Consider the following 72089-nt stretch of genomic DNA (forward strand, 5'->3'; position numbering starts at 1 on the left):
AACGGGCCTTGGGTTAGCGGGCTATAAATGGGCTATATTCGAACAGGCTATTAACAGGCTTTCCATGGGCCGGCCCGCCAGCTTTTGACCAAGTCAAACGGGCCGGCCTTTTCACAGGAATGGGCCTCTGTTGGGCCGTGCCACATGTCAACGAATCATAGGCGCCTTCCGTCCAATGAGTGGTTGACATCTGTCCCAACGATGAGCCGACACATGTTTCCTCCAGCTAATGATGATTTTACATGTGGAAAACCCCATTGGTCGGGGCTGTTAACGTGTTATCGGATCCAAAACCCGACCCGGTAGCTTAACGGCGTTCCGTTACAGTGGATGCCACGTGTTGGTCACCCTTGACGAAAGCACTTCTATGATGCACGATTTATCGTCATAGAAGTGGACACTTCCGTGATGATAATTTTGGTAATGTCATGGAACACTTCTACGACAGCACAGGTATGACTATCTTGATTCTGTCATAAATTTGTCATGGATGTACATGCATGACAAAAAAGCGACCTACTGTGACAAACACATATCATCACGGAAGTGTATTTTTTGTAGTGGTAGCATGGAAGATATCGCCGTCTCTTAGTTGTTATGTTGACAATGAAAGTATACCACTCAAAATATTATTTATCTCTATTTCAAAACCGAGCTCTGGCACCTCTACAAATCCCTGCTTCCCTCTACGAAGGGCCTATCTATTTACTTTTATGTTGAGTCATCACTTGTAACGCCCTCGATGCGGCTATATCTCCCACGTGTCGAAGCACGACTTAGAGGCATAACCGCATTGAAAGCAATGTCGCAAGTGAGGTAATCTTCACACAAACCATGTAATACATAAGGGAGAAAAATACATAGTTGGCTTACAATCGCCACTTCACACAATTACATGAATAAAGCATTAATCATCCAGATACAATCAAGGTCCGACTACGGAACCAAAATAAAAGAAGACTACCCCAAATGCTACACAGATCCCCGATCGACCCCAACTGGGCTCCACTACTGATCAACTAGAATGAAACAACACAAAGGACAAGATATTCATCGAGCTCCTCCTGAGCTTGGTTGCGTCACCTGATCGGTAACATCGGCACCTGCAAACTGGTTTTGGAAGTAACTGTGAGTCACGGGGACTCAGCAATCTTACACCCTCGCGATCAAGACTATTTAAGCTTATGGGTAAGGTAAAAGGTATGAGGTGGAGCTGCAGCAAGCGACTATCATGTTTCGTGCCTAACATACGCAAATGAGAGCGAGAAGAGAAGGCAAGGCACGGTTGATAAAACTATGATCAAGAAGTGATCCTAGAACAACCTACGTTAAGCATTACTCCAACATCGTGTTCACTTCCCGGACCCCGCCGAGAAGAGACCATCACGGTAACACACGCGGTTGATGTATTTTAATTAAGGTCAACTTCAGGTTTTCTACAACCGAGCATTAACAAATTCCCATCTGCCCATAACCGCGGGCACGGCTTTCGAAAGTTCAAAACCTTGCAGGGGTGTTCCAACTATTGCCCATCACAAGCTCTCACGGTCAACGAAGGATATTCCTTCTCCCAAGACAATCCGATCAGGCTCGGCATCCAGGTTACAAGACATCCTCGACAATGGTAAAACAAGTCCAGCAACACCGCCCGAATGTGCCGACAAATCCCGATAGGAGCTGCACATATCTCGTTCTTAGGGCACACTCAGATGAGACATCCTACGAGTAAAACCAACCCTCAAGTTGCCCCGAGGTGGCCCCACAGTCCACTCGGTCAGACCAACACTCAGAGGAGCACTGGCCCGGGGGGTTAAATAAAGATGTCCCTTGAGTCTGCAGAACCCAGGGGAAAGAAAAGGCTAGGTGGCGAATGGTAAAACCAATGTTGGGCCTTGCTGGAGGAGTTTTATTCAAGGCGAACTGTCAAGGGGTTCCTATTATAACCCAACCGCGTAAGGAACGCAAAATCCGGGAACATAACACTGATATGACAGAAACTAGGGCGGCAAGAGTGGAACAAAACACCAGGCATAAGGCCGAGCCTTCCACCCTTTACCAAGTATATAGATGCATTAATTAAATAAGAGATATTGTGATATCCCAATAAGTAAACATGTTCCAACAAGGAACAACATCTCCATTTTCCAACAAGGAACAAACTTCAATCTTCACCTGCAACTAGCAACGCTATAAGAGGGGCTGAGCAAAGCGGTAACATAGCCAAACAACGGTCTGCTAGGACAAGGTGGGTTAGAGGCTTGGCTCAACAATATGGGAGGCATGATAAGCAAGTGGTAGGTATCGCAGCATAGGCATAGCAAAAGAGCGAGTATCTAGCAAGCAAAGATAGAAGTGATTTCGAGGGTATGGTCATCTTGCCTGAAATCCCGCAAGGAAGAAGAACGAGTCCATGAAGAATACAAATGGATGTAGACGAACGGGTCCTCACAAACGCGACGGTATCGGAACCAACCCGAAGAAGCAACACCGGAAAGAAGCATACAACATAGTAAACAAACCACACATGAACATGGTATGATATGCGGGATGCGGTATGTGATGCATATGCATGATTTGGAAAGGAATGACTGAACCTGGCCTCAACATGGAAATCCAAGAGTGCCACTGGAAAGATGAGGAGATTTCATTTGAAATCGATATAAAGATCACCGGAATCGGATGCACGGTTTGGAAATGGCAAGCAAAAACAAATATGGCACCGGTCTGCGATAATCAGCAAGTAGCCATCTAAATGCATCAAAATAAATATGCTACAGCACTCCAACATGACAACAAAATACATGGCAGGGGTCCACTCATGATGCTTGACAAAATATGAACACTGAGCTACGGCTAATTCATTCAATAACAGGTTCAAACAAGCATGGCAAAAGAGCAAATGATAACCGGTTTCAGGCTTTGTGAAATTAACACAAGCCTGGAATTTAACATCAGGAAGCACAATTTAGAGCATGAAAACTTCATGCTACAGGAACTTAACATGGCAAAGCAAGGCATGGCATGAAGTTAAAGCACTTAACAAAATTCCCTTAGTGACCTTGAGCCAAAAGGGATCATAAAATACAATGGCAAGCATGTGAACATGGCAAAAACATAAACAGATTCAGACTAGTGAAAAACTGGAGCATGCAAATCAGTTAACGAGTAGGCATGTTCACGAGCTCGATGCACTCACTACAGAGCATGGCATGACAAACTAAGCATACACCCATCAAGAAGACATGGCATAGGAGCTAGACATGGCAAGAACAACAACATAGCATGCATGGATCAATAGCAACATCCTCGGCAAAATCGCTAATCATGTCAACAATCTGCCAAGATTCACGAAACAGCAAAAGTAGAGCTCGATTAACTCAAGCTAGTGTGCTCCATAAATGCAAACAAAGACATGGATGGATAGAGCACCACAATGTTAACAAAACATCCTTACTGATCATCCTCAAAAGAGGCACGGATCACTAGGAAACAACATGAACATATGGCATACCGACAAAAACAGGACAAGGACTTAGTGAAATTCTAAGTCCCTGAAATCAGCATTACCGATTACGCTACTTTGCAAGCTTGTGCTAGTCACCAAAAATATCAAAAAAATACATGGCAAGCACCTCTATAAAGATGGCATGGCATATAACAAAACACATGTAGAGCTCAGGATCATATCATGCACACATTAATCATGGAAAAAATGACAAAATGCCATTTGCTGAAACAGATCTGACAAATTCACCACATAGCCCTCTTCCAACAGCATTTCCGGCATCAAGATGAGCTCAAATGAAAATGATGCAATGAGATGAAATGATGCACTCATCGAGACGAACATTTGGATATGCTACACACGCAAAACGGAGCTATGATGAGGGAGTTACGGTGCAATGAAAATGCCCCAAAAAATAGGGGACTTAGAGAAATATACCCTCTCGAGAAAAAAAAACATCAGGCCGGAGGAAGTGGAGCTGGGCCTGGAGAAGATGGGCCAGCGCTGGGCTGCGGTGGCCCATGCGGGAGTCAATGAGGCTCCTCCTTCAGATCGGGCTCCTCCCGATCTGGCGCAGGGAGCGGCGACTCCGGCGAAGCCGTGGACAGCGGCGTGGGTCCGGCGGGGATGTGCTCCGGCGAGGGGAGGGCCGGCCGCGAGCAGGAAAGTGCGGGTCCTAGTGCGGGATGTCCGGATCTGGCGACAACTGGGCCGGACGGGGACGCCAAGTCGTGGGGCGGCGCGCTCCGGTGACCCCCGGAGAAGAGGACGGCGTCGTAGGCGAAGGGTGGTCCGACGATGTGCGCGGCCTCCAGCGAGGTCCGGCACGATGGTGGACGAGGGAGATCGAGGCGCGGGCGCGTCCGGACGATGGCGCTGGTGATCCGGGCGGTGACGGGCGGCTCCGACGCGGGGCCGGCTGGCGGAGCTGACTGGCGGCGAGGTTCCGGTGAAGGGCGACGGGTGCTAGCGCGGCAAAGGAGAGGAAGGGCGCGGGCGGCGCAGATCTGGGACCAGGAGGGCCTCCCGCGGGCCGGGCGGGCCGCGGCGGAGGGAGGAGAGAGAGAAGATCCGACGAGGTGACGTGGCGCGCGCGGGTTGGGCGACGCGACGGACGTGTCCGGCGGCGGCGGGGAAGGTTAGGGTAGGGTTTCGTCCGCGAATTTCAAAGGGGGAGGTGTTTAAATAGGTAGAGGGAGCTAGGAGAGTCCAAATGAGGTGCGGTTTTCGGCCACGCGATCGTGATCGAACGACCGAGATGATGGAGGGGGTTTAGGTGGGTTTTGGGCCACTTTGAAAGGGTTTTGGGCTGCAACACACACGAGGCTTTTTTGGTCCCTCGGTTAACCGTTGGAGTATCAAACGAAGTCCAAATGGCACGAAACTTGACAGGCGGTCTACCGGTAGTAAACCAAGGCCGCTTGGTAAGTCTCGGTACAATCTGAAAACGTTTAACACCCGCACACGAAAAGAGGTAGAAAGGGACAACGGGTGACATAGGAGCGCCGGATTGCAATACGGAGAACGGGAAAAATGCTCGGATGCATGAGACGAACATGTATGCAAATGAAATGCACAAGATGACATGATATGCAAAGCATGACACGCAAGCAATGACAAGGCAACAACAGCGAATAACTAGAGGACACCTGGCACATCGGTCTCGGGGCGTTACATCACTCTCTTATTAAAAGCACTAGCTGGAGAGCAGAGCTGTCATTTGCATTCATTACTGTTAATCTATATTGGGTATGACTACGATTGGATCTCTTTTACCATGAATTACAATGTCTAGTCAGTCCTTGATCTTTAACTGTGCTCTGCATTTATGTTTTGCAGTCTCAGAAAGGGCTAGCGAGATACCATCTTCTTATATCATATTATGATTGTTTTAAGAAAGTGTTGTCATCCGAGATTTATTATTATCGCTCGCTAGTTGATTATGCTATTGATATGAGTAAACATGAGACCTGAAAATTATTGCAAATATGGTTAGTCATGATCTTTGCTGAAAACTTGAATGATGGCTTTACATATTTACAACAACAAGAGCAAACAGAGTTTGTAAAAGTTTTTCTTTATCACCTTCAGTTTGTCAACTAAATTGCTTAAGGACAAGCAAAGGTTTAAGCTTGGGGGAGTTGATACGTCTCCGTCGTATCTACTTTTCCAAACACTTTTGCTCTTGTTTTGGACTCTAACTTGCATGATTTGAATGGAACTAACCCGGACTGACGCTGTTTTCAGCAGAATTGCCATAGTGCTATTTATGTGCAGAAACAAAAGTTCTCGGAATGACCTGAAACTTCACGGAACATCTTTTCAGAAATAATAAAAAATCGTTGCAAAAGATGAAGGCCAGGGGGCCCACCACCTGTCCACGAGGGTGGGGGCGCGCCCCCCTACCTAGGGATGGCAATTTTATCCATGGATCTGGATACCCATGGATACCCGACCCGGTTGGGCAAGGGTATGTAGCACATTTTCACCCATGGGTCCGTGGATATGGATACCCACGAACAGCCGGGTTGGGCATGGTTATAGTTTGTGCTCCATGGATATCTAACGGATACCTGTATGACATGTGGGGTCATATGCCAGTGATACTAGAAAGAGCGAATCAATGGGAAATGACAGGAAATATGCAACTTGTGCCATGAGCTATATGCTGCAGAATCAACCTCTGGTATGTCACACTTAAGGACTCATCGTATTACTTGTTGCCTACTTATGCATGTAGCTTATGTTGACATTTGTGAGTGAATGATGATGAGTTAATTTGATCTTTGGGAAGGCTTCATGCTGACTTTTCTATGCCCATGGAGCTCCATGGGTATGTGGGTATCCAGTGGGTTTGGGCATGGGCACAAGTTGTGCCCATGGATAATTTGGTGGATGGGCAGAGGGTAGGAAGATGGGTCATGGGTTGGATTTGGACCAGCTCCACCCGCCCCAAACCCGACCCATTGCCATCCCTACCCCTACCTCGTGGGCCCCCTGAGGCTCCTCCGACGCCAACTCCGACTCTATATATTTGCTTTCGGGGAGAAAAAAATAGAGGAGAAGAAATCATCACGTTTTACGATACGAAGCCGCCACCAAGCCCTAAAACCTCTCGGGAGGGCTGATCTGGAGTCCGTTCGGGGCTCCGAAGAGGGGGATCCGCCGTCGTCGTCATCATCAACCATCCTCCATCACAAATTTCATGATGCTCACCGCCGTGCGTGAGTAATTCCATCGTAGGCTTGCTGGACGGTGATGGGTTGGATGAGATCTATCATGTAATCGAGTTAGTTTTGTTAGGGTTTGATCCCTAGTATCCACTATGTTCTGAGATTGATGTTGCTATGACTTTGCTATGCTTAATGCTTGTCACTAGGGCCCGAGTGCCATGATTTCAGATCTGAACCTATTATGTTTTCATGAATATATGTGTGTTCTTGATCCTATCTTGCAAGTCTATAGTCACCCACTATGTGTTATGATCTGGCAACCCCAAAGTGACAATAATCGGGACCACTCCTGGTGATGACCATAGTTTGAGGAGTTCATTTATTCACTAAGTGCTAATGCTTTGTTCCGGTTCTTTATTAAAAGGAGGCCTTAATATCCCTTAGTTTCCATTAGGACCCCGCTGCCACAGGAGGGTAGGACAAAAGATGTCATGCAAGTTCTTTTCCATAAGCACGTATGACTATATTCGAAATACATGCCTACATTACATTGATGAATTGGAGCTAGTTCTGTGTCACCCTATGTTATGACTGTTACATGATGAACCACATCCGGCATAATTATCCATCACCGATCTGATGCCTACGAGCTTTCCATATACTGGTTTACGCTTATTTACTTTCCTGTTGCTATTGTTACAATCACTACTGTCGTGGAATTGTCATGACAGATGTCCTCTTGCAAGGACTTAGTCGTGGAGCCATCGCAACTAGGAAGCTTAAAGGGGTTAATCGGGACAAAGGACACAAGAGAGTTATACTAGTTTGGCCCCTTAGGGTTAAGGTAAGGCCTACGTCTAGTTGGGTTGGTATTGCTGAGGTTTCGGTGACCAGGGAGCGAGATACGCTATGCCTGGCTCTCGACGAGTTGTTTCCTGACCTAAGCCACCAGCAAGTCATCCCCTTATATACACGGGTTGACGCCCTGCGGCCCACAGAGTCCCGGCCGGCTCATATACAGTGTCCGGCTCGGTGACTAGTTAACTCTACCTTATGATACAAGTCATGCCATTACGGTGGTTTACCACTACGGGCCTTAAGCCGCCTGTGGGCTTTGACCCCTTTATTGAACCGCCATCTTCATGCTTATCTTGGGCTTCATCTGATGAGTCCTTCTTTGCGTAACCCGGCCCCTTATGGGCGGCTTACACAAATAGTTATATCCCCAACATTAGGCCCCAGATTGATTTGAACCGGTTCATGTCAATCTCAAAATACCTTAAGTGAAAAAACCTCCAATCTTCCGTTTGCGCAAAGGTTTTAACCCGCCGTGATGTCATCTTCTGGATCCGTGTTAACCCGTCGTGACGTCATCTTGAATTAAGTTCTTATTTTATTCCGTAATATCTTCCAACGGATCTTTGCTTTTACCGACCATTCCGAAAACCGAGGCATCGGGGTCGCTGGATAATGATGTTCGGTCTCCTTGTTTCTCGTGCCGTTTTAGTCGGCCCTTCCTTATAAACAGGCATGACCCAGGTCTTCTTCATTCTCCCCACTCGGTCATCTTCCTCCGCTCGAGCTCCGCCACCGCCGTCGCCGAGCTCCTCATCTTCCCCAACTCAGGCCGCTGGATCGACCTGAATCTGACCAGAGAAAACGCGACGAACCTCCGCCGTAGCCCTACATTTGTAAGTCCCTTTCCTTTCCTGTCTTAGATCTGCATTACTTTCTTCGAGTTCATAAGTGTTCATCATTGCCTGAGCCAAACTCTTGATATTTTCCCCCTCCAATGCCCCCTTTTGATCTTCAGACAGTGTAGAACTACTGTGGTGGCTATTTCGCACCCGTTTCCAAATGCAAATAGATCCCTTTCTGTTGAACAGAGGCTTCACTCGAGCCGATGAACTTTATCTGTGCTAGTTCTAGGGCTAGAAATTTTCTTTTTAGAGTGACCATTTGATCCAAAAGAATAGCTGCAACTTGTGAAACCTGTTTGTTCCATACTTAGCCAAAAAATTGCACCTGTTAGATCTGTTTAACCACGGTAGTCTATGTAGCTGGTTTAAGATAACTTAATTGATTACCATCCTTGCTTGCTTCCGGCGATTTAAAATAATTTAATTGCCTCTGACACCTGGGGCGGCTTAAATATCAACTCATTGTGTCGCACCGCACAATTAGCCATATGTCATTAGGCCCCATCTTAAGCCGTCACCATGAATAGACTTAAAGATGTTTTCTTCCGGGTTAAAGTTGAACCGGAAATTATTATTTTATCATAGGCTTCTACTTGCGTAATGGCACCTAAGGCTCCCAAGGCTCCTGTGACCTGTAACTGGGTCAAGTCCACTGTCATGGAAAGCACACTGTCTGAGTTTGTGAAATCTGGCCATCTGCCCAAGAAGGAAGTCATGCCTTATCGTGCTCTTGATCCATCCGAGGAGAAACCTCAACCCAAATAGGGGGAGGTGATCGTTTTCACTAATCATATGAGTCGGGGATTTGCTCCACCCAGTTCAAAATTCTTCAGGGACGTTTTGCAATTCTTTGACCTAAGACCTCAAGACATCGGGCTCAATTCCGTGTCAAATATTTGCAACTTCCAAGTCTTCTGCGAGGTGTACCTTGGAGAAGAGCCCAACTTGCTTTTGTTCAGAGAATTGTTTTACTTAAACCGGCAGAACGAACGTGCCAACGGGCCCAGTCTGGAACTTGGCGGCATCTCAATTCAGCGGCGAAGAGATTGCCTTTTCCCTTATGCTAAAGTGCCAAGCCACCCAAAGGATTGGAATCAGACATGGTTCTACTGCCAGGACACTTCTCCGGCTGATGAGAACCCACTGCCCGGCTTTCGTGCTCTGCGCCTTGAATCCAATCATCCGCTGCCAGACAAGCTAACTACTATTGAATGTCTGCCACTCACTCCCACTATCAAGAAAATCAAAGTTCTCTTGGGGAACGGCTTAGATGGCATCGATCTGGTCCGAGTCTGGATTTCATGGCGAGTGATTCCGTTAAGCCGCCGCCCCGGCTTAATGTGCACTTACTCTGGCGAGAAGGATGACCCGCTGTGCCATAGCCCTGACGACTTACCAGATGACATGGTTGAAGTTATGACCCAGTCTTTGTTGAAAGAGGGCACGGTGGTTAGTTATGCCTTTGGCTTACTTCCTTTCTGCAAGAAGAACCCGGCTCCTGCAGTAAGTCATCCATCTCAACAATTGATACCCTCAGTGTATTATACTCTACTTTGTACTCATAATCCTTTATCATTATTCATAGGCAAATGACAACTTTTGGAAGGTCAAGTATGACCATGAGGCTGCCAAACAAGCCAGAGCAGCCAAGAGAGCTGAAAGGAAAGCCGCCAAGACAGGAACTTCAAGGAAGAAGAAGCCAAGCGCTTTAGATATGTTGAAACTGGATGATACCGATGATGATGAAGAAGAGGTAACTCTTAACTCCCCTGACTCCTTTATTATCATCTTACTGACATTAATTCCTTTCAGGAGGACACGGGAAATAGCCAAGACGTTGAGGAAGAGGTAACTATAATCTCTTCCGACTCCGAGCCCTTGCTGCGGCAGAAAATCTGAAGGGTGACCCAGAAAGTAAGAATTTCACATCCTTTAGCTTACCAAGATCCTCAATTTCTTTTGAAGCGACAGATTTATGAGAGCCGGAGGCAGACCCGGACAAGCAAAGATGCGGAACTCTCCTCCGGCTTACCTGATGTGACAAGGAAGCGCAAGCCTGAGGTTATCTCTGACTTACGTTATCTTTTACCTTTGGCGGGTTTCATCCATCAACCTCTCAATTCATCTGACTCCAACTATCAGGATACTTCACCCTCATGTGGTGAGTCTATGCAATCAAATATGCCAGCTTTCAAGACCGCACCAGGGTAATGACAACTTGCTTACCTTAAGCTTATTTACTCATCCTCTTGTATTAATTCCTCTGATTTGTCCACAGAGTACAAGTGAAGCCCAGGAAGAAAGTGAAGAAAAATAAGCTGGCCCAAGACCCTGTCGTTACTGAAATGGAGCTTGGCACGGCTGCCCCTGATATGTCCACCCATCAGCCACCGTCGGAACCGACTTACGACATTCCGGCACCAACTTCTGATCCGCCCGCTGAAGAAACTCTCGACGGTTCTGATAACCCGGAAGCTCCTAGCCCGGCCAAGACAATTGATCCGGAAGTTGAGATTCTCAAAACTCAATTTGTTGAGCCGGGGTAGCCCACTGTTCTTGCCAAGTGCTCTGCCAAGGAGGAGCTTTTGGAGCGCCGAAAGGCCAAGCTAGACATTGCTGATTACAGTCATCTGAGCATTGGAGAAATTGTCTCTGGTTACATAAACCAAGTACACAGGAGCCGTGACCTGGAAATTGACATGGTGAAGCAGATACAACAAAAATCTGAGGTATGACTTATGCTACTTTTCCTTAACCATACTTACTGTACCAGCCCCCAAGTCTATTGCTTATAAGTAAATATGTTGTAGACTTAAAAACTGTTTAGTACTGCTTGTCCGGCTTAGGAAAAAGACATTTAAACCGGAGTATCATAACACGTTGAACTTGCAATACGCATTAGCCCACAAGTGCCAAGTATCTTTGCTTGCAAAGTGCTTGGGACTTAATTTCCATGAACCTCCCTAGTAAGTTTAAAATTCTTCAGCATACATTAGCCCCCAAGTGTCAAGTATCTTTGCTTGCAAAATGCTTGGGACTTCAATGTTATCTTAAAATAGTTCTGACTATAACCCGGCATTGATACAGGCCACCATAAGTCAATTTGAGTCGGAGATTGCAGATCTAAAGAACCGCCTGGCAGCTCAAGAGATTGAAATCCAAAAGGCCAACTCCAAGTTTGAGTTCAGCGTCTCTGAACAAGAGAAATTGAAGAAAAACTTTGAAGCGGACAAGAAAACCTGGGCTGATGAAAAGGCTTCCCTGGTGACCCGGGCCGAGACAGCAGAGGCGTCGCTTGTAGAAGCAACAACCGAGCTGTCTGGCTTAAAACGCCAAATATCTCAAATGGTCTCAGCAATCTTTGGTAAGTTACTTATGCAAACATTAAATACTACAAACCTTCTTTTAATGACTATTTTAATTGTTACCTCCGGCTTACCTTATGTTTATGAACGCAGGCCCCAGGAGCACAAACCTTAAGCAAAACATGTTGATCAAGCTAAAGGTGGTTTATACTTTGGTGGAGCAACTCTACACCGGGTCACAACGTGCCTTGGCCGTTGTGGCCTTGTCGAATGACGTCCCCCATCTCCTGCAGGACGTGCTGAAGCAGCTTGCTGTGTTACCTCAGCGGGTCCAAGAACTAAGGCGGGTGTCCGCAAGAGCCGGGGCCATAGCCACATTGAGCCAGGCGAAAGCATGGATGCCAGAACTAGACTCGGCCGACATCACTCTTGGATACCCGAGTTTGAAGGAGGATGGGACCTTGTTTGATGAAAAGGAATTCACCGCCTGTGTCAAGGATATATGCCCTGTGGCTACTCTTATTGGGAACGATACTGATCTTACCAAGTATCATCCAGGTTATGACAATGAAAATCGGAGAATTCCAACGCCTCTCTATGATGAAGTCTGCCTGATCCCTCCAATCCGTAAGCATACCTTTGCCCCTGAAGTCGACCCAGCCGGTTTAATAGATGATGAAGCTGAGTTTGAAGCTTTAAATGGCATTGACTGGGCATCGTCAACCTTCAAGGACAGGGCAGCCAACGGAGGAGCGGAGAAGGATAACCCGGAATCTTCAAGCCAACCAAAGGAATGAACCGCCCGGCGTCATATGTTTGTGCCTTTGTGGAAAAAGCAATGCTTCATTATTCAGACTCGGGGAGTCTTGTAATAGGGTAGAAAAACTCTTGATTTTTGCCATGCCATCGCGCATGTTTATGGCGCTCAACACTTTCTTAAGCCGCCATCTTTATATACTTCCGGTTTATATTGAACTTCTATTTCCCTTATGTTAAACAGAAACTTGCTTGCATTGCACTACATATAAAACAAACACAATTCCCTTGGCGATTTATCGCATCGGGGGTCACATAAGGTACTGATAACCCTAAGTGTGAACCAAAAAATCATATAAAGGCCGGCTTACGATTAGACCTGTTAGACATAATCATAACAACATACCTATGATCCTTGTGGTGATACCGCCGGCTTATGTGACCCAAACCATGAGGGTAAGTTGTAACTCCTGGCACATATGATGTTCGCCAGGCACTTCAACCTAATGTGATCAATATTAAACCGGTGGAAACAAGAACCACCCCATAATACTTTCAAGAGGATCTCAAGATAGTCAAACAATTTACACTTACAAAGTATGATGAATAATAAACAAAATTCAAAGGCTTCTGATTCGAATACGATCAGTGAACCGTTCCAAAGGGGTTGAGCTAAGATTCGGATACGATCATATAGCCCCCAGTGGCTTTGGCGATGCCGATCAAGTGGGTATCTACAACTATGTTCTCTTTGGTTTGAATACGACCTATGTTTGAACAGGAAGCCCCCAAGTGACCATAAGAGTTGTTTAATGACATTGATTCGAATACGATCCACGTCAGACCCAAAGGGGTTAAGCTATGATTCAGATATGATCAAGAAGCCCCCAAGTGGGTTTGGCAGTATGCCGATCAAGTGGGTATCGACATCTATATTCTCTTTGGTTCGAATACGACCTATGTTTGAACAGGAAGCCCCCAAGTGATCATGGCTAGATTCAGATATGATCATAAGCCGGACCAAAGGGAAAGCCGGATTCAGATATGATCCGCTCCCTGTTGGTTGTTTCCACAACAACATGATAAATAAAGCATGTACACTTTTGAAGATGAAAAGGACAGAGGTCCTGCTTTATTGCTTTTCATAATATGTACATTGTCAAAATATATACATCCTGAGAGCCAGTGGCTCAAGTATAGTAAGGCCGAAGATGAGCAATAGTCCACGGTCGGCGGGTCTCCTCCTCCGACTTACGTGAGTCCTTGTGCTCTCGAACGTCGATGAGGTAATATGACCCGTTGTTCAGGTTCTTGCTGACCACAAAAGGTCCTTCCCAAGGGGGGGATAGCTTGTGCATATCAGACTGATCCTGGATGAGCCGGAGCACTAAGTCGCCTTCCTGAAAGGTTCTGGATCTAACCCGGCGGCTGTGGTAGCGGCGCAGGTCTTGCTGGTAAATCGCCGAGCGGGCTATTGCCAAGTCTCGCTCTTCATCCAACAAATCAAGTGCATCTTGACGAGCTTGTTCATTGTCAGCCTCAACGTAAGCCGCCACGCGAGGCGAGTCATGACGGATGTCACTTGGCAGGACCGCCTCTGCTCTGTACACCATGAAGAAAGGTGTATAACATGTAGATCTATTAGGTGTAGTATTGATACTCCAAAGCACAGAGGGTAACTCCTCCACCCAACAACCCGGCGTCCGCTGTAAGGGGACCAAGAGCCGGGGCTTTATACCTTTCAAGATCTCCTGATTAGCTCTTTTTGCTTCACCATTGGATTGAGGATGGGCCACTGCCGAAACATCAAGCCGGATATGTTCTTGTTGACAGAACTCTTCCATGGCACCTTTGGAGAGATTAGTGCCATTATCAGTTATGATGCTGTGTGGAAAGCCAAAATGAAAGATCACCTTTTTCATGAAATGAACCGCCGTGGCTGCATCACACTTACTAACCGGCTCTGCCTCAACCCACTTTGTAAATTTATCCACTGCCACCAGGAGGTGTGTCTTTTTATCCTTAGACCTTTTGAAAGGCCCGACCATATCAAGCCCCCAGACTGCAAACGACCAAGTAATTGGAATCATCCTCAATTCTTGAGCCGGCACATGAGCTCGTCGTGAGAATTTCTGACATCCATCACATTTACTGACCAGATCATCCGCATCAGCATGAGCCGTCAGCCAATAAAACCCATGACAGAAGGCTTTGGCCACAAGAGATTTTGAACCGGCATGATGACCGCAATCCCCTTCATGGATCTCATGAAGTATCTCCTGACCCTCCGCACGTGACACACAACGCTGAAACTCCCCAGTGACGCTGCGATGATGTAACTCACCATGAACACTTGTCATGAATTTGGACGCCAGATGATTTGTCTCGCCAAGGTCTCATCCTCAGGCAACTCCCCTCGGGTCATGTAAGCCAAATATGGCACTGTCCAATTCGGGATGACGTGAAGAGCCGCTACCAGCTGTGCCTCTGGGTCTGGCACCGCTAGGTCTTCCTTTGTGGGTAACTTGACAGAAGGATTATGCAAAACATCGATAAAGGTGTTAGGCGGCACCGGCTTACGCTGAGATCCTAGCCGGCTTAAAGCATCCGCCGCCTCATTCTTCCTTCGATCAATGTGCTCCACTTGATAACCCTTGAACTGCCCAGCCACAGCATCAACTTCCCGATGATAAGCCGCCATAAGGGGATCCTTGGAGTCCCACTTGCCTGACACCTGTTAAGCCACGAGATCTGAGTCACCCAAGCACCTTACCCGGCTCAAATTCATCTCTTTGGCCATCCGGAGACCATGGAGTAAGGCCTCATACTCAGCTGCATTGTTAGTACAAGGAAACATAAGCCGGAGCACATAACAAAATTTGTCACCTCGGGGGGAGGTTAATACGACCCCAGCCCCCGAGCCTTCCAACTGCCTGGACCAATCAAAGTGAATAGTCCAATACGTGTTATCTGACTTCTCCTCAGGTGTCTGCAGCTCTGTCCAATCATTGATAAAGTCCACCAGGGCTTGAGATTTAATAGCAGTCTGTGGCATGTACTTCAAACCATGAGGCCCAAGCTCAATGGCCCATTTGGTGACTCGTCCTGTGGCCTCTCTATTCTGGATGATGTCTCCCAAGGGGGCAGAACTTACCATGGTAATAGGGTGACCTTGGAAGTATTGCTTTAGCTTCTGACTTGCCATGAACACCCCGTAAACAAGCTTCTGCCAATGTGGATACCTTTGCTTAGACTCAATGAGCACCTCACTGATGTAATAAACCGGCCGTTGAACCGGATGCTCCTTGCCAGCCTCCTTGCGCTCCACCACGATTGCAACACTGACAGCATGTGAGTTAGCAGCCACATATAACAGCAGTGGCTCTCTATCAGTGGGAGCCGCAAGGACCGGCGGCTCAGATAACTGTCTCTTTAAATCTTCAAAGGCAGCATTAGCAGCATCACTCCAGACAAAAGTGTCTGTTTTCTTCATCATCTGATACAATGGCAAGGCCTTCTCACCTAACCGGCTGATGAAACGGCTCAAAGCAGCAACACGACCCGCCAGTCGCTGAACATCATTGATGCACGCCGGTTTAGCAAAAGAGGTAATTGCCTGGATCTTCTCCGGATTAGCTTCAATGCCCCTGTTGGAGACCAGAAAACCCAAAAGCTTGCCTGCAGGCACACCAAATACACATTTGGCCAGGTTAAGCATCATTTTATAAACCCGGAGATTATCAAAGGTTTCCTTCAGATCAGATATCAAGGTTTCCTTCTCTCTGGACTTCACCACTATATCATCCACGTAAGCGTGAACATTTTGCCCAATCTGATCGTGGAGACAGTTCTGTACACACCGCTGGTAAGTCGCCTGGGCACACTTGAGCCCAAACGACATAGATACATAGCAGAAGGCTCCAAACGGAGTGATGAAAGCCGTCTTCTCCTGGTCCTTTACTGCCATCTTGATATGATGATAACCAGAGTAAGCATCCAAAAAACTCGAATGCTCGCAACCCGCCGTAGCATCAATGATTTGGTCAATACGGGGGAGAGCAAAAGGATCAGCCGGACAAGCTTTATTTAAGTCCGTGTAATCCACACACATCCGCCAGGTGCCATTCTTTTTGAGCACAAGCACCGGGTTAGCCAACCACTCCGAGTGAAAAACTTCAACAATGAACCCGGCCGCCAAGAGCCGGGCCACCTCCTCACCAATAGCTTTCCGTCTTTCTTCGTTGAACCGTCGAAGAAATTGCCTGACCGGCTTATGCGTTGGATCAATATTCAGAGTGTGCTCAGCAAGTTCTCTCGGTACACCCGACATGTTAGAAGGTTTCCATGCAAAGATGTCCTGGTTCTCACGGATGAACTCGATGAGAGCGCTTTCCTTTTTAGGATCCAAATTGGCACTGATACTGAACTGCTTAGATGAATCGCCCGGAGTAAAATCAACAAGCTTGGTTTCAGCAGCCGACTTAAACTTCATCGCTGAGTCATGCTCTGTGGTCGGCTTCTTCAGGGAGGTCATATCCACCAGGTCAACATTATCTTGATAAAACTTCAGCTCCTCCGCCGCACCACCTTCTTCGCATTCCAGGGCAATCTTTTGGCTCCCATGCACAGTGATGGTGCCCTTGTGGCCCGGCATCTTAAGCTGCAAATAAACATAACACGGCCGAGCCATGAACCTGGCATAAGCCGGCCGCCCAAACAGAGCATGATACAGACTTTTAATTTTGACCACCTCAAAAGTTAACTTTTCAGCCCTAGAATCATACTCATCTCCAAAGGCCACCTCCAGCTCAATCTTACCGACTGGGTACACTGATTTACCAGGCACCACCCCATGGAAAACGGTGTTGGATGTCTTAAGATTTTTATCAGTCAAACCCATGCATCGGAAGGTCTCGTAAAAGAGGATGTTGATGCTGCTACCTCCGTCCATGAGTACCTTGGTGAATTTATATCCACCAACCTGGGGTGCTACCACCAAGGCTAACTGACCCGGATTGTCAACCCGGGGAGGGTGATCTTCCCTGCTCCACACAATAGGTTGTTCTGACCACCTCAAATAACGGGGGACTGCCGGCTCAACAGAGTTCATGGCCCTCTTATGAACCTTTTGGTCATGTTTGCATAGGCTAGTGGTGAACACGTGATACTGTCCACTATTCTGCTGCTTTGGATGGCTTTGATAACCCGATTGCTGCTGCTGTTGTCCTTTTTGGCCAGACTGCTGCTGGTTATAGCCGCCTCGATTTCCCTGAAAGCCGGAATTTGAACCACTACCCGGGCCATGAAAGCCGCCGGCACCTGAGCCGCCGCTCGACCCATGATTACCATCAAACGTGTTGGAATTCTTGAAAGCCTTCATGATTGCGCAATCCTTCCATAAGTGGGTGACCGGTCATTCCCGGGTGCCGTGTCTCGGGCAGGGCTCATTGAGTAACTACTCAAGATATGGACATGACCCGCCAGACCGAGGAGGCGGCCTCCCCTTGCATCTCTGATTGTTACCATGCGCATTAGCATTAGCCACAAACTCCGGGTTGCCATCAGCTTTACGCTTATTACCTCCTTGATTTGCCGGGTTGTGCTGCTGACCCTTTCCATTGCCGTTCTTCTTTCCCTTCCCTGTCTTTTCCTCATCAGACGCGGGATCCTTGGTACTATCAGAATCGGCATACTTGACTAGAGCCGCCATCAGCTGACCCATATCATTACAATCACGCTTGAGTCGTCCCAGCTTCTACCTCGGCGGTTCAAATCGGCAATTCTTCTCTAGCATGAGGACTACAAAGACGGCATCCATCTTGTCAGATGAATGTATTATCTCCTTGACCCAGCGCACCCAATGAGTGGTAGATTCGCCCTCCTCTTGCTTAAAATTAGTTAAGTCCACAATTGACATAGATTGCTTGCAAGTATCCTTGAGGTTTTGAATGAACCGGGCCTTTAACTCCGCCCATGAGCTAATAGAATTGGTCGGTAAACCTTTTAGCCACGTCCAGGCCGTTCCATCCAACATCATGGTGAAGTACTTAGCCATTGCTGCTTCACTGACCTCCAACAGCTCCATGGCTATCTCATAGCTTTCAATCCATGTCCCAGGCTGTAAGTCGGCCGTATAATTTGGCACCTTTCGAGGTCCTTTGAAATCTTTAGGTAAACGCACATTGCGTAAAGCCGGCACCAGACACGGGACGCCGCCGGTTCTGGTGGCTACTCCTGCCTCAACAGAAGTCGTCGGATAATCTGGAAAGGCCGGGTGAGTCGCTAGCTGAGCCGCTAGCTGAGCCGCCCGCTCATCCTCCTGACGTATCCGGTCCTGCACCGGGTTAAAACCGCCAGGCTGGTTACAGTGCTGGGCATTGCTTGACAAAGCCTCTGACTCCATGTGCCTGCTATAACTTGGGCTCCGATTTAGATGAGACGGAGCCAACCAAGGCGGAGGAGTTGAATGAATCCTGTCCCGGCTATAGGAATAAGTCTCTTGCTGAGCCAAGGCCATCTGAATGAGTTCTCTGATCCTCCGCGTCTCCACTGCTGTTGGATCGTCACCGTCCACTGGGAGAGCCGCCAAACATGCCGATGCTGCAATTAAGTTCTCCATGGGGTTGGAAAAGTGACCCGATGGTATCGGTACATAGCGGGGCGGGGTCATATTCCCATGAGGAGGTGCCATCTCCGGAGGCTGAACCGGTCCTCCCGCTCCGGCTATCATGAATTGATTTGCTTCTGGCGGGTTACTAGGGTCGGCTCCGGGTGTGGCGAAAAGGTTCCGAGGTTCATAAATCGGAGGCAAACGGGATTGAGTTTGCTGGTGCCTCCTCCTCATCACCTCATTAGACGCGTTCAGACTCATCGTAAGCTGGAAAGCCTCTGACTGGAGCTGTTGCGCCCGTGCATCCAAAGCCGCCCGTTCTATGGCCAATCTGGTGTCCTCAGCCGCTAAGGCCTCCTTGGCCTGAGCTATCTCCTCGCGAACCTATGCCACCTCTGCATTATGCTCATCTTGATTCGCAGGAATAACTGTGGTGGTTAACACGGCCGTAAGCTTATCCATGAGATCCATCAGCACCTGAGCCGGCGGGCGCACATGGTCTCCTGCCCCGGCCGCTCCTGACCCGGACATTATTGCTGCTGCGGCTGTAGAGTTTTGGCCGGGTTGAGTACCAGCCATGAAGACCCCTGCCCAGCTTGGCGGCTCAGAGGGATCTGGAATACTGCTGTCATCGGAACAGCCCCCAAGCCCGCTGTCTTGCAATGGGTACAACGAATCTGTTGAACCAGCGGACGAATCACCATCGGAGAGGACGGCCATCTCACCACCATCTACAGATCTCTCAGAAAGTTCCCCTTCGTGGATGCAACCCACAAAGGTGCACCTCACGACGGGTTGAGCCCAGGCGGGTCTCGCGCGCTGAGCCGTCTCGACGAGGTCGGTGCAGTTGTCCGGCTCAGGGCCCGGCTAACCAATCCGGCCGATGAAGACGTGGATTCCGCCGAAGGGGACCCGGTACCCGTACTCAATTGAGCTGGCGTCGGGGCCCCAGCCATCGTTGTCGATGTAGATCTTGTCGCGACGACTCTTGGTCATCCGGCCCACAACATATCCCTTGAGCCCTTCGAAGTTGCCCTTCAAGAACTCAAATCCACCGTGCGCTGGCCCCACGGTGGGCACCAACTGTCATGGAATTGTCACGGCAGATGTCCTCTTGCAAGGACTTAGTCGTGGAGCCATCGCAACTAGGAAGCTTAAAGGGGTTAATCAGGACAAATGACATGAGAGAGTTATACTAGTTCAGCCCCTTACGGTGAAGGTAAGGCCTACGTCTAGTTGGGTTGGTATTGCTGAGGTTTCGATGACCAGGGAGCGAGATACGGTATGCCTGGCTCTCGATGAGTTGTTTCTTTCCCTAAGCCGCCAGCGGGTCGTCCCCTTATATTCACGGGTTGACGCCCTGTGGCCCATAGAGTCCCGGCCGGCTCATAAACAGTGTCCGGCTCGGTGACTAGTTAACTCTACCTTATGATACAAGTCATGCCATTACGGCAATTTACCACTACGGGCCTTAAGCCGCCTGTGGGCTTTGGCCCCTTTATTGAAAAGCCATCTTCATGCTTATCTTGGGCTTCGTCTAAGGAGTCCTTCTTTGCGTAACTCGGCCCCTTACGGGCGGCTTACACAAATAGTTATATCCCCAACAACTACAAAACACCAAAAATATTACTTTTGCTTCCGTTACTTTTTGCTACCGTTACCACTACTATCATATTACTTTGCTACTAAATACCTTGCTGCAGATATTAAGTTATCCAGGTGTGGTTGAATTGACAACTCAACTGCTAATACTTGAGAATATTCTTTGGCTCCCCTTGTGTCGAATCAATAAATTTGGGTTGAATACTCTACCCTCGAAAGCTGTTGCGATCCCCTACACTTGTGGGTTATCAGAGCTTCGAGGGAGAGCTTCATCAGCACAAAGGAGTGATGACGGTGTTGACGAAGTTACCGATGTAGGGCTTCGCCTAAGCACTGCTACGATATGACTGAGGTGGATTATGGTGGAGGGGGGCACCGCACACGGCTAAGAGATATCAATGATCAACTTGTGTGTCTATGGGGTGCCCCCTACCCCCGTATATAAAGGAGCAAGGGGGAAGGCCGGCCGGCCCTAGCAGGGCGCACCAGGAGGAGTCCTACTCCCACCGGGAGTAGGAGTAGGATTCCCCCCTTCCCTAGTTGGACTAGGAGAGAAGGAAGGGGGAGAGAGGGAGGAAGGAAAGGGGGGAGCCACCCCCCTCCTAGTCCAATTCGGAATAGAGGGGGAGGGGGAGCGCGGCCTGCCCTGGCCTCCTCTCTCTCTCTCTACACTATGGCCCATTAAGGCCCATACAATTACCGCGGGGTTCCGGTAACCTCCCGGTACTCCGGTAAAATCCTGATTTCACCCGGAACCATTCCGATGTCCAAATATAGGCTTCCAATATACCGATCTTTACATCTCGACCATTTTGAGACTCCTTGTTATGTCCGTGATCATATCCAGGACTCCGAACTACCTTCGGTACATCAAAACAACAAAACTCATAATACCGATCGTCACAAAACTTTAAGCATGCGGACCCCACGGGTTCGAGAACTATGTAGACATGACCGAGACACGTCTCCGGTCAATAACCAATAGCGGAACCTGGATGCTCATATTGGCTCATACATATTCTACGAAGATCTTTATCGGTCAAACCGCATAACAACATAGGTTGTTCCTTTTTCATCGGTATGTTACTTGCCTGAGATTCGATCGTCGGTATCTCAATACCTAGTTCAATCTCGTTACCGGCAAGTCTCTTTACTCGTTCCATAATACATCATCCCACAACTTACTCATCAGTTGCATTGCTTGCAAGGCTTATAGTGATGTGCATTACCGAGAGGGCCCAGAGATACCTCTCCGACAATTGGAGTGACAAATCCTAATCTCGATCTAAGCCGACCCAACAACTACCCTCGGAGACACCTGTAGAGCACCTTTATAATCACCCAGTTAAGTTGTGACGTTTGGTAGCACACAATGTGTTTCTCCGATATTCGGGAGTTGCATAATCTCATAGTCATAGGAACATGTATAAGTCATGAAGAAAGCAATAGCAATATAATAAACGATCGAATGCTAAGCTAACGGAATGGGTCAAGTCAATCACATCATTCTCTAATGATGTGATCCTGTTAATCAAATGACAACTCATGTCTATGGCTAGGAAACTTAACTATATTTGATTCAACGAGCTAGTCAAGTAGAGGCATACTAGTCACACTCTGTTTGTCTATGTATTCACACATGTACTAAGTTTCCGGTTGATACAATTCTAGCATGAATAATAAACATTTATCATGATATAAGGAAATATAAATAACAACTTTATTATTGCCTCTAGGGCATATTTCCTTCAATGTCATGCCACCAAGATGATGTGGTAAAAAATTTGGCATGTTTGACGAAAGTTTGGACACACATCCCTCACAAACCGAAGCAACTCACTAGAAGGCTCATGTTTCCGAGAGGGAACCATGAATATTTGATGACGAATGGGAGATAGCTTCCCCTTACGGCCTTCAATTTTTTTATACATTTAACGTGCACTAATACAACTGTCATGTGAAAATTTGGAAAATTTCAGGGGTCATTTGACCTTTTAAAGACATTTAAGTGATTTTCTAGCCATTTAATGACCGTAATTCAAATTTGAACTACATGTACATGCAACAGCTAACCATAACGGTTTGAAAAATCATATTTGTGTACTTCTTGTGAGTTAATTCACTACAAAAAAATACACTTCCGTGATGATACGTGTTTGTCACAGTAGGTCGCTTTTTTGTCATGCATGTACATCCATGACAAATTAATGACAGGATCAAGATAGTCATACCTGTTGATACGTCTCCAACGTATCTATAATTTTTTATTGTTCCATGCTATATTATCTACTATTTTGGACTATATTGGGCTTTATTTTCCACTTTTATATTATTTTTGGGACTAACCTATTAACCGGAGGCCCAGCCCAGAATTGCTGTTTTTTGCCTATTTGAGTGTTTCGAAGAAACAGAATATCAAACGGAGTCCAAACAGAAAAATCCTTTTTGGGACGTGATTCTCTTCTCGGATAAGACCCATGAGACATGGACCCTACTCCAAGAAGTACCGGAGGCGGTCACAAGGGTAGCCCCCCCTACAGGGCGTGCTCCCTACCTCGTGGGCCCCTCAGTGCTCAACCGATGTACTCCATCCTCCTATATATAACGACGTACCCCCAAACGATCAGAACAGGAGCCAAAACCCTAATTCCACCGCCGCAACTTTCTGTATCCATGAGATCCCATCTTGGGGCATGTTCCAGAGCTCCCCCTGAGAGGGCCGTCATCACGGAGGGCTTCTACATCATCATAGCCCCTCTGATGAAGTGTGAGTAGTTTACCTTAGACCTTCGGGTCCATAGTTAGTAGCTAGATGGCTTCTTCTCTCTTTTTGGATCTCAATACAATGTTCTGCCCCTCTCTTGTGGAGATCTATTCGATGTAATCTTCTTCTTTTGCGGTGTGTTTGTTGAGATCGATGAATTGTGGGTTTATGATCAAGTCTATCTATAAACAATATTTGAATCTTCTCTGAATTCTTTTATGTATGATTGGTTATCTTTGCAAGTCTCTTCGAATTATCCGTTTGGTTTGGCCAACTAGATTGGTAGTTCTTGCCATGGGAGAAGTGCTTAGCTTTGGGTTCGATCTTGCGGTGTTCTTTCCCAGTGACAGAAGGGGCAGCAAGACACGTATTATATCGTTGCTATCGAGGATAACAAGATGGGGTTTATTTCATATTGCATGAATTTATCTCTCTACATCATGTCATCTTGCTTAAAGTGTTACTCTATTTTTAACTTAATACTCTAGATGCATGCTGGATAGCGGTCGATGAGTGGAGTAATAGTAGTAGATGCAGAATCGTTTCGATCTACTTGTCACGGACATGATGCCTATATACATGATCATGCCTAGATATTCTCATAACTATGCTCAATTCTGTCAATTGCTCAACAGTAATTTGTTCACCCACCGTAGAAAACTTATGCTCTCGAGAGAAGCCACTAGTGAAACCTATGGCCCCCGGGTCTATTCTCATCATATCAATCTCCATCACTTTAATCTTGTTTTGTTTTTACTTTGCCTTTTACTTTTCACTTTGCATCTTTATATAAAAAATACCAAAAATATTATCTATCGGATCTCACTTCCGTAAGTGACCATGAAGGGATTGAACCCCTAATCGCGTTGGTTGCGTTGAGCTCTTTGTGTTGTGTAGGTACGAGGGACTTGCGCGTGGCCTCCTACTGGATTGATACCTTGGTTCTCAAAAACTGAGGGAAATACTTACGCTACTCTACTGCATCATCCCTTCATCTTTGGGGAAAACCAATGCAAGCTCAAGACGTAGCAAGAAGGAAGCACCGTTGCCGGGGAGGTTCGCGCAAGTCAAGATTTGACTCCCGACAACGAGCCATTTCTGGCGCCGTTGCTAGGGAGTCTATGCAAAAAGTCAACATACCAAGTACCCATCACAATCCCTATCTCTCGCATTATATTATTTGCCATTTGCCTCTCGTTTTCCTCTCCCCCAATTCACCCTTGCCGTTTTATTCGCCCTCTCTCTCCCTATCCTCCCTCTCTATTTGCCTCTTTTTGCCCGTTTCTTGTTTGCTCGTATGGTTGGAATAGTCATTTATTTATTACTAGACAGAGAAGCTAATATCTATGGATCCTCATCCGCTTGCCAATCTTTTTAAGAGATCCAATTATGATGAACCAATTCCTAGTGATTTGGATGCACTAGATTATCTTTATAAGCTTTTGCCTGAAATTCGTGAATCTGAAAATTGTGATGAATTACCTCATGAAGCGATTCATGATAGATCTTTGAATAGAAAGCATGATTGCAATGATTCTATTATAAATTCTATTAATGTCAATTGTGCTAATAATATGCAAAACCCTAAGCTTGGGGATGCTAGTTTTGCTATGTCCTCTACTTGTTACAATGATCATGATTGGGGTGATTCTTCTTTCGATCTTGAAAATTTATTTAAACCCCATGATGAATATGAGATTGATAATAGTGTTTGCAATATTATTAAAAGTGGGTTTGTAAGAGTGTCAACTTTAGATCCCACATATTTGGAGAATGTTCAATCTTATGAAAATCTTGATAAAAGTGGGTTTGGAGAAGTCATGACTTTAGTTAATGTTAATCCCACTATTTTGGAAGAGTGTCAACTTTGCATGCATGTGGATCATGTCGAAAATATTTTATGTGACAGCTATTTTGTTGAATTTGCTTATGATCCTCCATGTAATTACTTTGATTGAGGAAAATATGGTTGTAGAAATTTTCATGTTACTAAATTACCTCTCGTTATGTTGAGATTACTATTGTTTCTTTCCTTTTCCATGCTTATGCTAGTTTTTGCTTGCCATGATAATTTGTTTGCCTATAAGATGCCTATGCATAGGAAGTAAGTTAAACTTAGATGTGTTTGTCACATATTTTATGATGCTCTCTTTGTGCTTCAATTCTTGTCTTTCATGTGAGCATCATTAAAATTATCATTGCCTAGCTAAAAAGGCTTTAAAGAAAAGCGCTTGTTGGGAGACAACCCAATATTTTTCATTGCTGTTATTCAATAAATAAATTATTTAGCCTCTGTTTTGGTTGTGTTTTTTGTATTTAATTAGTGTTTGTGCCAAGTAGAACCGTTGGGAAGACTTGGGGAAAGTCTTGTTGAACTTGCTGTAAAAAACAGAAACTTTAGCGCTCACGAGAACTTCCGTCATTTTTATTTGAAGAGTGATATTTAGTTAATTATTTCTGAAGATGATTATTAGATAAATTCCTCACGTCCAGAAATTTATTTTATAATTTTTGGGGTTCCAGATCTTGTGCTAGCTACAGATTACTACAGACTGTTCTGTTTTTGACAGATTTTGTTTTTCGTGTGTTGTTTGCTTATTTTGATGAATCTATGGTTAGTAAAATAGTTTATAATCCATAGGGAAGTTGGAATACATTAGGTTTAACACCAAAATAAATAAAGAATGAGTTCATTACAGTACCTTGAAGTGGTTTTATGTTTTCTTTCTCTAACGGAGCTCACGAGATTTCTATTGAGTTTTGTGTTGTGAAGTTTTCAAGTTTTGGGTGAGTTCTTTTGATGGATTATGGAACAAGGAGTGGCAAGAGCCTAAGCTTGGGGATTCCCATGGCACACCCAAGATAATCCAAGGACACCAAAAAGTCAAAGCTTGGGGATGCCCCGGAAGGCATCCCCTCTTTCGTCCACTTCCATCGGTAATTTACTTGGAGCTATATTTTTATTCACCAACATGATATGTGTTTTAGCGTCTTGTATTATTTGTGTCTTTGTTTGTTAGTATGCTACAATCATCCTTGCTGTACACACCTTTTGAGAGATTCATCTATGAATTAAAATTTGATAGAATACTCTATGTGCTTCACTTATATCTTTTGAGCTATGTAGTTTTGCTCTACGTGCTTCACTTATATCTTGTGAGAGTTATAATTTTGCTCTATGTGCTTCCCTTAGATCTTTTAGAGCACGGTGGTGGTTTGTTTTAAAGAAACTATTGATCTCTCATGCCACACTTCAATTATTTTGAGAGTCTTAATAGCATGGTAATTTGCTTAATATAAATATGCTTGGTGTTCAAGATATGTGAAATTTTCTTTTGAGTGCGTTGAATACTAAGAGAAGATTGAAGCATGATAATTGTTTTGAGATATGGAGGTGATAATATTAGAGTTATGCTAGTTTAGTAGTTGTGAATTTAAAGAATACTTGTGTTAAAGTTTGTGATTCTCGTAGCATGCACGTATGGTGAACCGTTATGTGATTAAGTTGGAGCATAATTTATTTATTGATTGTCTTCCTTATGAGTGGCGGTCGGGGACGAGCGATGGTCTTTTCCTACCAATCTATCCCCCTAGGAGCATGCGCGTAATACTTTGCTTTGATAACTTCTAGATTTTTGCAATAAGTATATGAGTTCTTTATGACTAATGTTGAGTCCATGGATTATATGCACTTTTTCCCATCCTTCCACCATTGCTAGCCTCTCTAATACCGCGCACCTTTCGCCGGTATCATACACCCACCATATACCTTCCTCAAAACAGCCACCATACCTACCTATCATGGCATTTCCATAGCCATTCCGAGATATATTGCCATGCAACTTTCCACCTTTCCATTTATTATGACACGCTCCATCATTGTCGTATTGCTAGCATGATCATGTAGTTGACATCATATTTGTGGCAAAGCCACCATTCATAATTCTTTCATACATGTCACTCTTGATTCATTGCATATCCCGATACACCGCCGGAGGCATTCATATAGAGTCATATTTGTTCTAAGTATCGAGTTGTAATTGTTGAGTTGTAAGAAAAATAAAAGTGTGATGATCATCATTTTCTAGAGCATTGTCCCAAGTGAGGAAAGGATGATGGAGACTATGATTCCCCCATAAGTCGGGATGAGACTCCGGATGAAAAAAAGAGGCCATAAAAAAAGAGAAAAAGGCCCAAATAAAAAAATGAGAGAAAAAGAGAGAAGGGACAATGTTACTATCCTTTTACCACACTTGTGCTTCAAAGTAGCACAATGATCTTCATGATAGAGAGTCTCTCGTTATGTCACTTTCATATACTAGTGGGAATTTTTCATTGTAGAACTTGGCTTGTATATTCCAATGATGGGCTTCCTCAAATTGCCCTAGGTCTTCGTGAGCAAGCGAGTTGGATGCACACCCACTTAGTTTCTTTTGATGAGCTTTCATATACTTATAGCTCTAGTGCATCTGTTGCATGGCAATCCCTACTCACTCACATTGATATCTATTGATGGGCATATCCATAGCCCGTTGATACGCCTAGTTGATGTGAGCTATCTTCCCCTCTTTTTGTCTTCTCCACAACCACCCTTCTATTCCACATAGTGCTATGTCCATGGCTCACGCTCATGTATTGTGTGAAGATTGAAAAAGTTTTGAAAAAGTTAGAATATGAAACAATTGCTTGGCTTGTCATCGGGGTTGTGCATGATTTAAATACTTTTGTGGTGAAGATAGAGCATAGCCAGACTATATGATTTTGTAGGGATAAGTTTCTTTGGCCATGTTATTTTGAGAAGATATAATTACTTTATTAGTATGCTTGAAGTGTTATTATTCTTTTTGTCAATATGAACTTTTGTCTTGAACCTTTCTAATCTGAATATCCATACCACAATTAAGAAATTTTGCATTGAAATTATGCCAAGTAGCACTCAGGATCAAAAATTCTCTTTTTATCATTTACCTACTCGAGGGCGAGCACGAATTAAGCTTGGGGATGCCTGATACGTCTCCAACGTACCTATAATTTTTGATTGCTCCATGCTATATTATCTACTATTTTCGACTATATTGGGCTTTATTTTCCACTTTTATATTATTTTTGGGACTAACCTATTAACCGGAGGCCCAGCCCAGAATTGTTGTTTTTTGACTATTTGAGTGTTTCGAAGAAACAGAATATCAAACGGAGTCCAAACAGAAAAATCCTTTTTGGAACGTGATTTTCTTCTCGGATAAGACCCAGGAGACTTGGACCCTACTCCAAGAAGTACCGGAGGCGGTCACGAGGGTAGGCCCCCCCCCTACAGGGCACACCCCCTGCCTCGTGGGCCCCTCGGTGCTCCACCGACGTACTCCTTCCTCCTATATATACCCACGTACCCCCAAACGATCAGAACAGGAGCCAAAAACCTAATTCCACCGCCGCAACTTTCTGTATCCACGAGATCCCATCTTGGGGCCTGGTCCGGAGCTCCGTCAGAGAGGGCCGTCATCACGGAGGGCTTCTACACCTTCGGGTCCATAGTTAGTAGCTAGATGGCTTCTTCTCTCTTTTTGGATCTCAATATAATGTTCTCCCCCTCTCTTGTGGAGATCTATTCGATGTAGTCTTCTTCTTTTGGGGTGTGTTTGTTGAGACTGATGAATTGTGGGTTTATGATCAAGTCTATCTATGAACAATATTTGAATCTTCTCTGAATTCTTTTATGTATGATTGGTTATCTTTGCAAGTCTCTTCGAATTATCCGTTTGGTTTGGCCAACTAGATTGGTAGTTCTTGCCATGGGAGAAGTGCTTAGCTTTGGGTTCGATCTTGCGGTGTTCTTTCCCAGTGATAGAAGGGGCAGCAAGACATGTATTGTATCATTGCCATCGAGGATAACAAGATGGGGTTTATTTCATATTGCATGAATTTATCTCTCTACATCATGTCATCTTGCTTAAAGTGTTACTCTGTTTTTAACTTAATACTCTAGATGCATGCTGGATAGCGGTTGATGAGTGGAGTAATAGTAGTAGATGCAGAATCGTTTCGATCTACTTGTCACGGACATGATGCCTATATACATGATCATGCCTAGATATTCTCATAACTATGCTCAATTCTGTCAATTGCTCAACAGTAATTTGTTCACCCACCGTAGAAAACTTATGCTCTCGAGAGAAGCCACTAGTGAAACCTATGGCCCCCGGGTCTATTCTCATCATATCAATCTCCATCACTTTAATCTTGTTTTGTTTTTACTTTGCCTTTTACTTTTCACTTTGCATCTTTGTATCAAAAATACCAAAAATATTATCTATCGGATCTCACTTTCGTAAGTGACCGTGAAGGGATTGACAACCCCTAACCGCGTTGGTTGTGTTGAGCTCTTTGTGTTGTGTAGGTACGAGGGACTTGCGCGTGGCCTCCTACTGGATTGATACCTTGGTTCTCAAAACTGAGGGAAATACTTACGCTACTCTGCTGCATCATCCCTTCCTCTTCAGGGAAAACCAACGCAAGCTCAAGACGTAGCACCTGTGCTGTCGTAGAAGTGTTCCATGACATTACCAAAATTATCATCATGGAAGTGTCCACTTCCATGACAATAAATCGCGCGTCACAGAAGTGCTTTCGTCAAGGGTGACCGACACGTGGCATCCACCGTAACGGAACGCCGTTAAGCTATCGGGTCGGGTTTTGGATCCGATAACCCGTTAACAGCCCCGACCAATGGGGATTTTCCACATGTAAAATCATTATTGGCTGGAGGAGACACGTGTCAGCTCATCCAATGGGTGAGACGCGCCTATCATATGTTGACACATGGACCGGCCCATCAAGTTTAAATGGGCCAGCCCAACTGAAGGCCCACAAGATTTTGCGTACCATAATGGGCCGGCCCAGCTAAAGGCCCACGAGATTTTGCGGACCATAATGGGTTGGCCCAGCTAAAGGCCCACAAGATTTTGCGGGCCATAATGGGCCGGCCTAGGTAAAGGCCCACAAGATTTTTGTGTACCATAATGGGACGGCCCAGGTAAAGCCCACAAGATTCTTGCGGGTCATAATGGGCTGGCCCAGCTAAAGGCCCACGAGATTTCGCCGACATTAATGGGCCGGCCCAGCTATAGGCCCACAAGATTTTGAGGACCCTAGTAGGCCGGCCCATTAACTGGCTGCCAAGTTTTGGGCCAAATGTCGCCCATATTTGATCCGGTCCATTAATGGCCTACCACGCTCCGGGCCTAATAGTGGCCCATATGAGATCCGACCCGTTAAAAGCCTACCACGTTCTGGGCCAAATTACGGCCTAGATCAGGTCCGGCCCTTTAAGAGGCTTTGGGCTCAATTATGGCCCATATCAGATTCGGCCCGTCAACTGGACACTATGCTTTTGGGCCCACTTGCTAAAGGCCCACTTAGTAATTCGTCCTGATATTAGTTTTGGCCTGTTAAGGGCCCGTTTAACATTTCGGCCCTATATTAATTTCGGCCTGTTAAAAGCCTGTCATATAGTTGGGCCTAACTACGGCCCTGTTTGCATCCGGCCTGCTCGCAGCCGATATCTAATTGGGCCAAACAAGGACCAAGACAATTTTGGCCTGTTAAAAGCCCGTGATTTGATTCGCACAATCATGGGCCGGGGTTCATTTTGGGCTGCTGCGTAACTAGTATGAATTAAGAACAAAGCTACTCTATACAATAAAGAAATTATGGCATAGTAACTTAGAATAAACCTACACTATATAATAAAGGGTTTAAGGTATATTACATCCACTGGGCATCAAAGTTCGCCACCAGTGATCATAAAGCGCAACGTAGAAGCAGATTACAAAAACTGGGCACCATTGCAGCGTAACAAAATAATACTGAACTGAGACCACTTCCAAGACAGTTCAAGAAAGGTTAGCCTTGCAGGGGAACTGCTGCGCAAGCTGCTGAGCAAGGCTGTGAGACCTGCCTAGCATGTCGGTCATAGCTTCCAGGTGTAGCTGTTTAGCGATGAGGTTCTCATTGGTGTTCTCTGCAATCTTTCTTAGAGATAGGACTTCAAGTCGAAGTTGAGTTGCAGAATGCCTTTCTGCTAGAACTTGGGACTGAAGAAGTTGAACTGATTCAAACAACAAATTATGTGAGCTTGTCTGACTGTTAGTGTCAAGTAACTTGAACACTGCATCAAGACAAGACTTTGGGGTTGTCTCGCTATCTTCAAGATGTTTTGCCTTCTTTGCTGCAATATATGTTGGGTTTGTCTCATAGCCTTCAGCAGACTTGTGCATGCCATCAGGCATATCACCCTGAAACAAAGCAGAGAGATGACAGGTTTTCCACGTGTATAAACAAAGATGATAACTGTTCTGACAATTCTATCCAATTTCAAATTAGAAAATAAAGAGTATGTTCAAAATATCAATAGCATAATTTGGCATTGTTCATAATGCGGGGAGCTTCAACACACTACTGGATTACCATGTCAACATAACAAGCATAGATGAAGGGCAAACAAAATCATTGTTCATATCATCAGCCACATCAGTAAGATAAAACAGGAGATGACAAGGTGCAAACGTGGGCTGCTTCACCACACACTAGACTATAGATCCACAAAAACAAGCATACATATAGGGAGTATTAAGTAATGTGCATGGTATGAATAAGGAATTTGGTTTTACAAGTAAAACTTAGAACTTACGGTTCTTACGAACATGCATTTTGGTAGAAACAGCAAACTAAACAGCAGTAAATGATAGGGAGTATGAACAAATTAAACAGCAGTTGAGGATAAAGGATTTAGAAGGACTGACTTACATTAACAGTTAACACCGGCTTTATAATGCCCTTCTCCATGTCAAGGGAAGGATAACTCAAGAATTTCAGCACATAATCTTCTTCATAAGCATTACCTGTACTCTACATTTTGTAGAGAGTAATTATAGATATGATAATACTGGAAGGGGTAATGAAGATAAGTTGCAGATTGATGCTACATAATCAACTACCAATCCCTGGAAGTACAAGCATTACATGACAAAATGTACTGACAAGAGCAATGGGCTACACTTCTGCACTAGCATTGTCTGTGTATTCTACTTGTTGGTAAGATTAAATATAGATCTGATCTTTTTTAGTAAATGGTGGGCGAGGGAGATAAGATGCAGAATGCTACAAAATGAACCAATCCCTCTTCCCATAATACAAGAGTGTTTTGAACACTGGTGTACTGTACAAAACGTTCTTATATTATGGGACGGAGGGAGTAGCTATTAATGTAAGTACAGTGATAGACCACGTTCAGTCCTTACAAGAGGACTGCAGAGCTAAACCTCTTCAAAAGCATTGGGTTGATTCTAAAATTATGTAAGAGTCCATACAGATCTTATAATGTCCACCAAATGGATGATTACGAGGCTAACATGTGTAGTGATGCTATAGAATCAAACAGCTATGAAAGTAAGTATGGTCATACAGGGCAAGAGTTACTCACAAGAGCAATGCAGTGTGCAGTATAGTTGCGAGATTCTGTGGTCCCTTGAGAACGAATGGTCTTCTGCTAACAGTTTTTGTACAAGTGAGACATTAAGGCAAATGCAGAAATGTAGTTCAAATTGTGATCTGATATCATAGACAGTACCTTACGCTGCAACCGAGACCAATGTGTAACAAGATTATTCTAGTCACCGTCGGATAAATGTAGCACCGGAGACTTCACAGAAATTTCGTTCAGAGGCTTGCCATCGAAGTGCGCTTGCCTCAGGTAGGAACGATACTTCATCAACGAGTGCTTGAAAAGCGCAACCAACCCTTGCTCGTCATCACAATCCAGTTTGCGCCTCGCCTATTTAAAAGAATGAAATCTTGTGTCTTCTGTCAGCAGAAACATATGCAGTAATGACCATGAATAACATTAGTACATTACTTACGCGTAAGTTGCGGAGGAAGACTGGAAATTGTTCTGTGTCTGCGGTATAATCTTTCCATGAAGGAAAGATGCGCACAAAGTTCCTAACAACAACATAAGCTTCGTCTTCTAAACTAGGAAGAAATAGAACAGGGGTCCTATTTGCTGCAATTGGGGCTCTCTCTGGTTCAAAAAGGGATTTGGCAACTGGATTTGGTGTACTCTTTGCTGGAATGGGGGTTTTGCGTCGTACAGCTGGTGCTATGTCAACTGGAATAATCATACTGTTTGCTGCAGTTGGGGTCTGCTGAGTTGGGGCATCAGAAATGACCAGTGTAGTAGGGCTAGAGTCTGCTAGAGTTAGGGTATTTTGTGGGTCAGGTGATATTGCAACTACACCTAATGGGCTATTTGATTTATCAGGTGCCACTACCTTTTCCAAATACTTTGCTTGTGCTCCTCCACGATCAGCAATCGCCCTCTTCCTTTTGAACGTCTGATACACAAGAACAACATTTGAATGGATAAATATGGTATGATGATAGATGGAATATGTACTGAAAATAGATAGGCAGGGCGTATTCACATACACGATGTGTAAACTAAGCTAATGGCAGTTCAACAAAGTAGAAGCAATGCAAAGCATCAGTTGCAAGATATGTGCAAGCAATGTAACCTTGGAAAGTTAGAGCAAGTACCTTGATGGGTGAATAAGATAGGGCATCTTCCTCTGACTCCTCCACTAGGGAGCTACATTCACTTAGGTCTCCCTCTAGCTCAGAATCACTGTTAGGATCATATTCTGAGCATGTATCTGTAGGTGGAGAGTGTTTGCATTGCATTGCATTGCATCCAGACTTGATTTCAGTCCCTTAATGCCAAGTTTGACAGCCATGGCATTGTTCTGCTTTATTCTTTTCATGCGCGCAAGCTCATAATCATTATGACGCTATTCAGAATCTGAGATTCATGAAAACGTAAAAAGTAGTCAGATTATCTATGGAATGCATTGTGGTTTCAACTCGGAGAGTGTCTCCCTATAAACCCCTGCATATGCAAAGTTCACCGTGCTGACCAGACCACACACAGAGATACACACCCGAGCGGCGAACATGCATTTTCGAAACTAATTTAGGAACATTTAGCTGACCAATTAAACAACTCTATTTTAATAATATCAGATTCGTATTTGAACAACTAAGCTTGTTTAGCTTGATGGGTGGAGTAGTGTTATTATAAAACGAAGCATGTATTCTGATCGTATAGTGATCATAAAAGGGGGAAACTCTAAGCATATATTTTTTAGCAACAGAGGGTTTCCCCTCTGATTTCTATTAAAGAAACCACCACGGAACCAACATGATCAATTAAACCCTAAACATGATCAATTAAACCATATTATGGCTGTGCCATGGCAAATTTGAAGCTGCAAACCGGAGAGATGATATTTAGCATCCATTGTTTGCTTCGAACTAAGAACTAAATTCTAAGAGCTGAAAATAAAGTAGAGTAACCAAGTTAAGATCTATTTTCTGGTTGAGATCAAAAAGTTGAGGAGATATGAAGTACCACCTCTCTTGCGGCGCCGTGTAGGCATCGGGGGTGCGATGGCTGTCAGTGGCGTTGAAGCAGATCTACGATGGTAGACGGGTGCATCGGGGGATAAGTCCCGTTGCGGTGGAAGAGAAGGTCGTGTGAGCGGCCCCGGCAAAGAGGACGACGGCGCCGATGAAGCGAGAGGACGCGATGCAAGGCTATTGGTCTGTCGTCGTGGATGAGAAACGTCCATCTCTAGCAGTGGACGACGCGGTCTTGGTAGGCGCTCCAGCATGGTGGAGGACGGTGGCGATGGATGTGGTGGAGAACGGCGGCGATGGATGGGGTGGCGGACGGAGGCTGGTGTGGGAATGGGGTGTTCTAGCGCGGACGGTGTATGAATGGGAAAATGGAGGGAGAGGTATGGGGAACCATGTTTTTGGGACGCGCCTGTCTGAAATATGGGAAAATTATGAACTTATCCCCCATTTCAAATTTGGACGTCTCGTCACTTGGGGATAGGACGGTAATCTCACATCTCCCAAATATTTGCCAGTAACTATTTCGGGCGAGGAGAGGGTGTTTTGCCGCCCACGGTTGGCGCCCACGGTGTATGAACGGGGCTGACAGGTCGGGCGGTTGTGTCACGTCTGAAGGAAGTTACACATCTGCCCCTATTTAAAATATTAGCCTACATCTATTTCGGACGAGGAGAGTTTGTTTTGCCGCCCACCGTGTATGAATGGGGAATGGAGGGAGAAACAGATGTCTTTCGGACGAGCTTGAATCAAATGAGTTTTGCCGCCCATGTTTGACGCCCACCGTGTCGGAATGGGCTCAGAGGCGGTTGTGTCATGTCTAATTGAAGTTACTAACCTACCCCTATTTAGAGCAGTGGAAATCGGGCCGATGGATTGTCCGTGTAATGGGTAGACAGTAATTTCCATCTCCCAAACACTTGGCTTCGGGCAGCCGATGTGGGAGCGGACATTTTGCTGCTTCTTTTGAACTTTGGGACAATAAGCATCCACGTTTACCCTGGCAACTAAATTCAAATCCATTTTGTATTCTTATATGAATCTTTATAAATCATTCTATGTGTTTTTATATATCTTCAAAAGGACGACAAAGATGTATTCCACTGTCATATATGAATATGGTTTACAAATGCCGATCCTCAAATTCAGACACTAGAATCCAGTTTAAGGTGAATTCGAATATTTGGAACACTCATGTCCAACTCAAATGTCACACGCAGCATAATGTGTACTCCCATTTAGATATGTACACAAGTGATGTATCAAGATTCAAATACCGAGTCAATCAACCAAGAATGTATGGAACTAACAGACATATAAACACTTATAGAGTATATGGATCAATAATATCAACTAACATACATAAGCCAGGCCGCTATAATTTTTTTTGGCTACAACAGCATCCTTTCTTTAGCCAGCATCTTGGCCCTTTCCGATGCGTGCCACTTATGGTCCATCTATACTAGTATTGTTGAATGCACATTCAGCCCGATTGGCATATTTGTAGGTCTGGCACAGCAATCCAAATGAAATGTCTCCGAGTCTTATCAATTAATATAGACTTGTGCTCAAATAAAATTACAAACAAAAAAACAATTATTACATGATCTCTAAAACAAATGGTTTGATTGATTACATGAACAGACAACACAAAGGTTATTCAACTATGGAAAGAACATTTCACCTATGATTTACCAAGTAGGAATTTAATTTCCTTTTTCCTTCAGGACCTTAACAATCTGGTCAGTCTCAGCTTGCTTCGCTTTGAAATCCACCAAATATTTAATGGTTGTCTTGAGTTCTGCTTGTGATTGTGCTGTTTGCTTCCTCAACATGTCAACTTCATCTCTAAGTGCTGAAGCAGAATCTCTTTGTACCACTAGTTTAGCCTCTAGAGCATCAGCAGTTGGCAATTCATCATGCATGATTGGGCCGGTGCCACTGCTGTGGGATGATGCAACGTCCATGGGGACCTCGCTCTTTGATCTTGGGATAACCTGTTTTGCCATTAAAGTTCCGATTGGATTCAGAAAAGTTGAAGTTAGCAAAATATCTCAACTGGGAGTTATAACAGCAAACCAGTTAAACAAACAAGGAATTAAAGAGTTTCAATTGGATGCTGAAAAGTAGTTATTAACATCATTGTAACCCGTTGTTGCAGCAGCAAAGCAGTTAAACAAACAAGTAGATATTTATGTTAAGGCAAATAGGTAATTGTTAACAGTAAGTATCAAACACATAGATAGGCGCAGTCTACAATATGATTAACAGGCCGTGCCATTATGTAATCAGTAGCAAACTAAATTAAGCCAAGCAACGTAATTGAACAATTTTGCAATAAGTGGCTAACTAAAATTCCGAGAAGCAGGTAACTGAACTTACGCTAGTTCTTTGTACAGGTGCACTGCAACTTCTTTTTCGCTTACATGGTTGTACGAAGGAGTCCATGGCATCAATTGCTTGGATATGCAGTCCTAATACTTCTTTCTTCCCACACTGCATGGGTAAGTCGAATGGTTAATCTGGTAAGATGGTGCGTCCTTGATATGTTATATGAGGACGTGTAGTCAGACTAGTTGTAGCCAAACACATCACACTGGCTTTTACTGTATATTTCATGCGATTACTTTTGGCATATCGAGATCTAAGCAATCTACAATAGGATGAAAAGACTGGCATCCTTCACATTATTGGCGAACTCAGTTCATAGAAACAAGCAATTCAACCATTCTATGGGTAAATCAAAAGCGCCACTGGAATATTTTTCACTATCCAATCATACACGCAAAAAGGGGTGACGCCACCATAGGGGCTGGTATGGGCGGCCGCCTCAGGTGGCTGGAAAGTGTGCACCTAGTTTGAGTCGTCCAGGTTGGCCCACGCTAGTTTTGTTCGTCCCAACGCACGAGCAGGCAATGTAAAAATGAAGAAAAATGTTTCAATTTGGATGGGCCAATAACATAAGTGCACGGCAGGCCCTATAGCAGGCTCGCGGCCCAAACGAGCGCCTCCCATATCGATCGACAGCAGGAAAAATCCCAATTCATTCACTCCAGCCTCCAGTCTGATTCGCTCCTAACCTAGCCGCCGCTGGACAGACCGACACAACACTTCCTCGCGCCCTCGTTGGAGGGCGGTCGCCGGGCTTCAAGCGAACGGAAGGACAAGAAGATGAAGATCCAACCCTGGGTGTAGCCTTTGTGGGAGGCAGCGGCGGCAACACGGGCATGGCATCGAGCTTATGCAAACGGACAGTCGCTAATTGCAAGAGTAGCATGCGCAATGAGCAGGTACATCACATCCCTGATTATATCTAATTCAACTCTTCAATTTCTGGCCAATAGTTAAACCTGACGGTGTTGTAAAACTGCTTGTATGTAGGGAATCTATGAGAAAATGAAACCAATTTCTACTTATTTTATAACTCCCCCAATCAATACTGAACTGACTGAATCTGATGTATCTAATCAAGTTTCCGGTGCAAACATACAAGCTCATTTTGTTCTTGAGCCTGAAGTGTCTAATGAACAGACTACTAATGAAGGATTTGATGCAAACATTTTACATGCTCTTGGTGATGTACATATAGTGTCTAATGAGGGATCTAATGCAAGCAATTTGCAAGCTCATTGAAGGATTTAGTGTCTAATGATGATCTACTATGTTGAGAGAGACAGAGATTTGCAGGCATTGATGACAAGCAAATTATAGTGCATTTTCATAGCTTGAGGAAACGTCCAGGCCATCTACCAGAAAGTCCCCGTATCATGACAACATAGCATAAATACTTTTCTAATCTGTTGTTTGAAACTATTGGCATACTTGTGCAGGATAGATATATTGATATGCAGTTTGCGCACTGGTTATACGTGCAATTACACTTCGATATTTTCAACCAGAGAACGAATAATTCTAGCAGGTACAGACCAAGTTTGTAGTCCTTGTACACCATGTTGTATTTTGTGTTTTTTGGTGCTTGCATCATTTAGTGTTTATAATCTGAACTACTTTGGATCATTAGCTGGTTTTCAAAGTGCATGTAGCTTCACATTTCTCAAGTTATGTTGATTTCCAGAGTGCAAGTGCCTTCGTATTTTTAAGTTAAATGTTCGCCCCTGGTAACTTGAATTCGCGGATCAGCCACTTCACACAAATCATACACGAATGCCAGTACGAATTAAATGAAATGCAGGGACTTACGCTAGCTCGTTGTACAGGCTCACTGCAGCTCTGCTTGCGCTTGGGATGTTCCATGTACAAGTCCATGTTACCACTTGCTTGGATGTGCAGGCCTTGTGCTCCTTGCATCCCCCTCTGCATTTTTGACACGGCAAATGGTTGATCAAATAATAGGAATCGACCTTGATGTTGTACCAGAGGACAGATACTTACAAGGTTATACGGGTGTGAAAGATGTGTACCAGATCCCGTAGCACCGTCATGCTTCGCTAAAATATGGATTTGCTTGTTTCAGATGATATCTTAAGAGTTAAGGTCAGAGTTGCATAGACGTGTAAGCTAAGAGACCAGTGAAAGGATATCCAAACATCGTCGGAACAGTGCACAAGGGAGTGATGTGTGGATACCTAGTTCGGGCCGACGTTTGGGCATGCTCGCCTAGCTAGAGTGCGGGTCACTTCAGAGCCGTTGAGGGTGATGCGCTGGTGTTGGCTGGCCGCGCACGGATGCAGATCTTGAGTGGCAGCATAGCGCTACGATGCGGTGGACGAGACCGTTGGTGAATCCCCAACGGCCTCGGGGGGCGGAGGTGCGACGATGTGCTCGGTGAAGTAGCCCCGGTGAGCTGGGAGACGGCGTCGGTGAAGCGCACCTGATGCGGTGGAACTCGGTGTCTGTGAGGCACGTCGGTTACGGCGGCCGACATTGTCGGTGGACCACCCGGTGCGGTGGACGAGGGCGTAGATGAGGTAGCTCCGGTGCGGTGGTGAAGCGCGACTGTCGTCTTCGTCGTCATCGTCCGGCACAGAGGTGGGGAATGGCGGGGAAAGAGATGAGACGAGGGGCGATTCGAGGGTTGGCGGTGAATTAGGGATTTGAGCAATCTGGGCACGGAAGGGGACGGTGGAGAAGAGAGATTTTGCAGGGCTGGAATTGGGGCTGCCAGATATTTCAATACGAAACGTGGAAGCGCGAACTTATATTGTCGTCGTCCTTTTTTTGGGGGGAGGGGGTGGGTGGCTAGGTGCTACGCGTCCGTCTGACACACGCGACCACCCCGACAGGACTATGCTTCGGTGCCTTAAGGCACCTGCCTTTGTGTCCATGACATGTGTGCCCAACAGGTGGCTGGCCCACATGTCAGTGACCCAAAGGCAGTTTCCTTTAAGGCACCGAAGCAGCGTCCACCCCGACACGACCCTGGTCTGCCTGGTGCGCCTACATTTGAGAATGCAAACGAATCTTCTTTCATTTGCAAACGAATCTGTATGTATTACCATGCCCGTGTTTTCCTTGCAATAATTAGTCATTCGAAACGAGATACTCCATCTGTTCACTTTTGTAAGTCGTTTCAGACAACTTAAAATGAACTGTTTTGCACATTGTCTGAAATGTCTTCAAGTTCTTATAAAAGTGAACAGAGGGAGTACTATAAATTAATTAATGAGGAGTTATTTGAAAAAAAATCGAAACTGTACCCACGCTAACGCGGATTAGAGTGTGTGTCACATAATTAGTTATTTGAATTAGAGTGTGTGTCACGTAGTTAGTTATTGAATTAGAGTGTGTGTCACGTAGCGATCTCCAATTCTAACGTGGATTTCGCATTTCACTGTATCCACGCTACTTTTTTAATACAAATTCATATGTATATGATGAACACCATGGTAGTGAGAAAACTTTTGGATGGATTCAAACATATGACCTACAAAATAGCACAACAAACTGAGTCAATGTCAACTTTTCGAAACTTAGTATGGCACGAATTCGAAATAATTACCCGTATGCCTGGTCCTCGGTTCAAATCTTACAATGTACACCGAATTGAAACATCGATATTAAGTCTCGTACTATGTACATTCAAATGTTGTTTTTAGCCCCCCCCCCCCCCCGCACAAACGCTACATACTTCCTGTATCGGTAAATCTTCCTCTCCTAACCACCTTAGGAAGCTATCGGTTTCCAACACATGTTCATTCTTTCTCTCCATGTTTCGATCTCTAAGTCTCTCAACTACACAACCCCTTTTTCCACTCTGTTACCAAATGTATTTACCTCACACACCCGCCATTGCACCCCATGCCGAGCTCTCTCTCTCCCCCCTCTCCCTCTCACCCTCTCGCGCTAAATACATGCATTGCCTATCTAGCCCCCCAACCTCTCGTGCGCACGCACGCACGTTGTATATCTAGGTCACTCCCTTCGAGACTGTCTCACTCTTTCTTCCGCACGGCGGGCCACACTCGCTCAATCTCGCTCTCTTTATCTGAGTCTCGTTTAACCTCATTTTCTTTCACACACAAATGATATATCTCCCTGTTCGGGCCTCGATCGACACACTCTATACTCTCTCACGCAGATTGTCTATCTAGGTCAGTCCATCCAAGCCGCCGCCACTCTTTCGACCTCATGGTGGGCCACGCTCACTCAATCTCTCTCTCTCTCTCTCTCTCTGTATGTCTCGATTGACCTCGCTCTTTCTCGGACAAAAACGATATATCACCATGTTTGAGCCCAATTCGACCTATTCACATTGTATACTCTCTCACGCACATCGTCTATCTAGGTCACTCTCTCCAACCCGTCTCACTCTTTCGATCGCACGGTGACCCTATGTGATCGGTTGACCTTGCTTCCTCCCACGCACAAAATATATCTACACGTCTGTGACTGGATCATCTCTCAAGCTCTATCTTACAGCCCTCACCCTTGCCAAAAAGCTCAATCGGACAATATCTCTCCAGAGCATATATATTTGTTCAATGAATGTCGGACCACACTCACTTTGTCTCTCTATCTATATGTCTCTCGATTGACCTCGCTTTCTCACACCGTATCTTCCACGCGTTGAAGCTACTACCTCTCCATCCCTCGCAAAGCCGGAGCTATTTACATTGCGAGGGGCACTCCAACCTTGGATTAATTTGTGTAGGCATTTATTCCGGTCGGTTTAGATTATATTTTCGTAGCATTTCGGCCCACAACTACTCCAAACACCGTTGCAACCCCACGCAACTCCCCTAGTTGATTTCCCTCTGGCTCGGTCATCGCTCTCTCGCACGTCCTTTCTCGCCTTCAACGTCGCACCATGGTATTATTGAAAAAACTATGTTGTTCTCTTTAATTATTATAAATAAGCTACAAAACTACACACCGATAGTCCACTTGGAATGGAACAAATTTCGACCCACAAATTAAAGTGCTACAAACTACACACCGAGGGGCCCACATGTCATGAAACAAATTTGGACCCATATACAAATTAAAAAATAAAGGACGAGGATCGAACATGCGACCGGGCCTTCAAGCCGCACGTCAATAGGCAACATACGTAGAATAAGCAATGTTTGTTGTACCCCCTTTGTTCACATAATGTTTTTATATTACCACAGCCTAATTAATGGATAACATGTAATATTATTTTAGTACTATTCGCCTTCACTTACTGGTGGGTTCCATGTGTGCTCTCTCTCTTCCTCCCCTTCTGCGTTTAGACGCACGGGCAAACAGGAAGAACTCGCGGGCGATGTTGCCGTTGACCATATCTGGACGCGTTCACAAGTCACGGCACCAGTTTCACGTACTAGCAGCACTAGTCAGTGTGTACGTGCAATGCACGTTAATTTGGAAGTATATTAAGTGCATGCGGATATTAACTACTAGGATATTATTTGCGTGTTGTCATGTGATTAGCACTATTTTTGGCATGAAATTAACTGCACGCTAAACGTGTTGAGCGCTCGACATTGAAGCAGTCTAGGTCGTTGGATGACAAGGAATACATGTGGCTTGATGACGTTTTATATTTAATTTGATACGGCTCTAGCAGAACATTCAATCGATCAAACCATACATTTCGTTCAGTCTGACTCCGACTTTAAATTATACGACGATCGATATAAAATAAACGGAAATGATAAACGTTCGGATTTTTAAGCATGGCAACCGAACGTTTTTTCATGGCCAAATTTAGATTACGCAGCTGGTGGCGGGGGGCGTCTCGCGGTGGGAAGCGGCTCCTTGTCCGTGCTCTGTGTGTCGTCCGGGCCATTGACCGACCGGCGACGGTGGCGTCTTGCGCCGTTGTTGGGCGTAACTCCTGGGACGTTGGCTAAGCCTTCAAGGTAAGGCCAAATTGTTTTGGACTTCGGAGCGAGGTCGACTGGCGGGAGGAGGCGGACTGGCGTTGGTGAAAGGAAGGCGGTCGACAGGCGGCCATCCCATGCCGCTGAGGGGGGCACTGGCCACCCACGCGGGGGACAGGGTCAACGGCGCGCAGGCATTGTGCAACGGGCCGCGGCGGACGTCAGGCACACCACAGGGAGGGCTGGCAGGTGCACAGGGCACCCGGCACGGGTGCGCACGTCACGTGACACGGCGCAGGCGGCAGGCGTTGGGCAGGTGCACGGGCACCGGCACGGGATGCGGTCAGTGCACGCGCAGGCGCAGGCGCTGGCAGGTGCACGGGCGGTGAAAGTCGGCGGGCACCTCGTGGAACCCCGTGGGATCAAGCTCGGCGACAATGTGCGGCTCTCAGCCCATCAATGCCACGGGGATGGGCGCTGGCGCAGTCGGGGCGACGAGAGCCGGAACGGGAGCGGGGACAGGCGCGGCGTCTTCCCGCAAGGCCAGTTCAAGCTTGTCCCAAGCGCCCTTATGTTCTTGAGACTCCGGCTGGGTGTCTTCCTCAGGAAACTAGAACACTAAGGGCAGACCATCGTGATGCGGCATGGCGTACGTTTAGGTCAGGCTAGTTGGAGGTAGACGACAGGAGAATCGGAGAGGAAGAGAGAGGATTGTAGCGATACCGGTAGTGCAGGGTTGATTTTAACTGCGGCCCCGGCGACATTAAAAGTGGGAGCAGTTGGGACGACGGTGGGTGGCGGAGCTGGTAAAGGGCTTGCCTCCCGGTGAGCCTGCACAGCGGTCCTGCTCGCATGCCTCCTGACAGCCGGCGTAGCGGTCTGCTCGCACGCCTCCCGTCGACTCACACGCTTGCTCGGACGGCACCTGCCGATGAGAAGCAGGGGACTCGTGGCGGCACGTAAACGCCCACGGTTTCAATAGTGAAAGCGTTCGCCTTAACGTGACAGGTCTTTGTTCCAAAATACCTTGGCTCTTCATTTGTGCAACTTGTCATAAGCAGCTTGTCTCAAATTGAAGAAAAAACTTACGAAGTAATATTTGTGCCATATCACGTGACCATGCTCAGTTTCAAGAATTTATGCTCACTTTTGGATTTTCTGAAATTTAAGATCCAGGATTCGAAACAATATCATAACCTGCATCATGCAATAAATTTTCAAGCCGTACATCTGTCCTGTTGTATTTCTTAAGAAAGGATTTGGTCAAACATTTTGCTTAGTTAGACTTCAGACAAGTTATATATGCAGAGTAAAAGGATAATCCCTCCGTACCAGTGCATTGCCTGATATATTAACTCAAGTACTAGGCACGAACAAACGGGCTCAATTCTGTGCTCATCCTGGTGTAGTAGTAGTAGTACTAGGCAATGCAGTTGACGGGTGACCTTGACGAGCGGCGACCGAGGGAATTGAACCGTGCTCGGCACGGTAGGTAACGTTGTCTAGTTACTAAAGCATCCCTCCGTTGTTCATCGGTAGTCATTATGGACCGGGGACATGAGGGGAATTTCCTAGGGCTGGAATTCTGGCCGCCAGATATTTCGACTTGAAACGCTGAGGCTCGACTGGTTGGGGTTGCCTAATGTGCGTACCACGCACGCCACCGAAGGACACGAGCCCGTTTTTTTTAGGATCAACACGAGCCAAGGTCTGGCTGGTACGCCGTTGGGTCCTACCATTCGAGAATACGAAAGGAACCTTTTAAATTGCCGAACGAATCTATGTGTATTACAATACCCGTATTTTCCTTGCAAATACTAATCTCAACGTGGTAATTGATTTATGACGAGTTGTTGAATTAGAGTGAGTTTGTGATATAGTGATCTCAACGTGGATTTCACATTTCATGGTATCCCTAGTAAGTTTTCCAATGCAAATTCAAATTTAAAAGATGAACAATATGGAGGTGAGAAAACTTTGTATGTATCAAGCATATGACCACACACACACACAGAGACACACACGCACGAACACAACAACAATCCAATAAGTATAGTGCATCTATTTTTCCAAACCATGCATGTATGACACGAATTCAAAAATACTCCTTCTATTCCTAAATATTAGTCTTTTAGAGAGTTCAACAAGTGACTACATACGGAGCAAAATGAGTGAATCTAGACTCTAAAATATGTCTATATACATCCGTATGTGCCAGTCCATTTGAAGCCTCTAAAAAGACTAATATTTAGGAACGAAGGGAGTAAAATGTAAGACATCCATGGTCCTCAGTTCAATATTTAAAATGAACATGAAACTGAAACATGAATATTAAGTCTAGTACTACAGTACATGCAAATGTTGTGTTTAGGCGGAGCTATGATTGTCGGGGGTCAACCCCTCGACCTTAGATAAAATTGTGGAGCTCTGTTTAGGGTTGTTTAGATTATATTTGTCCCCACCCTCCCAACCACCGATTGGTTGTGCACCCCCACCCCTCCTCCCCGGGAGAATATCATGTGCCCCCATACCTTAGATGCTATATGCCGATACGAGTTGCTTGGAGCTTGTAGATCTGAGATATAGCAGCTCACATGATGTGTCTTAATATTTTTGCAGGAAACCTTGATGAGTTTGAGAATTGCACACAATTTGTACAAAAACTACTTAGATGCCCTTTGATCCCATATCCAACGACCTCGAAGCTCGTATCACCGTAGCATCTAAGATGAAGGAGGACATCATATTCTCCTGTATGTAAGAATATCATGTGCTACCACACCTTAGATGCTTTGGTGATACAAGCTCTTCGGAGGCGTTGGATTTGTGACCCAACACCTCCTCGGTGGTTCGAATGGTTTTTTGCAGAAAAGCCCCAAAAGAGTTCGGCCACTGCTTACAAGCACAAAGACTGCTCAGATGCCATTGGATCTCAGATCAAACGACCTCCAAGCTCGTATCACCGTAGCATCCAAGCTGCGATAGCACCTTATGTTTTCTCGCACGGGAGAGTATGAGGTGCTCCCGCACCGTAGATTCTATGGTGATACGAGTTCACTGAGATCTAACGGCCCACAGTAGGAGGTTTGAATGTTTTTGCAATATACGGCTGATAGAGTTTGGGAAATGCGCAGAAAGTACAAGTACTACGCATGTGCCATCTGATCACTGATCATACGACCTAGATGCTCATATCACCGTAGCGGGTAATTAAGCTACGGGGAGCACCTAATATGAGCACCGGGGAGCCGTTGGATCGAAGATGCAGCGGCACACACGAGGCCTGAATGTTTTATTTGCAAAAAAACCTTTGGAGAGTTTGGAATTGCGCATAATTACAAAGACTACTCCCAAGCCATTGGATCTCACTTCCAACGGTGTAAAAACTCGTATCACCATAGTATCTAAGCTGCGGGGTGGATGTGATATTCTATGCCGCTGTCATTTTTGTTCGTAAACTTGCAAAATACGTGTAACTCGTGCCGTTACTTGTCTAACCGCGCAAAGTGTTTGTTCAAAAAAAACCATCCTACACTGAAATATCGGAACAACACACGGGGGTCCCACTTGTCATTAATCAAATTTGGACCTAAAACTAACAAATCTGAAAGACGAGATTCGAACTGGCAACCTGGACTACAAAGCGTAAGTCGATAGCCTGAAAAAACGAACGGTTGTTGGCTTTGTCCCATAACTTGATTTTATACAGTACTTGCGTTGAGTAGAGTAGAGGGAGTGCCTCGTCAACACGTGCATGACCGTTGTCTCACTTACTGGTGGGTCCCAGGTCTGCGATCTCAATCTCTCTTCTCTCCATCGTCTAACCTTTGCACGGGCACACACGAAGAGCGGCGCTAGCTTGCCGTGGTGTTATTACAACTAAAAAAAGCTTGGAAAATAGAAGAATCGCCTAGAACAAGAGACGTTGTGGCTGGTCGAGACGGAGCTAACCACATCTATCCTCCGTGCCACGTTTGCATGATGAAGCTGTGTGGCTAGTGGGGTGTTTTCGACCGACTGGCTGGGTCCCGAGGTCGAACCATAGGTACTACGTCTGATACAGTATATTTTTACACGCACATTTTTCCTCCGTGCCGAGACGTGGCACACCCTACCGCGCGGTTTCGGGGTCCTCCCGGGTGGTGCACGCATATATTCTTCCTGACGTGGGACGCCCTACCGCGCGTTTTCTGGGTCCTCCTCGGTCGTAGCGCCGAAGCAAGTAAATGAGTCGTCAAATCACGAAAGACCACCTTTCCCGCCGAGTACATCAGTGAAGCACGGTGGCTAGCTAGTTGGGCTAGTTCGACTGATTAGCTAGGCCGCCGCCACATTTGTTTTTTCACCCCTTTTTTATCTACTTGCCGGCAGGTAAATTTAAATATCCACCGCGGCGTTGCTCTGGTGTTTGGGTGCGGCAGGATTTTTAATTTTTTGATTGACGGGAGCAGGCGCGGCAGGATTTTTAATTTTTTGATTGACGGGAGCAGGCGCGGCAGCAATTAGTCACGATGACTCCGCCTGTAAAAACCCACTGCTCCCTGATGTGAGAAGTCGTCGACTGGTGTTTTACCGTGGTGAAAACCAAAAGATTCCCCGCTCCCTCTGCCTTCCCGTAGATTGCATTGCCTTTCAACTGTTTCGCCCCCTTTGCTTCCTCTCCCCATTGCTTCTACCTGGTGCCATGGCGGCGCAGCAAATCACGGAGTCCGAGGTGAGGCTCCTGATGCAGGAGCTCCATGCCAAGGATGCGGAGCTCAGGGCCAAGGATGTGGAGCTCCATGAGCTCAACGGGGAGAGGAGTGACATGCTCCTCCATTATGTGCGGGAGTTCATGAAGCTTCAAAAGTGGAAGGCGTCCACCACAAAGATGCTCGAGGCGTCGGCGGCGTTGCTGCAGAAAGCGGGAGATACGATAGGCCGTCAGGGGAGCCGGCTGGAGCGCGAGCGGGCCGATCGTGACGAGGTCCAGGATCGCCTCAGCCACTTGGTGAACCAAGTTGCCACGCACGTGTTGCGGCTACGTGATGCCTACCGTCGTGCTAGCGCGACGATGTCGGCCGTCGGGCTAAACCCGTTTGACCACCCGGTCGACTTCAACGAGTTGCGGCTTCCTGACCTGGTCTCCTTCTTCACCTATATCTCCGAGGAGCTGAGCCGTCTCCGCGCGATGGTGGGGGCTGAGCTGGACAAGGAGGGGTTGCGGGCTGCCGTCGCCATTTCCGGGTGAATCCTTTTAGGGCTCCGTCACCAGAATCCATTTGTGCCATTGGACGCCATTTTTGACGAGCTGGCTCCCGTCAACCGGGAGCGGGCTCTGCGGGCGGTTGCACCCTGCATCACCAACGTCTTGCGCCTCGAGAAGCAGGAGGACTTCGATGGTGTTTAGGCGCCCTCTGCATGGGCATGTCCATGTCTCGGTGCAACATGACCGTTGGATCAAACTCAGACGATGCAGATCAGTCATTGTAGCACAAAGCGTGTGGGTGTGTTTGGTTGCATTCTCATCTCAATATAGTTGTTTCCTCTTCGTGTATTTTTGTCAACCTACTAGTGTGGACTCATGCACCCTTCATGCACTCTGCCAAACACCCAAAAGTGGGTCGAGAAGGGAACTTTTGCTCCCATCCCGTGCACCCTTCATACACCCTGCCTAACACTATTCGTGCTTCATATGGTTCATGTTTCGTGGAGTACTGTAGCACCGTACTCTCCGTGCGCTGTGGACCTAGTTCTGTTAACATTGATCTCACCGTTCATTCTCGACCGGACAGTCGAAAAAGCGGTACTATGTTACATATAGGAGTAGTGGACATGCGCACAACATCATTTGTTATCGTCATATCTTACTACACTAGCAACAAGATTGTGTAGTACTGACGTATGAACCATTGCACATGCCTAGTAGTAGGAGCACTGTGTATGTTCAAGTGGCTGCCGTGTTTCGCACTCCTCCGTCGTAAGAGTGGAAACGCTTGCTGTAATCATTTTTCTTCTTTTGAAAAACAGTGGACACGCTCTAACGTGCGGATCCTCCTCCAGCCATGCACTAAATTACTCACTTTCGCCGATGTGTGGGACAGCCAGCATCAGGGTCCACCAGCCATGCACTAAATTACTCCGTAGTAGAGTGACGGTTGACTACCCCGATCAAAGCGCCGCAGTAATGCCCAATGAGCCGTCAAATCACAAAACCCCCTCCTTTCCAGCAGTAAGTTGGACGGACGAAGCAACCATCATTTCACTCTTCTCTCTCAGCTTCCTCTCTACCCAACCCTCGCTTCTGCCTCATCTTGTTCCTCATTTCTTCAAGAAAACCCCGACCTGCTTCTGCCATTGTTCTTCTCTCCCAAAGAAGGAAAGGTGAGCGCATCAATGGTGTTGATTCTGGCCAAGGCCCGGTCTTGCAACCTCGAGACTGATCCTATAACTCCCTCTCTTTTCTTATTTTGCGTTTGTGATTATGGTTTCTTTTCTTTTATTTCTATTTGGACAGTTTCTTGATGGACGCTGGAGCACCGGCCGAAGTGATGTCTATGGCTCCGGCCAAAACCGTCGAGGCTCATGGTACGAAGAAGCGCAAGCACCCCCGCCGAGACTACCGCAGACAAGCTCAAAGCCATCGCCCTGTCCAAGCCCCCCTCTCCGGGATCCCTCATTAAGCAGTCCAGGTAATGTCTCTTCTTGACGATCTTTTTCTCGATCTTGATCGTGTTTTTTCATCTAACACGCAGTACTAGTACTGGTAGTACAACTTTCTGGGTGATCTTGCATGTGATTTTAGTGTGCCAAATGGTTCTAAATTCCTCTTTTGACCAAAACATGCGAGAGGTTGACACTGATTTCTTATAGATTACTTTCAACTACTCCCTCTGTCCCAAATTTCTTGTCTTAGATTTGTCTAGATACAGATGTATCTAATACTAAAATGTGACTTGATACATCTGTATCTAGACAAATCTAAGACAAGAATTTTGGGACGGAGGGAGTACTTTATGAACATCAATGCTACCTTTTAAGAGGGTATATTTGCCTCAGTAACTTGTGTTATGGATTTTGCATGTAATCCCTCTGCTCTCATGCCTTTGAAGACATGTTCTAGTGTCTTTGTTCACTCATTTCTGTGCGTATATGTAGTCATATAAGGAGTATAATATCGAAAATCATCTTATATTTTTGAACGGAGGTAGTAATAAAATATGGTTTCTGTTTGAATTAGAACCAGGTCCGTGGTGGAGATGAAGTTCTCAAAGTCATGCCGTGTGAACTGGAAGACCTGATGATGAGTTCTACTCCTGAACTATCCATCTGTTGTGTCCTTGTTGCCACGTGTCCTGAACTAGTGTTTTCCTGTAGCATTGTCATCAGGTGTGTTCTCGAGGCTGTACTTGACCACAACAATTTCCTGGTTGTGCCTTCGATTACGAAGGGTGTGGTTCTTGTAAAGCTTCCAACAAATCTGATGCGACCTGTCTTCATCATCATGTTTATGAGTGGAAAGACCACTCTGTTAGGTTCTCCAAGGTTGACAAGATGGTGATGGTGCCTGTAGACATCTCACACGAAGTCCATGGCCTAGTCAGTTATGCGGGGTTCATCCCATAGGTCGGTGGCAAGAAATAGTCTGCAGAGTTTAGTTAGTGCAACTTTGCTTGTCTGTAGTAAGTACTATTGTTCAGTACTTGTTTTTTGTTTGTGAACACTGTATTGTTTATTAGTACTGCCGCTTTTGGTGTGTAGTCAGTCCTGAGAACGGTCTATGTTAATGTTTGTCCACTCAATTCAGTCTGTATATTTTGAAGTATCCAGATCATATTTTTTGTGAGGAAGGTTTATCAATTATGGTTACACTCCAATATATGTATGCATTGCAGGGTTTATCGCACCCACCAGGATTTCCAGTCCCATGGATGTTCGGTCCATACGATTTGTCACGACCTTTGGACTGTCCTGCTTGTGGGAGTAGGTAGGGCCCCTGCATGCCACGCGTAGTTGGACGATCAATCTTCTGTTTAGTAGGCAGGGCCCCTGGTAAGGATTCACTCGTGTCACATCAAGTAAATCTTATTGATTTACTGTCTAGATCTTATTGATTTAATGTCATGTTTTCTTTCTTTTCCTGCAATTTTATAATGCAGGTTTTGCCATGTGACATTCATCACAGAATAAACTGTTTGGTTTGCTCTACGATGGCTATTTTTGCAGGTTTCACTTCTTATGTCATGTCAGTAATGAAGGCACTGTCCATCACTTATATTACTGAAAAAAATTGGATCAGTCTGTTGTCTGAGTACAAGCTGAATCCCTATGATGAACTGCAGTTTGGTTTAACAAAAACGCCACAATTAGTCCTTCTCGCGTTTAAAAGAAATGAAGAAAAAAACTGGATCACGGTCACAGATCCTAGTCAAGTTAGAAAGCTGATCATAGCAGACCAGACACGATCGCCACTATCTCGCACAAATCGAGCACCAGCAGTTGCTCTAGCACTGATAGCGGTAGTAGCTCAGTCTGATCCGGCTGAGGATTGGGCACCAACCACGTCAGCGGATCAGTCTGATCTACCGGAGGATCGGGCATCGACACCGGCACCAGCTCTACAAGGAGCACCATCTCCGGCAGCAGCGGCGGCTTCGACACCTGCACCAACACTTGCACTTGCATCTGCTCCGGCCCGTGCAGTTGCACCGGCAACAGACTGGGCTGCAGTTCGCACTTCATATACCAAAGTCCTTACAAAAACCGACATGTCCACCTTCTTGGTAAGCATTGGCCGCCCAAGTGCTTTGTTCTTTTTTCTTTCCATGTTGTTTCACATGATTCACTATGTTGATCTAACTATTTGGGTATGTCTTCTTGTTTGCAAACAGAGAATTCCTAGAGCAACGAGGGAGTCGTTCAACAATCCAGGCGACCGCGGCCAAGTTTCTCTTACCATGCGCAACCTTGGTGTGAATGAACCCACTCAATATACCGTAAGTACAAAGGATGGTCTCATGATGATTGATGCTAAAGGATGGTCAAGGTTCAAATCTAAATCATATCTTGCGGTAGGGGATGATGTCAAAATCGAACTTTCTCGGCAAGGAGAGCTGGTCCAAATCAACTTTGAAATTAGCAGCACGCAACTGCCGAACTGATCTATCCTCCGAGAGATTTGGATGTAATAATCTGGCATGGTGAAACAAGTGTCCTGTGTGTATAAGTAGTACGACATTATTATTTATCACATGGTATATCGTTGATAGAATTGCAACTCTGATTGCTGGTTCGGAACTGTCGTTCGATTTCATTCCAACAGCTGTCGTGCTTTATTCAATTTTGTGTATTCGCCTTGCGACAGCATCTAAAACCAGCGTCGTGCCGATCGCTTGCAATATGAAAAGCGCTGAGGTAGAACACATGGGCCCCCAAACATGCAGGGTCGGCCTGCGGCCCAAAGTACAGAACCGTGAGCCTATCTGAGTATTATATTCTCAGTTGAACCCCCATAAAAAAAGTTGAACCACCATAATGCCCGTGCGTTGCAGAGGGAGTATATTTCTCGGCAAGGTGAGCCTGTGATATAAAAGATCTGTATATTTCTTTACAGAGGGAGTATCTCTCTGTCAAAAAATATATTTATGTGTAACTAGTTACTCCTGTCTTTCTACTTCCTTTCGCTGATATATGGGGCAACCGGCAACGGGGTCCACGTGCCATATGCACAAATTAGAGTGCACAACTTCATGGTAGACACACCCCAGTCGTAGCGTCGCAGTAATGCCCAATGAGTCGTCAAATCACAACCCCCCTTTCCAGTTTTAGCAGTAAGCTGGACGGATGAAGCGGCAATATTTCACTGGGCCTGAATCCCCTTCTCCCTCGTCTGCTTTTTCAGAGAAAACCCCCTCTCGGTGATTGCATAGGGTTTTCTCATGGAGAACCAGGTACGAATTCTTCATCCATCTCCGATAAACCCAAGTCCCTTGGTCGCAGGTAATCCTAGGATGGCAGTCGCCGCCGTTGATGCATTTTTCTTCCTACTGAATCTAGTGTGTTTCATTTGCAGTGCCCAAAGTGCGAGTACCCTATAGGTTTCTGCGCCCTCGGCGAGACGCCACACTTGTTCCTTCTCATCCTAACACAGCATTTTGAAACGCGCACAATATGTTCCTAGAATCCTCTTTTCTATCCGGGAGGGTGGGGGTTTTTTGAACATGTTGTGTTCTCATATTATTTTTCCTGCAGTGTATTATTTTCTCTGCCAGAACACATGTACTCAAGATGCTCGGCCTTGCCATAACTGAATACACTAGTTTAATGGTCACAGTGAAGACAAGCCATGGATATAAGTTCCGAGTTGGGTTCATGAACCAAGAAGATCGTTGCTTTTTTTATGGCCGAACTTGGATAAACTTTCTCAAGTGTTACAGACTGGAAGTTGGCGCACGAATGTTGATGGAAATAGCAAAACCTGGTCTCATCTTCACTACGATCTTCCACCCCGACGTCATTCCAATTGTTCATCCATGTTAGTTTTGTATCTGGTTCTTGCTTGTTGCCTCGATTACTTCTTAATCCACCTATTCTGTCTAACTAATCACAATTTAACATTAGAAGTAGCAACGAATCTCTTACGAAGATGGTACTTCTAACTAATATTTTCTTATAATTGGTGGCATGTGTAGGTTTTTTCAGAGTTAAGTAGTCTGCTTGTTTGTTACTTTGTAATAACTCGGTTGTTACTAATGGCACTGAAGTTGACAGGATCGACATCCACAAGTTCCTACACTTTATTGATCGTCTTGAGGTCCTTGTGGGGCGTTTCAATGCTGGAAGGCCATGTGGGATATGTGTGCCACTGCTGCACTCATTGAACAGGTCCAACTGTGTCGAGAAACTTATGGTACGAGCTGTTTTCTGTTATATATGTTGTTCATAAACTATTGCTTATACACAGTTTTATAGCTGTGATCTTCTTGAAACAGGAACTGCCGAGTTCTATTGTTCCTATACAGATGCCTGACCATGGTCGGGTCAGACTTGCGCTTGGTCACAACATGATGTTTATGTCAACCTACTCAATTCCCCTTGGAGGTGAAAAGATACTTATTCATGGGTGGTCTCAAATAGTGAAGGCCCGTCCATCTTGGAGAATAGGACAGAAGATTATGTTCATGCTTTTCCATGGCTCTAAAGCGAATATCCTGTTTATTGACCACGTTGTGAGATGAAGCCGCTTTCAGAAGGTTGTGGATGCGCGGGGTGGCGCCTGGGCCTAGTCCTGGGGCTTGGCGGCCTCACCCTTGGTTAACTGTAGGCAAAGTAGCACTGTTTGAGGCGTGCTTTGTATGGTTGAACCTGTATAAGTACTCATACTGCTTTCAGCTTTGGTTGTTAAGTGCCCCTGCTAGTTTCAGTTAAGGTTGTTAAGTACTCCTGCTGCTTTTATAGTATGTCGTGTTTCTTCAGTCTTGTCTTCATCCAGCCACCAAAACCAAACCAGCGCCAGCGGGGCCGCCTGCTTCCGCCTCCCACGGCTGGCTGCGCCTCAGCGCACGCATCTCCGCCCCACCGTCTCCTAAATCGTTAACATCGACGTCCTTCGCGCGCTTTGGTGCACTCGCCGCGGTGCCACCCTCTCGCGTTGTCAACATGGTCAACAAACAACAGGAATCGGTAGAAGTACGTGGATAGGATGACAGTAGGGGCCCACCACGTCAGCGTATGAAAAAATAAAATGCTTCCTCCTAGTGTTTTCCTGACATCTGGGACCCACGACATTGTGAGCGTATATAGTCAATAGACAAAAGAACAACACAAGATCGGCTGACACCTGGGACGTAGCTACTCGAGCAGTATTTTTTTTGTTTGGTATTGTTGAGATGGAGCAGGGTTTGAACTGGGTTGTGGCCCGTCTAGCCCAGGCTTATATTTTATGTTCACCATGTGACCAGCCCAGCTATTTTTTCTTTGTGAAAATGAGCCCAATTTATTTTTTCTGAAGAATACCCAATCCAGGCCTACTTTTTTTTCTACGCCCTGATGGGCTGCAACTCTTTCAAGACGCCTGCAAATCTTGAAAGTAATATGAAATGGGTTGTAAATATAAAAATAGATGAAAAATTGGCAATTACTTTATAATTTCTGAATTTTATCACATTTTCAGATTCCTATTTCACTGGGCATTAACCTCATTTAAATATATCTTCAAAGTACTTTAAATCTGGCTGGACATTTCAGTATTAAAAATAGTTTGGAACCCATAGAAATATGTGAAATTGGCCCTGGCCAACCAAAAAAACGACTGCAATAAATTGCATAAGAAGTTTCCATGAGCTGTATATAAATTATTAAAAAAAGAGGGAGTGGTCTGACTTGTGGGCCTGTTTAGTTGACGCGTATGCAAGATTTTTTTTAGTTATTATATACGTCAACAAACGATTCTAGCAGACGTAACCGTTGGATGTCAATCCAACGGCCGTCGTGTTTCTTCAATCTCTGATCTTCTTGCTCCAGCCGCCAAAGCAGCGCCGGCGGGACTGCCTACTCCCGCCTCCCATGGCCGGTTGTGCTGCCGCGCAGGCCTCAGCGCCCCCTACTACTCCCACCGCTGCCCAGGGAATCCCTCTACTCTCCCACACACTCTGTTATTCTGCGGCGATGGCAGCCTCACACCGCAGCCGAACTGGTGAACACTCATACTCCTCTCCGCGTGGGCATCCACTGCCGCATCTTCCCCGGCTCCGCGTCGTCCCCTTCCTATGCCTTGCCGTCGTCCACCGCCGTGGTGCTCTCGGCGAGGCATGGTCAAAGTGGTCAACGACCGACTTCCGTCGGAAGAGTGCTGTACGTGGAGAGGCTGACAGTTGGGTCCACGGCAGCCGCAAGGAAGTGCCTCCTTATTACGCGGAAAATAATTATTCCTCCACCTGACAGCGGAGACCCACCGGACGGGCCACCAGTATTTTGCGAAAAAAATCATTTCCCCCTGACTGCTGGGACCCACCAGACGGGCCACCGTATTTCGCGAAAAAAACGTTTCCCCCACTCTCAGCTCGGACCCACCGGAAGTGCCTCCTTATTACGCACAAAAAAATGAATACTCCCCCAGCTAGCGGGGACCCACCTTGGTGGGAGGCTGACTTGTGGGCCTACTAAGTTGACGGGGACGAAGGGCTTTATCAACTTAGTCAATATGAATGATTCTAGCTCCAGTGACCGTACGATGTCCATCCAACGGCCGTAGTGCTTCTTCAACCTCTGGTCTTCTTGCTCCAGCCGCCCAAAGCAGCGCCGGACATGCCGCATGCTCCTGCCTCCCGTGGCCGGCTGTGCTGCCGCGGAGGCCTCACCGCCCCCTACTATTCCTACCGCTGGCCAGGCCCTGCGGCGATGGCAGCCTCACACCGCAGCCAAACCAGTGAACCCTCGTACTCCTCTCCGCGTGCGCGCGGGCTTCCACTGTCGCGTCTTCCCCAGCTCCCCGTTGTCCCCTTCCTAGGCCTCACCGTCGTCCACCGCCCTGGTGCTCTCGGTGCGGCGTGGTCAACGTGGTCAAGGAATGACTTCCACCGGACGAGGACTGTACGTGGAGAGGCTGGCAGCTGGCTCCACGGCCGCAGCAAGGAAGTGCCTCCTTATTACCTGCAAAATAATTATTCCTCCACCTGACAGCGGGGACCCACCGGATGGGCCACCGTATTTCGCCCCCCTGTCTATTGGGACCCACCAGCTACATCTTCGCAGGCAAGGAAGTGCCTGACAGTCGGGACCCACCTGGTCGAAGCGTACGTAGCGTTGTCATTCTGGTCGCGAACGTGTACGTACATACTGGTCGATGTAGAGGCGTGCACGTGTCGTAGTAGAGGCACGCACGTAGCATGTACACGTACGTACAGCGGGCAGGGTGCAAGAAAGAAAATACGGCCACATATGTGTACATACGGGCGGGGTCTCGAACGCCTACTCGCGCATACGTACGGCGAGGGCTCATTGACATGGCTGGGTCGGAACGGAGAAACAACATCGTCGTCGTGTTCATGGGGAGGCAACGGAATGCGTCGTGTTCATCAGGAGGCAACGCGGCTGGGTCGGAACGGAATGTGTGGTTGTGTTCATCGGGAGGGCTTGGACGGTCCAGGCGATGGAAACGAGGCCTGGCGTACCGCACAACGGAGGAAACGGACCTCCTACGATCGAAACGGGGGTCCTATTGATCGGGAGGGGTGTGGCGCACCGCAAAACGGAGGAAACGGACCTCCTACGGTCGAAATGGGGGTCCTGTTGATCGAGAGGGGTGTGGCGTACCGCAAAACGGAGGAAACGGACTTGTCTTGGAGCGCTACGATCGAAACGGGGTCCTATTCATCGGGAGGGGTTTGGCGTACCGCAAAATGGGACTCCACGGGATATTGTTCATCTCCACCGTCGACCCCCTCCAGCCTCCATGAGCTACTGTTCATCCACCGTCGACCTCCTCCATCCTCCACGACCTCCTGTTCATCCAGCCTCCACCGCATGCTACTCCACCGGCTACTGTTCAACCACCCCTCCACCGTCTACTGTTCATCCAGCCCTCCACACCACAGGGTCCTGTTCAACCACCCCTCCACGGGCACCCCTCCACCGTCTACTGTTCATCCTGCCCTCCACACCACGGGGTCCTGTTCATCCACCCCTCCACAGGCACCCCTCCACCGTCTACTGTTCATCCAGCCCTCCACCACACCACGGGGTCCTGTTCATCCACCCCTCCACGGGCACCCCTCCACCGTTTACTGTTCATCCAGCCCTCCACCACACCACGGGGTCCTGTTCATCCAGAGGCAACGCCACCGCTCACTGTTCATCCACCCCCCCCCGCAACGCTCACTGTTCATCCCATCGATCGGCTTCAGTTAGCAGCAGTAGCCAAGGAATCGCTCGATCGGGTTCAGTTAACAGCCATCAATCGATCGCTTGGGTTCAGTAACGCGTAGCCTGCAATGCAATCGCTCGGGTCTAGTTAGAGCCCAATGCCTCGCTCGGGTTCAGTTAGAGCCAATGCCTCGCACACACGCTGCGTCTCCGGCCCGCCCAGGACGAAAAGCCCATTTTCTGTCATGATTTTTTGTCATAGAAGTAGGAGCCCACCACATCTATGATGATACCGGGTTTTGTCACAATTATCATCATAGAAGTGTCATATGTATGACAGGAAAAAAATTCGCTCGGCCCAAAATGTCAGGGATGTGTCTTTTTTTGTAGTGATTCCATGTGTAGTAAATTAGAAGGAATTTTCAAACATATTGGTCTCACGGCATGGACACATGCATGGAGTGCCATGGCATTTAAATTCCAAAAAGTAAAAAATGATCAGAAAACATGAAACCTTGCTTGATGTAATGTCATGCCACCAAGATGATGTGGTAAAAAAATTGGCCTGTTTGAAGAAAGTTTGGACACATACCCCTCACAAACCGGAGCAACTCACTAGAAGGCTCGTGGTTCTGAGAGGGAACAATGTATGTTTGATGACGAACGGGAAATAGCTTCCTCTTACATCCTTCAAATTTTTTCTATGTTTATTAACGTGCACTAATACAACTGTCATGTGAAAATTTGGAAAATTTCAGGGGTCATTTGACCTTTTTAAAGACATTTAAGTATTTTCTAGCCATTTAATGACCGTAATTCAAATTTTAACTACATCTACATGCAATGGCTAACCATAACGGTTTGGAAAATTATATTTGTGTACTTGTGTGTGATTAATTCCTTGTGCAGTAAATTAGAAGGAATTTTCAAACATATTGGTCACACGGCATGGACACATGCATGGAGTGCCATGGCATTTTAATTCCAAAAAATAAAAAATGATCAGAAACACATGAAACCTTGCTTGATGTAATGTCATGCCACCAAGATGATGTGGTAAAAAAAATTGGCATTGTAACGCCCATGATGCGGCTATAGCTCCCATGTGTCGAGGAACGACTTAGAGGCATAACCACATAGTGGTTTTGTCGCAAGAAGGGTCATCTTCACAAACATCCCATGTAATGAACAAGACAGGGATAAATAGAGTTGGCTTACACTCGCCATGTCACACAATACAGACATAATTCATACATTATCCAAAATACACTCATAGACCGACTATGGTCAAATCCAAATGAAAAGGAATATAAACCCCAAGTGCTAGATCCCCGATCGTCCCAACTGGGCTCCACTACTAATCATTAGGAAACGAAATGTAGTAACAACCAAGGTCCTCGTCAAACTCCCACTTGAGTTCGGTAGCATCACCTGCACTGGTATCATGGGCACCTGCAACTGTTTGGAAGTATCCATGAGTCATGAGGACTCAACAATCTCACACCCGCAAGATCAAGACTATTTAAGCTTATGGGTAGGATAAGGTAGTGAGGTGGAGCTGCTGCAAGCTCTAAGAAAATATGGTGGCTAACATATGCAAATAAGAGTAAGATGAGAAGCTACTCAACGGTCATGAAGCTACAAGTGATCTAGAAGTGATCCTGAAATTACTTACGTTCAAACATAACCCAAACCATGTTCACTTCCTGGCACCGTCGAAAAGAGACCATCACGGCTACACACGCGGTTGATGCATTTTAATTAAGTCAAGTGTCAAGTTCTCTAAAACCGGATATTAACAAATTCCCATTTGCCGCATAACCGCAAGCACGGCTCTCGAAAGTTTATACCCTGCAGGGGTGTCCCAACTTAGCCCATCACAAGCTCTCATGATCAACGAAGGATATTCCTTCTCCCGGAAAGACCCGATTAGTCTTGGAATCCCGGTTACAAGACATTTCGACAATGGTAAAACAAGACCAACAACACCGCCCGACTGTGCCGACAAATCCCGATAGGAGCCGCACATATCTCGTTCTCAGGGCACACCAGATAGGTCAAGCTATGAGTAAAACCAACCCTCAAGTTTGCCCGAGGTGGCCCTGCAGGCTGCCCGGTTCGGACCAACACTCAGAGGAGCACTGGCCCAAGGAGGGTTAAAATAAAGATGACCCTCGGGTCTGCAGACCCAAGGGAAAAGGCTTAGGTTGGCAAATGTAAAACCAAGGTTGGGCCTTGCTGGAGGAGTTTTATTCAAAGCGAATTGTCAAGGGGGTCCCATAACCCCAACCGCGTAAGGAACGCAAAAACAAGGAACATAACACATGTATGACAGAAACTAAGGCAGCAAGAGTGGAACAAAACACCAGGCATAAGGCCGGGCCTTCCACCCTTTACCAAGTATATATATGCATTAATTAAATAAGAGATAAAGTGATATCCCAACATATCCATGTTCCAACATGGAACAACCTTCTAGGCACCTGCAACTAGCAACGCTATAAGAGAGGCTGAGCAAAAGCGGTAACATAGCCAAACAACGGTTTGCTAGGAAGGTGGGTTAGAGGCTTGACATGGCAATATGGGAGTCATGATAAACAAGTGGTAGGTAGCGCGACATAGCGATAGAACGAACAACTCGCAAGCAAAGATAGAAGTGATATCGAGGGTAGTGGTCATCTTGCCTGCAATGTTCTCAGAGTAGTCGAAAGCTTGCTCCTTGTTAGTGTACTCAACAGGTTCCTCGTTCACGTACTCGTCTCCCAGATCTACCCAAAGCAAGAACACAAGCAACGAAACAACAATCAATTACGATGCAATGCACAAGCAACATGACGCAATACATGGCATGGAATGCAAGATATGATATGCAATGCATATGAGTGCTCCAGAAGGGAAAATATGATCAAGGCATCAACTTGGCAAACTAAGTATTCCACTGAAAAGATGAGGTGATTTCGGTCGAAATCGATATAAGGATCACTGGAAACGGATGCACAGTTTGCAAATGGCAAGCAAAACAAGAATGATGCAAATCTGCGGTTAACAACATCATAGCACTTAGAATGCAATAAGAAACTATGCTACAACACTCCAACATAGCAACAAAGCATATGAGCGTAAAGTACAGGTGAAGCTCTACGAATCATGAACACTAAGCTCCTGCTAGTTACCAATAGATCAAGCTCAAAATAGCATGGCAAAAATGCAAATGATATCAGCTTCACAGACTTAGAGAAATTCTAAGCATGGCAAAACAGCATCTGGAAGCAATGTTTATAGCTTTCAAGCAACATGCTACAGGAATATATCATGCCGAACAAAGGCATGGCATGCTAGTACTAAAGGCATATAACAAAACTCCCTTACTGAACTTTAACTAAAGAGGCATAGAAAATAATGTGACACCCATGCAAACATGGCAAGTTATATGAACAGTTTCAGACATAGAAGAAAAACAGAGCATGGCAGAAACAGATTCATGATAGCAACTTTACAAGCTCAATTCCCTCACGACAAGGCATTTCATGGCATGGCAAGGTAACCAACATGAAGTAGACATATTAAAAAAATCTAAGCATGGCAAGATAAAGTTCCTAGGGCACATGGATCACTAGAAAAACACATGGAAATATTGAATATCATGTTAACAATCTACCAGGAACATTATTTAACAAAAGTAGAGCAAGGAAAAGATATGCTAGAGTACTCCATAATTGCAACCAGAGGCATGAATGGATATACCAATACCACATCTACAAAACATGCTTAATGAACTATCTCAAAATGTGCATGGGTCTCATGGTAGCAACAAGTTTACATGGCATCAAAATGTAACAGGAAAAGGACTTGGTAAAACTATTGTGTCTGAAAACAGCGACATTATGAAGCCTACTTTGCATGTTTGTACTAGTCACCAAATAGATCACAAAAATACAATACTTGCACCCTTGTAAATATGGCATGATGGATATCATAATACATGTAGACATCATGCTCATAGGATGCACAAACAAAATGCAACGAAAATAACAAATCATCAAATTCTGTTAACAGACAACAGTTAACATCATATTAGTATTTTCGCAACGAGGATAATGGCATCAATATGGACAGTAACATGCATGCAAATGCCACTAACATGAAGAGCATCACAAGAAGAACATTTTGACATATCATATGCATGAATCGGAGCACCGAGCACGGAGATAAAGCATGTTGAACAGGGCATAAAAATGCTACAAACTTAGAGAAAAATAGAGGTCAACCTGCTAGATCTAGGGTTTGCGTGAAAACCGAGGTTCATCGGGAAAGTCGCCGGAGTTGGAGGGAGAAGCAGCGTCCGGTGCTTGGGGAAGGTGCCCGGAGCTCGAGGGCTCGCCGGAGTGGCCGGGGACGGCGGGGGACCCGGGATCCGACGAGGGGGAGGTCAGGGCGGCTCCGGTGGCCTGATCCGGCGAACGCCGGCGAGCGACGAGGACGCGGTGGCACGCTGGCGATGGCGGTGGTGGCACGGGCGATGAGCAAACGGTGGCGGCGGTGAGGCGTACTTCGGGCGCAGGCAGCGTGGCGAGGTCCGCGGCGAGGCGGCGCTGGCGGGAGGAGCTGCGGCTCGGTCGACGAGCGCGGCGGTGGTGCCAGCGAGGGGCGGCGGAGGAGCGCGCGGGTGGCACGGGGGTGCGCTCGGCCGGAGGCTCCGGGGTTCCACATGGCGCGATACTGTTCGCTGAGGGCGGCGGTGGAGGCTTGTCCGGGGAGGTTGGACGTGTCCGGCGGCGGATAGGGGAAAACTGCTAGGGTTTCATCCGGGATTTTCGGGGGGAGGCATATATTTATAGGTAGAGGGAGCTAGGAGATTCCAAATGAGGTGCCGTTTTCGCCCACACGATCGTGATCCAACGACGGAGAGCATGGAGGGGGTTTAGATGGGTTAGTCGGCTGTTTGGAGGGGTGTTGGGCTACAACAAAAGAGGGGCTTTTGCGGACCCGGTTAACCGTTGGGGCATCAAACAGCCTCCAAATGGAACGAAATTTGACAGGCGGCCTACCGGTGATGTACCAAAGCCACTCGACAAATCTCGACCCATTCCGAGAACGTTTTTATCCCGCTCATGAAATGAGATTAGAGGGGTGCAACAGGGCACGAGAGAGCGTCAAATTGTGAAACAGACAACGGGGAAAATGACTGGATGCATGAGACGAACACGAATGCAAATGAGATGCACATGATGACATGATATGAAATGCATGACATGAACAAAATTCAAAATGAAGACAAAACCTAACCATGAAGGGTAATATCATATCACATAGCCGAAAATGGCAAGAGTCGGAGTTACAAATATGGAAAGTTACATCCGGAGTGTTACAACACTCCACCACTACAAGAGGATCTCGTCCCGAGATCTAGGACTGAAAGAACTCTGGATATTCGGAACGGAGGTGATCCTCGCGTTCCCAGGTGGCTTCTTGGTTGGAATGGTGCGACCACTTCACTTTGAGGAATTTGATTGACTTGTTGTGAGTCTTGCGCTCGGTTTCTTCAAGAATAGCAACTGGATGTTCATGATAAGACAAATCTTCTTGGAGATCAATCTCTTCGAAGTTGATAGTGTTCTCAGGGGTCTTCAAGCATTTGCGAAGCTGTGACACGTGAAACACATCGTGCATGTTTGCGAAGTTGGACGGAAGCTCGAGTTGATAGGCGAGGTCGCCTCTTTTGCCAATGATCTTGAAAGGACCCACGTATCTAGGGGCAAGCTTCCCTTTGATACCGAAGCATCGAGTACCTTTCATTGGAGAGACGTGGAGGTAGACATGGTCTCTGATCTCAAAAACCAAGTCATGGTGCTTGCTATCATAGTAACTCTTCTGGCGCGACTGCGCGGCTTTGAGATTTTCACGAATGACTTTTTACATTTCTTCAGCTTCTGTGATCAAGTCGTTGCCAAGAAGTTGGCGTTCACCAGTCTCTGACTAATTGAGAGGAGTACGACACTTTCTGCCATAGAGAATTTCGAATGGGGCCTTGCCTGAACTCGCTTGGAAGCTGTTGTTGTAAGAGAACTCGACATATGGAAGACTATCTTCCCACTTCATACCGAAAGAGATGACACAAGCCCTGAGCATGTCTTCGAGAATTTGGTTGACTCGCTTGACTTGGCCACTTGTTTGAGGATGGAAAGTTGTGCTGAAGCGAATGTTGGTGCCCATGGCCTTCTAGAAGGAGTCCCAGAACTTAGAAGTGAAAATGCTTTCGCGGTCTGGAGATATTAATTGCGGAATGCCGTGCAAGGAGACAATTTTGGAGGTGTAAAGCTCTGCCAGATGAGCTGCTGTGATAGATTCTTTGATTGGAAGGAAATGAGCCACTTTTGTAAGCTTGTCAATGACAACAAAAATAGCATCATTCCCACGCTTGGACTTAGGAAATCTAGTAACGAAGTCCATTTCAATATGGTCAAACTTCCATTCTGGAATAGCAAGAGGTTGGAGGAGACCCGCTGGTCGTTGGTGTTCTGCTTTCACCCTTTGGCAGACATCACATTCATTCACGAATTGAGCAATCTCTCGCTTCATTCGAGTCCACCAATGCGACTGCTTGAGGTCATGGTACATCTTCGAACTGCCTGTATGAATAGATAGTAGAGAATTGTGCGCTTCGTTCATTATGACCTTCCTTAGATCACCTTTAGGAACCACAATCCGGTCCCCGTAGAATAAAGTGTCTTTGTCATCAATGCGATAGCACTTGTATTTGGGTTGGCTCTTGGCAATACCATGTTTCACTCTCTTCACCATGGTATCAAGGAGTTGTGCCTCACAAATTTGGTCTTCCAAAGTTGGAGTGACTTGAAGGTTGGCAAGAAAGCCTTGAGGAACAACTTGGAGGTTGAGTTTGCGGAAAGATTCACAAAGATCCAGTTGGAATGGCTTGAGAATTAAGCTGTTGCAATAAGCTTTCCTGCTCAAAGCATCTACAATGACATTGGCCTTGCCTGGAGTATATTCAATGCTCGGATTGTATTCTTGAATCATTTTGACCCAACGAGTTTGCCTGAGGTTGAGGTTGGGTTGAGTGAAGATATACTTGAGGCTCTTGTGATCGGTGAAAATGTCCACTTTCCTTCCCAACAAGAGATGTCTCCATGTTATTAATGTTGGGGAACGTAGCAGAAATTCAAAATTTTCCTACGTGTCACCAAGATCTATCTATGGAGAGACTAGCAATGAGGGGAAGGAGAGTGCATCTACATACCCTTGTAGATCGCTAAGCGGAAGCGTTCAAGAGAACGGGGTTGATGGAGTCGTACTGGTCGTGATTCAAATCACCGATGATCCTAGCGCCGAACGGACGGCACCTCCGCGTTCAACACACGTACGGAGCAGCGACGTCTCCTCCTTCTTGATCCAGCAAGGGGGGAGGAGAGGTTAATGGAGATCCAGCAGCACGACGGCATGGTGGTGGAAGTAGCGGGATTCCAACAGAGCTTCGCTAAGCGCTGCAGGAGGAGGGAGATGTGTCACGGGAGGGAGAGGGAGGCGCCAGGCCTTAGATTTGTTTGCCCTCCCTTCCCCCCACTATATATAGGGCCAAGGGAGAGGGGGGCGCAGCCTTGGCCCTTCCTCCAAGGAAGGGTGCGGCCAAGGGAGGAGTCCCTCCTCCCCAAGGCACCTCAGAGGTGCCTTCCCCCTTTAGGACTCTTCCTTTCCCTCTTCTCTTGGTGCATGGGCCTCTTGGGGCTGGTGCCCTTGGCCCATATAGGACAAGGCGCACCCCCTACGGCCCATGTGGCCCCCCGGGGAAGGTGGCCCCACCCAGTGGACCCCCGGGACCCTTTCGGTGGACCCCCGGGACCCTTCCGGTGGTCCCGGTACAATACCGGTGACCCCGAAACTTGTCCCGATGGCCGAAATAGCACTTCCTATATATAATTCTTTACCTACGGACCATTCTCGATTCGTGCCAGCCCAACAGACACTTTCGGAGATACCTGTAGTGTACCTTTATAGCCACCCAGTTACGTTGTGACGTTTGGCACACCCAAAGCACTCCTACGGTATCCGGGAGTTGCACAATCTCATGGTCTAAGGAAATGATACTTGACATTAGAAAAGCTTTAGCATACGAACTACACGATCTTTGTGCTAGGCTTAGGATTGGGTCTTTGTCCATCACATCATTCTCCTAATGATGTGATCCCGTTATCAATGACATCCAATGTCCATGGTCAGGAAACAGTAACCATCTATTGATCAACGAGCTAGTCAACTAGAGGCTTACTAGGGACATGGTGTTGTCTATGTATCCACACATGTATCTGAGTTTCCTATCAATACAATTCTAGCATGGATAATAAACAATTATCATGAACAAGGAAATATAATAATAATCAATTTATTATTGCCTCTAGGGCATATTTCCAACAGTCTCCCACTTGCACTAGAGTCAATAATCTAGTTCACATCGATATGTGATTAACACTCAAGGTCACATCCCCATGTGACTAACACCCAAAGAGTTTACTAGAGTCAATAATCTAGTTCACATTTACCATGTGATTAACACTCGATGAGTTCTGGGTTTGATCATGTTATGCTTGTGAGAGAGGTTATAGTCAACGGGTCTGAACCTTTCAGATCCGTGTGCGCTTTACAAATCTCTATCTCATCTCCTAGATGCAACTACGACGCTACATTTGGAGCCATTCCAAATAACTGTTCTACTTGGAGCTATTCTAAATTGTTGCTCCATTATACGTATCCGGTATCTCTACTCAGAGCTATCCGGATAGGTGTTAAGCTTGCATCAACGTAACCCTTTACGACGAACTCTTTTACCACCTCCATAATCAAGAAAATTCCTTAGTCCACTAGTTACTAAGGATAACTTTGACCGCTGTCTTGTGATCCATTCTTGGATCACTCTTGTACCCCTTGACTGACTCATGGCAAGGCACATTTCAGGTGCGGTACACAACATAGCATACTGTAGGGCCTATGTCTTAAGCATAGGGGACGACCTTCGTCCTTTCTTTCTATTCTGCCGTGGTCGAGCTTTAAGTCTTAACTTCATACCTTACCACTCAGGCAAGAACTCCTTCTTTGACTGATCCATCTTGAACACCTTCAAGATCATGTCAAGGTATGTGCTCATTTGAAAGTACCATTAACGTTTTGATCTATCCTCATAGATCTTGATGCTCAATGTTCAAGTAGCTTAATCCAGGCCTTCCATTGAAAAACACTTTCAAATAACCCTATATGCTTTCCAGAAATCCTACGTCATTTCTGATCCATAATATGTCAACAACATATACTCATCAGAAATTCTATAGTGCTCCCACTCACTTCTTTGGAAATACAAGTTTCTCATAAACTTTGTATAAACCCAAAATCTTTGATCATCTCATCAAAGCGTACATTCCAACTCCGAGATGCTTACTCCAGTCCTTAGAAAGATTACTGGAGCTTCGCATACTTATTAGCATCTTTCAGGATTGACAAAACCTTCCGGTTGTATCACATACAACCTTTCCTCAAGAAAATCGTCGAGGAAACAATGTTTCGACATCCTATCTGCAAGATTTCATAAATAATGCAGTAATCGCTAATATAATTCCAACAGACTCTTAGCATCGCTACGAGTGAGAAAGTCTCATCGTAATCAACTCCTTGAACTTGTCGGGAAACATCTTAACGACAAGTCGAGCTTTCTTAATGGTGACATTTACCATCATTGTCCGTCTTCCTTTTAAAATCCATCTGTACTCAACAGCCTTACGACCATCAAGTAGTTCTTCCAAAGTCTACACTTTGTTTTCATACATGGATCCTCTCTCGGATTTTATGGTCTTGAGCCATTTATCGGAATCCAGGCCCACCACCGCTTCTCCATAGCTCATAGGTTCATTGTTGTCTAGAAACATGACTTCCAAGACAGGGTTACGTACCACTTTGAAGTAGTACACATCCTTGTCGACCTACGAGGTTTGGTAGTGACTTGATCTGAAGTTTCATGATCACTATCATAAGCTTCCACTTCAATTGGTGTAGGTGCCACAGGAACAACTTCCTGTGCCCTGCCACACACTAGTTGAAGAGACGGTTCAATAACCTCATCAAGTCTCCACCATCCTCCCACTCAATTCTTTCGAGAGAAACTTTTCCTCGAGAAAGGACCCGATTCTAGAAACAATCCGTTATTGCTTTTGGATCTGAGATAGGAGGTATACCCTACTGTTTTGGGTGTCCTATGAAGATGCATTCATCCGCTTTGGGTTCGAGCTTATCAGCCTGAAACTTTTTCACATAAGCGTCGCAGCCCCAAACTTTTAAGAAATGACAGCTTAGGTTTCTCTAAACCATAGTTCATACGGTGTCATCTCATCGGAATTACGTGGTGCCCTATTTAAAGTGAATGTGGTTGTCTTTAATGCCTAACCCATAAACTATCGTGGTAATTCGATAAGAGACATCATGGTATGCATCATATCCAATAGGGTGCAGTTATGATGTTCGGACACACCATCACACTATGGTGTTCCAGGCTGTATTAGTTGTGAAACAATTTCCACAATGTCTTAATTCTGTGCCAAACTCGTAATTCAGATATTCATCTCTATGATCATATCATAGATATTTTATCCTCTTGTCACGACGATCTTTCAACTTCACCCTGAAATTACTTGAACCTTTCAATAATTCAGACTCGTGATTCATCAAGTAAATATACTCAACATCTACTCAAATTATCTGTGAAGTAAGAGCATAACGATATCCACTACACGCCTCAGCACTCATTGGACTGCACACATCAAAATGTATTACTTCCAACAAGTTGCTTTCTAGTTCCATTTTACTGAAAACGAGGCTTTCAGTCATCTTGCCCATGTGGTATGATTTGCATGTCTCAAGTGATTCAAAATCAAGTGAGTTCAAATGGTCCATTTGCATGGAGTTTCTTCATGCATATACACCAATAGACATGGTTCGCATGTCTCAAACCTTTTTAAAAAAAGAGTGAGCCCAAAGATCCATCAACATGGAGCTTCTTCATGCGTTTTATACCGATATGACTTACGTGGCAGTGCCACAAGTAGGTGGTATTATCATTACTATCTTATATCTTTTGGCATGAACATGTGTATCACTACGATCGAGATTCAATAAACCATTCATTTTAGGTGTAAGACCATCGAAGGTATTATTCAAATAAACAGAGTAACCATTATTCTCCTTAAATGAATAACCGTATTGCGATAGACGTAATCCAATCATGTCTATGCTCAACGCAAACACCAAATAACAATTATTTAGGTTTAACCCCAATCTCGATGGTAGAGGGAGCGTGCGATGCTTGATCATATCAACATTGGAAACACTTCCAACACATATCGTCAGCTCACCTTTAGCTAGTCTCCGTTTATTCCGTAGCTTTTATTTCGAGTTACTAACACTTAGCAACCGAACCGGTATCTAATACCCTGGTGCTACTAGGAGTACTAGTAAAGTACACATTAACATAATGTATATCCAATATACTTCTATCAACCTTGCCAGCCTTCTTATCTACCAAGTATCTAGGGTAATTCTGCTCCAGTGGCTGTTCCCTTTATTACAGAAGCACTTAGTCTCGGGTTTGGGTTCAACCTTGGGTTTCTTCACTAGAGCAGCAGCTGATTTGCCGTTTCATGAAGTATCCCTTCTTGCCCTTGCCCTTCTTAAAACTAGTGGTTTCACTAACCATCAACAATTGATGCTCCTTCTTGATTTCTACTTTCACGGTGTCAAACATCGCGAGTATTTCAAGGATCATCATGTCTATCCCTGATATGTTATAGTTCATCACGAAGCTCTAGCAGCTTGGTGGTAATGACTTCGGAGAAACATCACTATCTCATCTGGAAGATCAACTCCCACTTGATTCAAATGATTGTTGTATTCAGACAGTCTGAGCACAAGCTCAACAATTGAGCTTTCCTCCCTTAGTTTGCAGGCTAAGAAAATCGTCGGAGGTCTTATACCTCTTGACGTGGGCACGAGCCTGAAATCCCAATTTCAGCCCTCGAAACATCTCATATGTTTCGCGATGTTTCAAAACGTCTTCGGTGCCTCAACTCTAAACCGTTTAACTGAACTATCACGTAGTTATCAAAATGTGTATGTCAGATGTTCGCAACATCCACAGACAACGTTCGAGGTTCAGCACACTGAGCGGTGCATTAAGGACATAAGCCTTCTATGAAGCAACGAGGACAATCCTCAGTTTACGGACCTAGTCCGCATAATTGCTACTATCAACTTTCAACTAAATTTTCTCTAGGAACATATCTAAACAGTAGAACTGAAGCGCGAGCTACGACATAATTTGCGAAGACCTTTTGACTATGTTCAGGATAATTAAGTTCATCTTATGAACTCCCACTCAGATAGACATCCCTCTAGTCATCTAAGTTATTACATGATCCGAGTCAACTAGGCCGTGTCCGATCATCACGTGAGACGGACTAGTCATCATTGGTGAACATCTTCATGTTGATCGTATCTACCATATGACTCATGCTCGACCTTTCGGTCTTCTGTGTTCCGAGGCCATGTCTGTACACATTCTAGGCTCGTCAAGTCAACCTAAGTGTTTCACGTGTGTAAATCTGTCTTACACCCGTTGTATGTGAACGTTAGAATCTATCACACCCGATCATCACGTGGTGCTTCGAAACAACGAACTGTCGCAACGGTGCACAGTTAGGGGGAACACTTTCTTGAAATTTTTAATGAGGGATCATCTTATTTACTACCATCGTTCTAAGTAAACAAGATGTATAAACATGATAAACATCACATGCAATCAAATAATAGTGACATGATATGGCCAATATCATATAGCTCCTTTGATCTCCATCTTGGGGCTCCATGATCATCTTGTCACCGGCATGACACCATGATCTCCATCATCATGATCTCCATCATCGTGTCTCCATGAAGTTGTCACGTCATCTATTACTTCTACTACTATAGCTAACGGTTAGCAATAAAGTAAAGTAATTACATGACGTTTATGTTGACACGCAGGTCATAAATAAATTAAGACAACTCCTATGGCTCCTGCCGGTTGTCATACTCATCGACATGCAAGTCGTGATTCCTATTACAAGAACATGATCATCTCATACACCACATATATCATTCATCACATCCTTTGGCCATATCACATCACATAGCATACCCTGCAAAAACAAGTTAGACGTCCTCTAATTGTTGTTTGCATGTTTTACGTGGCTGCTATGGGTTTCTAGCAAGAACGTTTCTTACCTACGCAAAGACCACAACGTGATATGCCAATTGCTATTTACCCTTCATAAGGACCCTTTTCATCGAATCCGATCCGACTAAAGTGGGAGAGACAGACACCCGCCAGCCACCTTATGCAACTAGTGCATGTTTGTCGGTGGAACCAGTCTCACGTAAGAGTACGTGTAAGGTCGGTCCGGGCCACTTCATCCCACGATGCCGCTGAATCAAGATAAGACTAGTAACGGCAAGCATATTGAACAAAATCAACACCCACAACTACTTTGTGTTCTACTCGTGCATAGAAACTACGCATAGACCTAGCTCATGATGCCACTGTTGGGGAACGTAGCAGAAATTCAAAATTTTCCTACGTGTCACCAAGATCTATCTATGGAGAGACTAGCAACGAGGGGAAGGAGAGTGCATCTACATACCCTTGTAGATTGCTAAGCGGAAGCGTTCAAGAGAACGGGGTTGATGGAGTCGTACTCGTCGTGATTCAAATCACCGATGATCCTAGCGCCGAACGGACGGCACCTCCGCGTTCAACACACGTACGGAGCAGCAACGTCTCCTCCTTCTTGATCCAGCAAGGGGGGAGGAGAGGTTAATGGAGATCTAGCAGCACGACGGCGTGGTGGTGGAAGTAGCGGGATTCCAATAGGGCGTCGCTAAGCGCTGCGGGAGGAGGGAGATGTGTCACGGGAGGGAGAGGGAGGCGCCAGGCCTTAGATTTGTTTGCCCTCCCTTCCCCCCACTATATATAGGGCCAAGGGAGAGGGGGGGGGGCGCAGCCTTGGCCCTTCC

This window comes from Triticum aestivum, chromosome 3A (genome assembly GCF_018294505.1).
Source record: "Triticum aestivum cultivar Chinese Spring chromosome 3A, IWGSC CS RefSeq v2.1, whole genome shotgun sequence".
In the NCBI taxonomy this organism is placed as follows: domain Eukaryota; kingdom Viridiplantae; phylum Streptophyta; class Magnoliopsida; order Poales; family Poaceae; genus Triticum; species Triticum aestivum.